The 72,089-nt window shown below is 33.6% G+C and overlaps 2 long non-coding RNA genes across 4 annotated transcripts in view; one reads left to right on the top strand and one right to left on the bottom strand.

Annotated features, from left to right (window-relative positions):
• The first annotated feature begins 19,324 nt into the window (after positions 1-19,324).
• Positions 19,325-30,961, top strand: LOC143238905 (uncharacterized). 3 transcript variants are annotated; one of them, XR_013020827.1, is made up of 4 exons: positions 19,325-19,611; positions 19,804-19,875; positions 20,077-20,166; positions 24,420-24,554. It is a non-coding gene; the product is annotated as an uncharacterized LOC143238905 (long non-coding RNA). The 3 variants fall into 3 exon arrangements; XR_013020825.1 differs by having other exon boundaries at positions 19,333-19,611; positions 24,420-24,683; XR_013020826.1 differs by lacking the exon at positions 24,420-24,554 and adding an exon at positions 30,528-30,961 and having other exon boundaries at positions 19,344-19,611.
• A 36,110-nt stretch (positions 30,962-67,071) lies between these two features.
• Positions 67,072-72,089, bottom strand: part of LOC143240006 (uncharacterized) — a 115,956-nt gene continuing 110,938 nt past the window's right edge. The window contains exon 5 of the long non-coding RNA XR_013021501.1: positions 67,072-67,311. This is a non-coding gene — a long non-coding RNA (uncharacterized LOC143240006). The remainder of the gene's footprint in view (positions 67,312-72,089) is intronic.

Below are 72,089 nucleotides of genomic sequence, written 5' to 3'. Positions count from 1 at the left end.
AAGAAAACTAAACCACTGTTAAGTTGTTGAACCGTGACGTGTAAAGGAGTGATGTTATTCAGTTATTATCTGTGGATAACAGGTAGGTTCAGATAAGTTCCTTTTGAAACAGCGTTACGATCAACTAACTATTTGAATAAACTTACAGACTGAGATAATTCAAATTTTTTGCAATACGGTGTAATACAAGTTATATATAAAATTTTTAACAAAGCGTCAGTGAGCAGTGTATATTACTTAGACAAATAAACATCTGCTATTCCCTGTTATTGGGAAGGTTCCCTGATCTGTCATTATTTTATCAACAGTAACAAGTAACATCTAATGTGCAATATTTCTTCCTCAATCTTACAAATCCACGAGACAACTTAATATTTGTTAGTTTCGAAACATATATTTAGTAGCAATGGCTTTCCAATTTTCTGCTGCTTTGGAATCTACAATACTCCGTGTAGACAATGAACACCTATCTCTGGTTAGAGACTATAGTAACAGTAATCTTTACATGATTCTGGTGTATCTGTAAACCACACCTCTTGTTTGGTACTTGCAGACTTGGTCAACATCTCATCATAAAACAATGGTTTTTCCGTAAAAATTAGCAGAATATTCAAAGATAACTCTCTTGTCGATGTTTAGGCATAAAGACTAGAGAGAGTCAGGTTGATTGACATCTTGCAATTCAAATAGGAGGTGAAACAATAAAACGTTTGTTTTGAATTTCGCGCAAAATTACACGAGGGTTACCTGGAGATAACGTTCCCAATTTAGAAGTGTAAGACAAGAGGGAAGGCAGATAGTTATCACCACTCACAGCCAACTTTTGGGCTACTCCTTTACCAATGAATAATGGGATTGACCGTCATATTATAATGCTCCACGATTAAAAAGACGAGCATGTTTGGTGTGACGGGGATTCGAACCCGCAACACTCAGATTACTAGTCGAACGCCTTAACTGTCTGGCCACACCGGGCCTACCCTCTAAGGAGAGACTTTACAGTGGACTGGATGTGACCCTATTGTAAAATTCTCGGACAGTTTATCCCTGAGTGTTTAAAGAATAAAAAAAAATACCCTTGTAATCAAATGTTCTCGAAATTAATTCCATAATAATTGAATTTGATTTTGTAGGTGATTCAAAGATGGATAAATTTATTTTGTTAAAATATTTGTCATGTTTCTTATATTGTTTGTTTTAAATTATGCGCAGAGCTACACGAGTGCTATTTGCTCTAACCATCCCTACCTTAGTAGAGTAAGACTAGAGGGAAGGCAGATAATCTTCACCCCAGCCAACTCTTGGGCGATTCTTTTAGCAACAAATAGCGCGATTGATCGTGGAATTATAAAGCCCTCATGGCTGAAAGGGCGACCCACAGATTGTGAGTCAAGCATCCTAACCACCTGTCCACGATGAGCCAATTTTTTTAAATTTTAAAATCGAATGATTTTTCAAAAATTTGAGTTATTCATGAAAGGGAAAACATGAAAACAAAATAGTTAGTTGTATGTGCGAGTGATTTAGAATAACAAATACTAGTGTCTTCTTATAGTTATTATGTATGAAAAAGTCAAAGGTCTGAAAGTTTCATTGTCATTTGTTTGACGTTAGTGTATTGTTAGTCTACTATAATAAAAGCAGTTTTCTTTGTTTAAATTTTGAGTAGTGCCTTCCTTCAGGGACACGTCTAATATTTCAATAATACCTTAAGAACAACAAAGTCTAAAAGTAAATCTAAGTAAAAAGAAACTTATCAACTTAATTTTTTGTTTAATATAAGTTGCATTTAACATATTTCTACTCAGTTCTAAAGTTTGATTTTTGTTTGTTTTGGAATTTCACACAAAGCTACTCGAGGGCTATCTGTGCTAGCCGTCCCTAATTTAGCAAGATAAGACTAGAGGGAACGCAGCTAGTCATCACCACCCACCGCCAACTCTTGGGCTACTCTTTTACCAACGAATAGTGGGATTGACTGTCACTTTATAACGCCCCCACGGCTGGGAGGGCGAGCATGTTTGGCGAACCCTAGTCATCACCACCCACCGCCAACTCTTGCTATACCAACGAATAGTGGGATTGACCGTCACTTTATAACGCCCCCACGGCTGGGACGAGCATCGCGGCGCGAACCCGCGACCCTCAGATTACGAAGCGCACGCCTTAACGCGCTAGGCCATGCCAGGCCCACTAAACTTTGAAATAAAGCTCTGGTGTTAGTATAATTGGGGTCTTCACTTTATTTTGGTGGCTCCTCCTTTGAAAATATTTCAAAGTGACTCCTCTATCTCACACACAACGTTATAGCAAATTACTGTGCGTACCCTAAGACATCCATTTTTGCTTCTTTTTTTTAATATTAATTAAATTTATGTATTTATGATCCCGTGACCCCTTCTCCCATCCGGGTTTGTGATTCGTTCAGAGAAACGTATTATTTCAACTTTGAAAATTAAGAACGCCAAGACTGCCAAAAAGAAGAAACACACCTTAAAATACAACAGGACGGGATTAGACAAAGCCTTTAAATAATGCCTAATTTAGTGTCGTCGAAAGAATATTCCGTATATTTTTATATTCAGTCAAACTTATCATTTTATTTGTTGTTGTTTTTTTTAAATCACTCTTATATAAAAACATTTATTTACCGAAACCAGCGTTGAACGCCGTAATTTCCTCGATATTTGACATGTACAATTTAGTTATTTTATAATAACGACTTAGTCTTATGAATTTAAAAATGTTTATTTTCGTAGTATTCAAGACTGAAAAAAGTCAGTGTTCAATAAGAGAACTAACTCAGAACTGACAATGATATTAAGTAATGACTTCGGATACACATCGCGATACAAAATGATGTATTATCTGAAGGTAATACTTTAGATATTATCATTTTGTTAGTTTCAGTTCTGAGAAGATTTTACCATCTCTCAACAGTTGTAGAGAAATAAATACGGAAATTTAGTATAATTGCGAGACTCGATCTAATATAAATATGAAGTAACATGTTAATTTCCATTAAGAAAATAACTTTAAAAAATCTCTCAAATCGAAAGTTATATCATATCTTCCTGTGGAATATTTCAAAACTTAAAAATAAGTGCCACTATGATGTCAAATACGCAAAAGTACGTATAGTGTTACATTTCAATGCACTGTTGAATATACAAAAATGTACGTGTAAATAGCTGATTACAATAGAAAACTAGTTTGAAGACATTGAGTTTAAACTGTAATCACTATATCTTCACCTATAAGTAATTCAGCTCTCGCGTTATCTTCATACTCGCGAGATAATGAGGAAATTAAGATATAGAATTAAAATAATGTAGTTAAATTTAAATTCGAAAGATTTATCGTTGTTTTTTTACGTTTCTAAGAACAGCACAAAGGGTTCGTCAAAAGGCACGACATAATTAGTGTTGGCAAGTCTGATGGTCCAAGCAGATGACTCACAATCAGATGAAGAGACATTCCTCTGAAAAGAAGACGTAAAAAATGAACGCTTAACTTACACAACTAAGTATTACTTTAATACGACTAGGGTTAGTTGATGGCGAGATCCTACAATAACAAAAGGCCGGATTCCATAAACAGTACTTACACGAATAACATTAAATAAAATTAACTTTTTAAAAGTAAATTTAGACATTTCTTAAACTTAAATCCAATATATTTTCAACTATGCTATTACCAAGAGATTTGCACGCTTGTTCAAAACTTGTAATAAACAGAGTAGAGAGAAGACAGCTTGTCAACACCCCTGCCACCAGCTTGGGTTCAATAAGATATTGTGACTTGACATTAGCTCTTAATCACACCCAAGACCTTAAAGTCAGGAGAGTATTGTAGCGCAACGGGCAGCAAACCCCGAATCACAGGATTCAACATCCGAGAATATGTTAAGTTAATAATTATTTTTTACTAATAATTTAACTATTTCATTTAACTATTTCTCAAACTCGTTGTTTAATGTAAATTATAGACTGATAAAAACGCAGTATTTGAGTATTATCTTTTTTTTCTTCTAAAGTCATGATTTACAAAAAATTACTTTCAGGTCTTTTTTTAAGTCTTTCTTCACTTGAGTTGCATGATTTAACAACTGGTAATAGTTTCACAGTTAAACCATGTACTCGTTTGCAATGATGAAATTTGTTTATCTACTCACAACTAAGTATGACCTCATGAAAAATACCTCAGGTGGGAAAAAAAAGTGTGGCCCCAAAATGATTCAAGGTGACAATTAAAGAAATGAAATCAGAATTTGCGGCCAAACTGATACCTAATCACATTTAAAACTGATAACTAACTACATTTTAAAACGGATAACTACATTTAAAACTGATAACTAACTACATTATTGACGAATCATTGCAGCAAGATTTTTTTATTCGTTCATTGTTTAGCTTGAACAGATTTGTTTTGTTCAGGTTTGATCATGATTGTCAGTAAAACAAATTATACGGTTCAAATAACCCATGAATGAATGAATATTTGTTGTATACTTATCATAACGAACATAAATATAGCTACCGGTTTGGTCGCAAATTGAGTTAATTTCTTTAAGTCTTACACCCAATTATTTTTTGTCGTAACTTCTCTCCCCTCTCACACACCCAATATGTTTTTGATTAAATACCATGACTATGTCAGTATACACCAACAACTAACAGCAAGTAAGGAAGCGCCACTCAGAGGTAACCAACATTAGCTTTAGGATCACAACCCTATTATTCGGAACAGAGCTATAATTTACAGAACTAACCAGATTATGTAAAATACATGATGCTAGTTTCCTCTCTTCGTATTAACACCTTTCTTTATAATAACGCAATGAAATTTAGATTAACAGTGTCTTGTCATCAATCTCACGCAATGGGTATAGCCGTATCAAGAATAACGGCGTATGCTAGCTGATTAAGCTAACATTACGTAAGGGCAAATTCCCTTTAATCGGGATAGATTTATCAAATTTAGATATTTTTTTTTGCTTAAGTTGGAAATCAGTGATAAATAATAACGGCCTATCCACATGATTCTTCAGAAAGCTTGAACCAGAAACTGATAATTTTTGTTTGTTTGGCTTAACCAATACTTATGTACACTGCTGGCCAAAATCTTAAGGCCAATGAACATAAAGAAAAAATATGCATTTTGCTTTGTTAGACTCAACCACTTATTTGAGCAGAACTTCAAATGATGAAAGTAAGAAAAGGGAAAATAAAAATAAAAACTTTTTTTAGCATTTAATAGAGAAAATGTAAACATTGTGAAATTAGCCTAAATACCAAAAAGAAGTCCTAAACAGTGTAGCAAATGCCCAACAAGAGGTCTCAGTAATGAGTTGCACGACCATCATTGCAAATAACTGCAAACATTCGTTGTGGCATGATTGATATAAGTGTTTGCAGAAGGCTGGCTGGAATGTTATTCCAAGTGGTGAAGATGACTTCACGAAGATCATGCACTGTTTGGAATTGACGTCCATTTTTATAGACTTTCCTTGCCATCCACCCCCATGCATTTTCAATGGGGTTCAGTTCGGGCGAACACGCTGGATGGTCCAAAAGAATCACGTTATTCACCATGAAAAAGTCCTTTGTCCTGTGGGCATTGTGGATTGCAGCGTTGTCCTGCTGAAAGATCCAGCCATTTCCACACAAGCAAGGGTCTTCAGTCAATAAGAATGCTCTCTCCAACATGCTAATGTAGCCAGCTGCTCTTTGACGCCCCTGTATAACCTGAAGTTCCATTGTTTCATGGAAGGAGAAAGCACTCCAGATCATGATGGAACCTCCTCCACTGTGTCGTGTAGAAAATGTCTCCAGTGGGATATCCTTATCATGCCAGTAACGTTGGAAACCATCTACTTTTCTACGTCCCATGTTTGGTGCTTCTCAGGAAAGTTTAACCGAGCTGTTTCGTGGCATGAAAGGAGGCGTGGCCTTTGAAGACATTTACGGTTTTTAAAGCCCTTTTCTCTTAGATGCCGTTTTATTGTTCTTGAGCTGCATTTTGCGTCTGTAAGGGTCTTAATCTGGTTCGACGATCGGCTGGTGTCTTGCCGGACAACCTGTCGAATCGTCCTGCTCAACGCCGGCGAAATTTTCTTGGGCCGACCACTTGAAATTCTCATTTCGTATCCCTCAGGGTCTTTTAAAAGATTTGCAACAGCAGTTTTACTATGCCCAATCTCACCAGCAATGGCCCGTTGAGAGAGACCTTGCTTTTGCAGCTTGACAATTCTGCCACGTTCAATCTCTGTCAACGTTTTAGCCTTTGCCATGTTTTTACCAAATGTAACACAGGGGATGTCAGTGGGAAATGTTGACAACGCTAATGCTTGAACACAAATGACTAAATTTCTTTACGTGTTTACCGATTAACGCTTCGTTTCAGTATGGTCTTAAACTTTTGACCAGCTAGTATTTAGGCTAATTTCATGATGTTCACATTTTCTCTATTAAATACTAAAAGGTTTTTTATTTTTATTTTCCCTTTTCTTATTTTCATCTTTCGAAGCTCTACTCAAATAAGTGGTTGAGTCTAACAACGTATTATGCATATTTTTTCTTTATGTTTATCGGCCTTAAGATTTTGGCCAGCAGTGTATTTATACGTCTTTTCATATTATAGGTTTGCTGCTCTAAGTCAAAAGTCTTTAATCCAAATGAAAAATTAGAAACAGTCCACTTTCACTGGAAGCCGTAGTTAAAAAAAAAAGTATATAGCTCACGTGATCTTTTGCGAAGTTTGAGTAAACTTGTATACGTGGCTTATAAAAAACTGTAGAATGTAGATATCTATTAATATCCAAAATTAAAAAATCCACCTGTCAAATAAATTCAGTTCTTTTGGTGGGAAAAGAGAAAAGGAAGAAAATCAAAACTGAAGATGATACGTCACACTAGAGAAAAGGCAGAATATTGATCCACTCCTGTTAATAATACACTAATATAATACATGCTACTGTCTCTTTTTTATGGTTTTGAATGTTGGAAAACAAGATTATGTTTTATTATTCATCACCATGTTTAAAATACTTCGTTTACGTTTTTCACCATAAAACGTTTTGTCGATGCAGGTGGTGCTCTTCCACACCATAGTAATTACCTTTTGTTTAACATGAAAATCACTGATTACGCACTGTTGATAACTGTTAAGCCAACCTAAATTACGTCCAATACATACAGTGGTGGTTGAGTAGAATTATTTTCAATATTTAAAGAAGGGCAGGTTAGTAATTTGTTCTATTAATATAGGGCCCGGCATGGCCAGGTGGTTAAGGTACTCGACTCGTAATCCGAGGGTCGCGGATTCGAATCCCCGTCACACCAAACATGCTCGTCCCTTTCAGCCGTCGGGGCGAAATAATGTGACGGTCAATCGCACTATCCGTTGGTAAAAGAGTAACTTAAGAGCTGACGGTGGATGGTGATGTCTAGCTGCCTTCCCCCTAGTCTCACACTGCTAAATTAGTGACGGCTGGCGCAAATAGCCCTCCTGTAGCTTTGAGCGAAATTCAAAACAAACCAAACTACTAATATATCTGGAAATTAAACTTCCGTTTTGTGGTGAAGGTTGAGTTTAGCCTTTTTGTAAGGAAGATTACTATTGTTTCACTATTTCGAACAATTAAACCATGAGATTTATTATTAGGTCCAGATTATAGGGGCGGATAGTATTTAAGATCTAAAATCAGACTTTTGGGGTGTTTCTTGACTTAACAATTCCCGTTACTAATCTAAAAACAGCCACAGTCAGTCGACGGTTGTTAACTGTATGCAACTTTGGGGCGCCACGAGTACTTAAGCCTTACTTGTTTATCATCTGCTTCCATAGACGTTTTTTACAGTTACATTTTCCAAAGATTAAACGAGTATATCCAATGTTTTAGGTACCATTTCCACATTATCTTCTCCCAAGTTTAAACGACTACCTGAAGTGTCTTAGGTGATATCTTCTTCCATGTTTATATTTTCAGTAGCTGTTTTGCATCTGGTTAAAATACTTTTTCGGTTTGTTTTTTTTTTCAGCATATTTATTTACATCCGTATTACATACAGCTAGGGAGGATGAACAGCAAATTATAACATACACTGAAATACTCTTCTTGCCGTACAAACTTACAGGAAAAAAACCCCTTTAAGAATGTTTTTTGCTTTAAACTACTGTTTTAAAAGTTAAGTTTTTTAAATAATTTGATTTGGATATTCTTATGACAAAATCTAGAAGGTTCACGAAAGTTAGGTTTGGTTTGTTTTGAATTTCACGCAAAGCTATACAAAGGCTGTCTGCGCTAGCTATCCCTATTTTAGCAGGATAAGACTAGAGGGAGCAAGTAATCACCACCCACGTCCAACTCTCTTACCAACGAATAGTGCGATTGACTGTATCTTTATAACTTCCCCACGGCTCAAAGGGCGAGCACGTTTGGTGTAACGGGGTATTCGAACTCGCGACCCTCGGATTACGAGTCGTGTGCTTTAATCACCTGGCCATGTCGGGCCGATAAGTTTTCGGACCTACAATGCTAGAATCTGGCCTTACATGATTGTAGTGAGAAGAATACAGATGGTTTATGGGTTGTTTTGTACTCAACTTCGAAGAAAGCAACAATGAAAAAAGTAACAAACAAAACTTTCATACCAGTCGATAAATGTACAGATGTATACCGTATTATAACAGAGAAATCTTTGTCTTATAGGTTAAGCCTAGTTTTCCCCCACCCACCCATCTTTACATTAGTTTCTTCAAACGTCTTCGTCTCGTTTGTCATAAAACAGAAAAGGTGTTAACTGTTCTTTCATTACGACAAACTTTGTGCTTCATTCCCACAAATCATTTCGTAGAGACTTAGTGATATTTTTGCGCATGCCCAGTAGTGCAGAATTGATATAGGTCATTTTCAAATGTTACTTCAAGATGGTTGTTAAGCAAGAGTCGCGTATCGGGGAGTTTAATATTGAGGTTTAGATGTTTCATACGTTGTTTCTTCGCACATCTCAGCCAACATGGATGGGTACGCAAGATTTAATGTGCGTTATGGATGTGTTTTGTTCTATTTAAAAGTTTTTGCGAAATATTAAAAGAAATTGTCTATGCAATGCCCTGTTGCACAAATCGGAATAGATACGTGCGGGACTGATAGTCTCTATCAAAAGGCTAGCCATCTTTTACAAACGAATAGTGTAATCGAACACCACATTATAACCTACTCACAACAGAAAGGTGCGAGCAATTCTGATGACGAGATTACAACCCGTGACCTGCAGATTTTTAGTAGAGTTCTCTTACTACAAAGTAACGACAGGTCCAAACATAGGTCACATACATACACAAATTAACATAAAAATAGTGTCCATATTACAATTAATTCAAGTAATTACTGTTGGATGTTCACCAAGTACGTTATACAGAAAATTTCACACAATATTATATTAAGACCACAAGCAAGTAGATCACATAAATATTAAGTTACAAGTTGAAGATTCTGAAAAAATAGAAACATTAACTTAAGTTACTTTCACAGTCACAGTTTGTTAATTAGAAAAAGAGGACGTTAGCAAACATTAAGTGTTTCAAATATCGTTTCGTAGTTTATATACTCACTGACGGAAACTACTGATAAGAAGAGATCGTCAAAGCCTCAAATTTAAGTAGTTATTCAAGTGGTATTGTTGTCGCGTCTGCTGATTACTTCAGTTCATTTTAACACTGTAAGAAACACACAACTGAATGTTTTTTACCACTCGCCACCTTGTTTAATTACAAGGTGTAAATTACATGTGTGAGAAAAACACACACAAAATGATAGATCCAAACTCAAATCTTCTCTAGGAATTCCTACAGCAAACACAATCTTTAAACATTCTTATCAATATTACGAGTGTATTCTATTTAACTAACCAGTCACATTACCATACCCCCTTAATACATGCTGGGCAACATTCAAAAGTCACAGCTATGATGATGTACCAAAAACTAATGGTACTGGTAGTTTCATTCTCTTTGCTAGGGGGCGACCCATTTCGTAAAGGAGTATAAAAAACTTTAATATCAATAAATCCTGACTCTTTTCGAAATAATATAAACACAAAACTCAAAAGTGTGATTATTAAAGGTACGTGAATAACGTTTGTCTAGTTATTTATTTTAGTATAAGAATACGAAATAGTTTTCTTATTTGGTTGTACCAGATAATACACCAGAAAAGGTAAACCCAGTTCTGATTACGAGTATTAAAAGGAATTATGCTCATCACTCAGCTTTAGCTATATCAAGTTGTATACACACAAACAGGCTGAATAAGGAAAGAAGAAAAGTGTTTTAAGTTACGTAGGAAATAAACAGATATATATAGAAACATAAGGTGACGGGAGAACTGGATTTCACACCAACCAAGAATATGGATGAATAACAGATGCCGTTTTAAGAGAGACTTCGTTTCGAAGTACTAACGCGAACATATACTCTAAGTTTCATTTCACTCTTCCTTTCGTATTAACCGTGAGTAAGCGCTTGTGTTGAAATAAATCCTTAATAACAACCAATATGCCGAGTCACGTGACGAAATGGCCGCGTTCCGCATGAAAGAATCTCGCAATTCGTAATATTGTTTGTCGTAGAATACACGAGTTCCGTAGCTCTGATTTAATCACATTAAGACATTTGGAAGGGCATTTTGTTGTGTCTTGCACATGCCTTGTTCAAGCGAACTTTTTTTCTGTTTGATTCTGATTCAATAAAATCAAAAGATCAGAACTGAGATAAACTTGTAACTTTTTTTCCAGTTGTTTGTTTACGGCTATGCAATATATAATAAGAGTACACTGACAGTGTTGATCGATTTTCATTGAGAGTTTAATACAGCCTCCAGCGCTCTCTGATGATGTCAATAAAGCTGGACAAGTGCCTCTTCCGACTAGATGGACGAAATTTAAAGTGATTTTCAAGTATAATCTGACCCAGCAGCGTCCAAACTATAAATAAACACAGAATGTTTATCCTTAACGAACCAAAGACCCCTTTAATTTTTGTGGGTCCTAATACTGTATTTGTATTTATGGCAAGGCTACTAAGACCACTTCCCGCTGTCCCTAATTTTGAACTACCGGCAAAAGGGAAGAAAGCTAGTAGCAACCTACTACCCACCCTCCATGCTAGGGAATTGACTGTCACACTTATAACATTCTCACAGCTAAAGAGAAAGAAATACTTTGGGGTATCACACGGATTCGAAACGTGCTTGTCAGTTCCGAAATCTAGGGCTGTACCACAGGATCAATCTATGCCCATCTGATATTGTTAGAAATATTGTGTAATGAGTGAGAGAAATACCAACAGCTCATTCCTGTTTACTGTTTCGAAATATACAATTGTTTTAATTCCAGGTAACGGGTGAAGCTAGACGTGATTTACTTAATAATTATTGGAGGCTAATAAGAACTAAACATCCTTGCTTTAATCGTTGACCTTTCCTCCACCCAAAGGTGAACGTCGCATTCTGCCCAAACGTTACCTGTTCTAATGAAACGTGTTAAGATTTGATGCGTAAAACAAATTATACGGGCGTGTGATTAACTAAAGTGACATATAGAATATGTACTGGTAGAAATCGCAAAAAAGATGTTTAGGTCAGGATTCATAATTGCTTCTTTAAACTTCTCTGTTTTTTTTTAAATGATAGATTTGAAGTTTATAATATAAAAACTCTCGTATGAAGCATCTTAATTTGAAGTTTATAATATAACAACACTCGTATGAAGCATCTTAATTTGAAGTTTATAATATAAAAACTCCCGTATGAAGCATCTTAATTTGAAGTTTATAATATAAAAACTCTCGTATGAAGCATCTTAATTTGAAGTTTATAATATAAAAACTCCCGTATGAAGCATCTTAATTTGAAGTTTATAATATAAAAACTCCCGTATGAAGCATCTTAATTTGAAGTTTATAATATAACAACTCTCGTATGAAGCATCTTAATTGAAGTACAGATTATTTAAGCCACTTTTAAGTCAGAAATAAATATGAATAATTCTAGAGCTACTAGCACCAACGTCATTCAAATTAGAACCATATTAGATTATTTTAATCATTTTAAGGACATAAAGGTCTTCGGGGTCACACCAGAACTACAAATATGTATCAGAGGACTTTATGGATAGAAATAAATATATATTCAAACAACATATTTGAGTATTTAAATAACTCTCTCATCATACCTGTCGAAAGTACTTCGTAAATAATGGCCTCGTATTTGTTAAACTTTTCTTGACTTGTTTTTTTCTTTTGTTTAGAATTCAGCAAAAAGCTAAACTATGGGCTATCTGTGGTCTGCCCACCACGGGTATCGAAATCCAATTTTTAGCGGTGTAAGCCGGCAGACATACCGCTGTGCCATTGGGGGGAATTTTTGACTTGTATTTATTTTTGTAGAAGGGTCCTTTCAGGGAAGACTATGCTTCTGTGATTAATTTCCTTTGAGATTCAAACAACGACCTACGTTTTAAACGTATGTTACGACCTGTCAGTGTTATTTGGACAGATTACATCGTCTGATTTAACACAATATTGCTTTGGCTTTAAATACTTGTAGACTGATGGCCCCATCAAGTGCATTTGGCTGATCAGTAAGGATGTAGTCAACTAACCCCTTCACTGGTCTACTTTTATTGCTTAGTACTGTATGCTTCGTATAGAATCCATAATACCTTTATTTTGGCGCAAAGTTCACTTGTTAGTATCATGATGGTTAGGGGCAGTGGGCACTAAAGACCCTGCTCCTACCTCTACACTATCTTCTTCAAACAAGACAATTAATGCCTTAATTTTTAATCGTTCGTTGGTACACTCAACAAATCTTTCAGTAGGATGTAACATTTAGTTATCCAGAAGGAGCTTACAAGGATTCTCCAAGATCAGTAAACTTGTTAGTCAAAATACCAAATACTAACTGCTTCTCACTTCCAAAACTACCAATGGAAGATTACCAGTGAGATTGTCCTCATAACATATTCCTCCTGGAGAGAAATTGTTAAATCGATCTTTTCAGTATCCTGAAGTAGGACATTCAAGGTGGTAAAGGTGAGAAATGGATCAATCTCCATAAGAATGGAATATATGAGAAAATCAAGGTGGTAAAGGTGAGAAATAGATCAATGTTCATAAGAATGAAATTTATGAGTAGATCAAGGTGTTAAAGGTGAAAAATGGATTAATGTCCATAAAAATTGAATGTGTGAGCAGATCAAGATGGTACAGGTGAGAAATGGATCAAGGTTCATAATAATTGAATGTGTGAGTAGATCAAGGTGACAAATGTGAGAAATGGATCATTGTCCATAAGAATGGAACATATGAGTAGATCAAGGAAATAATTCTTAACTTTTCTTAAGCCTGCCCTGACGTTTTACATTCAAAACTTCCCAAGATAATTCAACTCCCAAAATGTTTATATTGTTGATTCCCTACCTGTGCCAAGTGTGTTGGTAAGACAAGTATAATACTATGTATCAACTCACACCTATTACGATCAGTATGGAAGAATGATAGGAAGTGCAAGATATGAAGATGCTGTGATCATATTACTGAGATACACAAAATTCACAGCACTAGTACTCAAGTACTGCTATTCTTCAAGTGTGAATTTTATCAAGTCTTTCTCTTTACTTGTCCACTGATTTAAGAAACTGTTAACGAACTCACTAGTTTACTAATATCAGAACACTTCTTTTGCACAGCACAAAGAGGGAAGTTGTACCCCTTAATGGCGAGGCGAACAGCACACTAAATACGGTTGACTTTCGTTGTGCTTTGTTTCGTTTTTACTATTGAGAGCGCGGGTTGGAATCCCCGTTGCAACAAATATGCTCGCCCTTTCAGCAGTGGGGGCGTTATAATGTGACGGTCAATCGCACTATTCGTTGGTAAAAGAGTAGCCCAAGAGTTGGCGGTGGGTGGTGATGACTAGCTGCCTTCCTTCTAGTCTTACACTGAAAAATTAGGGACGGCTAGCGCAGATAGTCCTCGTGTAGCTTTGTGCGAAATTAAAAAACAACAACAAACAAACAAATACTATTGAGTGGATTTGTGGTGTACGAGAGAGAACCATATTCCGTTACTGTTGCTTAAACGTAGGCCCGTCATGGCCAGGTGGTAAAGGCGCTCGACTCGTAATTCGAGGGTCGTGGGTTCGATTCCCCCGTCACACCAAACATGCTCCTCCCTTTCAGCCGTGAGGGCGTTATAATGTAGCGGTAAATCCAACTATTCGTTGGTAAAAGAGTAGTCCAAGAGTCGGCGGCGAGTGGTGATGACTAGCTGTCTTCCCCCTAGTCTCACACTGCTAAATTAGGGACGGCTAGCGCAGATATAGTCCTCGAGTAGCTTTGCGCGAAATTCAAACCAAACCATTAAACGTAAGGTTTACAAAATCTTTAGAACTAAACTTTTCGAATAACAGCTAGCTAATCAAAAGCTTCAATAACGTAAGATAAAGTTTTAAAGTAGCATGCAAGCCACCGAATGAGAATGCAACTTAAAACAAATAGAGTAGAAGTGGTATCACGTGGTATTGACTAAGCTCAAAACACGTCTCATCACGTGCTAGTAATTGAGCACCATAGTAATACCTCGGTACCTAGATCCACTGCGGGCTTCTAGGCAAGATACACGTAGGGGTCCCCTCACAAAATTTCGGTGTTAAAAAAATTGAAAATTAATAAAACAGTTTTTTTTTTTTCATTCTAGCAAGTCTACTCTTTCAATGTACGGATTTTGAGTGATTAGTACACAAAAGGAGGAGGGCATTGTTCCGAATACAAAAACCTTTCGTGTGTTGTCCGACATCTCCCACACTTTGAGGAAAGACAATTAGATGTTATTACTTTATTATAAATTACGGTCATACGTCGCTAATAAAGGATTCAAAATATTTGTACACTTACATTATGGAACGAATTTATCGGTGCATGGAATAATTTTAATAAGGGAAAATGCGCGGTTATTAATGGGTCAACCGTATGGTTCTTTCAACTTTATCTTGTAGAATGACTCATAAAAATGTTCACATCATGGGGTTCCAGGCAACTGCCTTGTTTGAAGACCACTCTGTTGTTTATTTGTTACTAAACAAAAAGCTACACAAATGGCTATATGTGCTTTACTCACCAGGGGGAATCGTAACCTGGCTTATAGCAGTATAGAGGGAGTGGGATGGAAATCTGTCTGTACCCACGCAACTAAAATAATCGATATAGTTATAAATGGTCACTAAGAAATTTCGTTATATACATCTAAATATCACTGTTGACAAGCTGGTTTTTGTTTGTGTTTTAGATAAGAAAAGACCAACCACAAAGTGGTTCAGGTACACCTTCATTTCGCTAATTTTACAGTTTATTCGCCCCTCATCTCTATAAATGTCGTCCATTAATACTTGCATGATAACATTCTTAGTACAAAACCAACAAACATTTAAAGATCGCTTGCATGAGGGTCACATCACACCAACAGCTCGAAAGTTCCAACTCATTATTTGCACCTGGCTTTACTTTTCTGTTTAAATAAGCTATGAGTATACACGGTCTATATTATATCATAGAGACAATTATTCGCACCAAAGCATCTTTGCTATTCAAACCGAAGACCTCCTGAAAAGCCAGTTTTTATCAAGTTAGCGTTTTATTCATGACGACCTGAAGGTTGGTATTATTACTGTTGTACTGTAATAAGTTATGAGTGGTTCAGCTTAGTAAGGATGTCGACCAATTAACATATACTTATAAAGAAGCAGTCATAATCTAAAAAAAAAAAAAAATTAAAATGCCGATAAAACACATCTGCTAACTTTCAACGTTTAAAATTCATCATTCCGAGTAACGTTTACAAACTGTGAGGGTAAACATACCACAAACCCAGTCTCGTTTTCTTTATAAAAGATTTTTTCGGTTTTTTTTTTACTATTTTTACCTACTAATAGTGGAATTGATTGCCCATTATAACACCCACACGGTATGTCAGATGATAGGATCCGAACCTATGACGCAAAGATTGTGAGTTCAGTGCCATAACCATCAAATCAAAACGAAAAACCTCGGTAGGTATTCAGTTTTAAGAAGGGGGCGCTAGTAGCGTTCTGCCCTACCTGGAGTGTTCAGGAATGTTTTCATTTTCCTTCGACCCACTCATGAGGTTCAAAAGAATGGAATATTGGAATTGTTTCGTTATTAAGAGTTTAGATGGTTTTCCTTCTACAGATCCGGTTTAAGAAATCGGTGGCTGAGGTAAAAAGGTGACAAAACGAGGCGGACCTACGCTTCCACCTCCATTAAACTCACTATGTGCACATAGAACTGATGACCACTTGTCAGGGTCAGAGCAGGCCTATATGACAAGGAAAACAATACGACCCTAAAATAGTGAGTCCTGTGCCATAATCATCAAGCCATGCAAGGCCTATATAACAAGGAAGATAATACAACCCCAAAATAGAGAGTCCTGTGCTATAACCACCAGGCCATGCCAGGTCTATATGACAGAGAAGGCAACACGACCCAAAAATAGTGAGTCCTGTGCTATAACCACCAGGCCAGGCCATGGGCCTATATGATAAGTTAGACAATATGACCCTAAAATATTATGACAAGGCCTATATGACAAGGAAGATAATACAACCCCAAAATAGTGAATCCTGTGCTATAACCACCGGATCATGCCAGGCCTATACGATAGATAAGGAAAATAATACTTTACATTCTGTTTCGTATTCGCTATTAAAATCATCGATGCCACAGTAAGCTCCTGTTTCATTCCTTGTAAAGTTGCGAAGAGCGAGAGAAAAATAATGAAATTTCACTTAGTTTTTTAACACGAGGAGTAAAAGGAGTTACTAAACTTTATACTGAAACGTTTATATATTATATTAAAATATGTTTTAAGTTGATTGGATTTATTTTGTTAGAGGTCTGGAAATATTGTAATTCCATTAACATTACCCATGCTGTCCTGTCTTCAGCGCCCCTAGTGGGTGAAAGTAACACGACGTGAAATATCGGGTGTTAAGCCAATTACAAGTTAAAAGTCTTTGAATTTTATTCAGGCGATATATAATTTAAGCTAGAGGGAATTGTGTAAATGAGCCATACTGATCCAGGCCGGAAATTTGATGACAGTGCGCGAGAAGGAGTCTTAAGTTATCTTTTACAAGGCCATACCTAAAAGGTCAACGTCTGCTTGTTAGTGCACTCATTGTAAACGTGTTCGAAAATAACGTACTATTACGGATATAGTGGAAGAACAAACACATTTATCTCTCGATTAGAAAGTAATTACCTATGGTTTAGAAATAGGTTATATTATCACAACACCTTTATTAGAAAATGAAATATATTCAAAGAATCAAATCGCTCCCTATGATCTAATTCTAGGGTTCAAACAGGTAAACTGGATGTCACCTACTCTAGGAAAAGAACGTGTATATCCACGCTGGCCTGGGGCCAACAACTGTATGTACATCGTGACGCGGCATATACCTACTGTACAAACAAATGCAATAACTACAATAACCAAAGTATTTGTTTCCTCGAAAAATGTTGGCTAATACTAAGATGAGAAAGATATGACGTACCACATATACTTCGACATAACTGCCATCGACTGAGTGCCAAAAGAGACCACTGAAAAACAAACTCATTAACACCCAACATTCCTTTACATTACTTACTCAAGGTGTCTTGGATTTAAAATATTAAGTTTTCATATTATAAAGGTACTCTAGTTTTCTCATAGAACTAATGATTTAAAACCTCACATAAGAACTCTTGAAAAAGTAAACGAAATTGTAACTTAGAAAATAGTAATTCTGTAAATTTAGTAGAAGTCTCAAGTACTGTAAAACTACTGTACACTCGATAACACTGATCTGTACTTTAAATGATACCACAACACTGTAAATGTGAGTAACACTGATTTGTGTTATTATGTGATGTAATATCATGTAAACATAGTAACACTGATCTGTGTTCTCATGTGATGTAATATCACTGTAAATGTGGTAACACTGATCTGTGTTCTTGTGTGATAATATCACTGTAAATGTGGTAACACTGATTGTGTTCTCATGTGATGTAATATCATGTAAACGTGGTAACACTGATCTGTGTTCTCATGTGATGTAATATCACTGTAAACGTGGTAACACTGATCTGTGTTCTCATGTGATGTAATATCACTGTAAATGTGGTAACACTGATCTGTGTTCTCATGTGATGTAATACTTTTTGTACTTTAAACTGTGTCACACTGCTGTAAACTTAGCAAATTTTCTGCCTCAGATGTTTTCAAACCGGTTACAATGAAATGATTTAAACATAGATTTATTACTCAAATTATTACGTCTGCCATCCCATGAACCTTATAACAAATTTACGACATATCACCTGAACGTCGTAACAGATTCCTGTTTTAAATGTTGTCATACCACCGTGAACCTTGTAACAGATTCCTGTTTTAAATGTTGTCATACCACCGTGAACCTTGTAAGAGATTCCTTATTTAAATGTTTTCATACCACCATGAACCTTGTAACAAATTCCTTATTTAAATGTTGTCACACCATCGTGAACCTTGTAACAGATTCCTACTACTATGCTTGGTAAAGCTAATTAATGTTAATGCAACTACCTTTAATTAAATGAATCTAGTTAATTTCGTCATTCTACTTTGGTACTATTACTGATTAATGTTAGGCAGTCCGTAGTTTTACAATTAGAAGATTTATTATAACGAATGACTAACCTTACAAAATATTTCCTTTGAACAGTAGTAGCTGGTTGGAAAAGCTACATTAATAAACTACATCACAACGCTACTTCATTTTGAAATTTATTAAAATTGTGAAAAAAACAACAGTTGAACTGTTTATTTTCTTCCCACTTAGGGAACAAACGTTATGAAAAGTAAATTCATCTAGATTATTTCAACTAAATTAACTTGTTGAATAATGTGAGAGTAGTAATGGTGATGGTGAGGAAGAGGTTAAATCGTGGTAACACTGCTGACTTCTAGAGACCTACTGCTAGATACTTGGCTCGACCCCTTCTACAAAAGTTAGATTTTATAAACATAATTACAGTTGGTGACTACAAGTGATATTTATAATACATGTACGTGTTTTCTTATTCACACAGTTCATTCGTGGTTTGTGTGTGTTCTGTTGAAGGTATGAGCAATAATGTGTTAATACAAACAACTACGAAGCCAATCTTCACATGCCAGAGAGTACTGGTTTCTGAGCAGATGGACGTTGAATGAAGTTGTTACACACAAGAGCAGAAGTTAAGGAACGTTCAATAAAGGTCGTTATTGTAAGAAGAACCATCAAGTAAGTATAACAAGGTAACGACAATTAATCGGCCTCAGATGGAAATTTGTCAACAATAAAACGTTGGAGAAAGAATTAGTTAGAACCTCCCTGCCGCCTGTCAGTGGCAGATACGATAGTAGCGACCACACGTGCCTCGAGCTGTGCTCGTTCAACCATGCTATCACAGAGGATACAGTGTACGTGCAGTCCGAGATGATTGGAGGACGAACATGGTAATCAGTGAACAGGCATGGATTTATCAAAATGTGTTTGTGAAATAAGCTCTAATATGTGGGTGATCCATGTTGGAAACACTGTCGTAACCACATGGGTTTTACTATAACTAACCCTATTTGGGTTTTGTGATTTCTGCTAATAAGGGTTTTTTTTCTCCTTTTACTCTCTTTCTTTCTTTTTTTTTGTAGCTCAAAGCTAAAAAAATTGCTGATTCATGACGACTATTTCACCAGGAATGACAAGCAAAAATTACGGTATAGGTAAGTTTTGTATAAGTTGTACAATCTTTAAATGAATAGCAGAAAAAAATGTTTTCGGTTACAATATCATATTACTAACATGTACACAAAATAATTATTGTCTAGTGGTAATAATGGAATACATGGCTAAGTTTAAAAAGCACCATTAACCTAACCTTTATTGTGTGTTGTGTATATATATATTTATTTATTTATCTGTAGTTTCTGTCCGAGTGTTCGTCTATCTCCTGTTTCAAAAGCTGTGCAAGCAGACAAATTTCAACATTCACTTTTAAGATGACGAGAGAACAGGTATGAATAACATTGATGCAAAATTTTATTTCACAAGCAGGATATTCTACACCAAACTGTTAGGAATTAACCATTCTATTATTAACATTTTAAAATGTTTGGTTTGTTTTTGCTTTTGAATTTCGCGCAAAACTACACGAGGGCTATCTACGCTAGCTGTCCCTAATTTAACAGTGTAAGACTAAAGGGAATGCAGCTAGTAATCACCATCCACCGCCAACTCTTGGGCTACTCTTTTACCAACGAATAGTGGGATTGACCGTCACATTATAACGTCCCCACAGCTGAAAGGGCGAGCATTTTCGTGCGACGGGGATTCGATCCCGCGACCCTCAGATTACGAGTCAAACGCTTTAACCCGCCTGGTCATGCCGGACCTTTTAAAATGTGACGTAATTAATTTATCGTATGTTATTGTTTAACGGGTCTTAATGTGATTGAAATGCCCAGTAATTATTCTCTTATTCTTCGCTTTGACTTTAAATGAAACCAGTTAACCTTTTAAAGTCCATGAAATAATGTAGATTTATATAGTAACTAAAATTTTTCGCGTCACTCTGGACGGGTACTTTTGCTTCTAATAAGTATAAAGTATAACGCACTGGCGAAAACCTCCGGTTGTGTATCATTTAGGCTACTTCAAATTAGGCCCGGCATGGCCAAGTGGTTAAGACACTCGACTGGTAATCTGAGGGTCGGGGGTTCAAATTCTCGTCACACCAAAATGCCCACTCTTTCAGCCATAGGGTCGTTATAATATTACTGTCAATCCCACTATTCGTTAGTAAAAAGCGTAGTCCAAGAGTTGGCGGTGTGTGTATTGATGACTAGCTGCCTTCCCTCTAATCTTACACTGCTAAATTAGGGACGGCTAGCGCAGATAGCCCTCGTGTAGCTTTGCGCGAAACCCAAAAACAAACTTCAAATTAACCTCAAATTTAACTATAACTTCTACCGTTTCATAAAACTGTTGTTTTATAGATAGTGCTCTTAATTAAGTAATACGTGTAAAAGGTTTTCGAACAAAACAATAGAAATATCTAACTTGGTACTTGCTTGGAAAATTATCCAACAAATAGGAACTGAATCTGAAAATAATCTGACCCATTACAAAGGGTCGTCTTTCATTTTATCACATTCTTTATCCCCCCCCAACCCGGTGGTTTAGCAATAAACATGAGGAATTAAATCGCTACGATTTAGGGTTCGATCCCTGTGGCATACAGCACGGCCAGCCCATGGTGAAGCACAAAAAAAACAAACAGATCTCTTTCACAGTACAGTATGAATGCCGAGAGTACACGACTTTCGAATAATTAGTTATAGCGACTTTACAGGCAAGAAAAAATAATAATAGTCGTAAGCCACCTGTTGGGGTATTAAGGAAACTATATTCCTTTTGTTTGGTTTTGAGTTAATTCTTTCGTACTTTTTTACAATGTACATACCTAGTGTTAATGACAACGCCTGCTAGGTGAAGCGTGTATGACACCCGCGATAATGGTGGTTACTTACTGTATGTAGTATGTGATGTTCAAGGGTGTTTTATTGCAAAACCTCAAGTTCAATTGGTGTAAACAAAACATGAGTTGGTGCACAGTGAAAATGTTTTGATTAAACTGAAATGTAAGAAAATGTTAGTTTGTTTGTCCTTAAGCAAAAACTACACAATAAACTATCTGTGATATCGAAACCCGAATTCTAGGGTCATAAGCCATCAAACAAGGAAACAAAAGAATAATAAATAATAAAACAATAAACTGCTTATTGTTACATAGCTAATAATTATTTGGAGTGTATACATGTTCAGGGCCCACACAGCAAAAGGGCCAGCGTTAATGGAGGGGGAGGCCTCCTGAAATGTAGTTAAGCCCCAAAGCTAACACCTTCCACTGTGCAAACCTTTACTCTTTATCTGTAAAAGTTGTGAATAACTATTGTGCAAACTCTACTTTCTATAATTACTTAGCATTCCTGTTGTGCAATATTTTAACTTTTAACCGTTTACTTCATCATTACCGATGTTCTGATGAGTTCATTGCATGTCCTTAAACATGTCTTTGTGATGACGGCACAACAAATTCAGAACATTTCAAAATTAATTTACACCAGTTTATCTCTTTCTGTCACATATTATCATGTAAGAAATGGCGCGAATGTTCACCAACATTATAATAGCACTGTTAGAGAATGCTGTAATTTCTCGACATGCAATAAATGATGCTGTGGATCCTGTTACGATTAATGTGAATACGCACTGTTCAAAATGCTCAAATGTTTTCATTCGTCCTGCACAAATGAAGGCATTTCTAAACATTAAAATGCATCCTAACTCTGGTTTTTAATGCCATACCTTTTTAGGTATGGCGAGCCCTCTTCCCCCTAAATATATATATAAAAGGTGTTTTTGAAGTTACTAGATCCACACCTAGTCCAGTCAGTGCTAAGGTAACCCAAAGATTTTGATTTGTTATTTAACATTTAGGTTTTCACTTTCGACAGTAGTTAGTCAATATGCAACCTGTCTAGTACAAGCAAAGTATAACATGATTATTCTCTTGAATTAAGAAGTGTCGTTAGCCTGTTGTTTAAATACATTATATGTAATGGTTCTAACCAAGTTTCTCTAGTTGTTCCTGGTTTTGGTCTCTCTCTCTTTTGTTTTAAGTGCTCCGTTAGAGATCCACTTCTGGTATACATGTCTAGGAGCCTCAGACATACACGTCTTTAACTTTTCCGTTATTTACTTTCTATTGCACCGTAATACAGGGTATCTTATAACCATTACATAGAACCGTTGCAGGATGTCTCAACGTCATTCTACAGACTCAATATACAAGATTATACAGGGTGTATCAGAGACACTATATAGAATATAGAGAGAGTGTCTCAGGCCAAGATACATGCTTATATAGAGTGTCTTTATACCATCAAACTGTGTCTATAGCGTGTGTCTCAGGGCCACTATATAGAGTCAATACAGGGTATCTGAGACTGTCATACAGTGTCTATATAGAGTGTTTTAAAACCTTCAGAATATATCTGTATGGGGTGTCTCAGGCCGTGGGAGATGTTTACAAATGTGTCTCTGTGTCATGTTACAGTGCCTATTCGGAGTATACAGATACTGTATCACGATTTTAAGATACCTTATATAGACACTGTATGGTGGCCTACAGACACTCTGTATAGACACTGTATCACAACCTTAAGGCACCCTTCACAAACACTATTACAATCGAGAGAATCCTACACAGACATAGTATTGTGGCTTTGAGACACCATGTACAGACATAGTACTATAGCCTCGAAAACCCTGCATAGACCCAGCACCACAATCTTGAGACACTCTGTATAGACACTGTACCACAACCATGAGACATTCTTCATAGACATTGGCTCACAGTCCTGAGACACCCTGTACAAACATTGTATCACAACCCCGAGACACGTGCATAGATACAGTATGACGACTCCGATACACCCTGCTTTGACACAGCACCATGACCCTGAGACACTCTGTATAGACACTGTATCAAAACCCTGAGACACTCTGCGTATACACTGTTTAAGAACCCTGAGACACGTGCACAGATATAGTATGACGACTCTGGGAAACCTTGCTTAGACACAGCATCACGACCCTCAGACATTCTGTATAAATAATATCATGAACCTGAGACACCTTGTATCTAGACTGTAGCACGACTAACTAACATCTTGTGAGTAAAGCAGCAACGATAAATGTTTTATGATTAGTTACAATATGATTAATAATATTACTAAAATAATAAGTTGTTATATCAGATGGACAGTCTTCACGACATGTGGGTATTTTTTTTTCACACATTTTGAATGTGTAATAAGAAATCGTTATCACAAAGTCCAGTTTATGGCGTCTTTTCACATCTACTGGCACGTGATTCCATGACAATCAGTCTATTTCAACATAGCACTCCATTATAATACAGTACAGGCACGTCAATTATGACCGTATTTTCCTAACTGTTCGAACCACATTCTGAACAGCCATTCTTGTGTACGAACACGAAAAAAGCTCAGTGTCTCCCAGTGTTAGTGCTATCTCTCTCTAATCAAAACGTTTTAAAAACACTAATACAGCGCTTAGAAAATAATACTTTAATCCTTAATGTGTTTTTTAATACCTTCATATCCTTTACCTGAATAGATTAACGATTCCCACAATCAGTTACGCTCACAATGTTTTCCCGTTTACGTGTCGACTCTTTCAGAATATACGGCAGGTGTTCTTACCTTTGGCCAGGTGTGTGTGTGGAGCGAGGGTATTATCTCTGCCGATCCTCGTGCCGGTGTACCACGAGGAGCGCGTTGTCGTCATGGCTGCACTATTTACTGCGAAAACGGGCGATGTTCGAACAGGAAAGAATAGAGTGAAGAACAGTCGACTTTCACGAGAAAATGAAGTTGTTACGTTTGATCTCTCTCATCACGTGCACAGAAAGTGGAATTCATGGGAGATTTGGTTTACAGAATGATAGTAACGGACCAGTGACAACCTTCTAAGACACCCAACGGCGTTTTAAAGTCTAAATCTTCGAAACCACTGAGGTCCATGCCACTGACTCAGCTAAACCAGGGCGACCCCTCGCGGCATCCACCGTTATCACCTGACGAAAGCAGGGACGCCAGGAGCTAGGTCAATAAGCCTAGTTTGGAAGCTGTTTCGATTCTTCTCCCTCCCCCCTTTGTCTGGGATGAAACCTTACAAGTCTGGTAGGGAGAAACTCCTGAAGCCATGGAAGACACGAATGATGCCACAACTACGAAGTAAAATACATACGGGGAATAAATCGTACAACATTATTTTTTGTAAATTCGTTCCAGCCCAAACTGAATCATAATGTAGATATATTATTCGTGAACACAGAGCAAATCTAAGTTAACTGTTCAAACAATGATATATTGAAAAACAAATCTGTTAAGCTAGTGTAAAGTCAACTGAAAGATTAAAATAAGAAAATGTAAGTTATAATACAAAAATACCCATATACTGACTGCAACTAATTTTTTCCAGGAGTCGAGTCTTACTAAAAAGCTGCCAAATAAGAGCCCCCTTGACCTTCGCCTTCTGCTTATCACACCTGAACGTGTATTCTAAGGTGAATGGTTTACGTCCTGTCGCTGCATTTTGGTGTAATGGATGCGTTGTAAGAGTTACAGTCAAAACCGAAAAGTTAGTTTGGGCCCTGTTCACTAGCTATTTGGTCAGGTGGTTAAGGCGTTCAATTCGTAATCTGAGGGTCGTGGGTTCGAATCCCCGTCACACCAAATATGCTCGCCCTTTCAGCCGTGGGGTTGTTATAATGGTACAGTCAATCCCACTATTCGTTGGTAAAAGAGTAGGTCAAGAGTTGGCGGTGGGTAGTAATGACTAGCTGTCTTCCCTCTAGTCTTACTCTGCTAAATTAGGAACAGCTAGCGCGGATAGTCCTTGTGTAGCTTTGCGCGAAATTCAAAACAAAACAAAACAAAACAAAAATACTAGCTGTTGTTAGTCTGTGTGTGTGTGTTTTCTTATAACAAACCCACATCGAGCTATCTGCTGCGTTCACAGAGGGGAATCGAGCCTCTGGTTTTAGCGTTGTAAATACGTAGATTTACCGCTGTACCACTGAGGGACATCGTTAGTCTGGTATATGAGGATCGGTTAGCAGAAGTAATCCTTGTGCATTTTTTGCGCAAAAATTCTGGAAACGCAAATAAACTTTCTCTGACGAAAAAAAGTATCTCGAATGTTCTCTTATATGTTTTAAATTTTCTGCTTGTCTATTTCTTTTTTAACAGCAGTAGCTACAAGGCAAATTTCTAGCGTTTAAAGCTGTAGAGTACAATAAATGTTTTCAAGAGAAATAGAACAGACCTACAATCTTTTCGCTCCCCTCAGTGGCTCAGTGGTATATCTGAAAACTTACAACGCTGGAAACTTGATTTTGATACCTGTGATGCGTATAGCACAGATAACCCATTGTGTAACAAATAAACAATACAGTCTATTTATACAAAAGGTACCCGTAAAACTGTCAACAAGGGCAATCAATAACTGAAATGAAAACAGATACAATGATGTCGATCGCACTGCATACCCTCGACAGCAGATTATTATTTCAACTTAGCTTTCTATTAAGGACATACAACAACTGGTGATTTATAAAGTATAAAAGATCAAAAATCATGTTACACAAAAAGCGAAAACATGTTTAACTTTATGATAACAGATATTCCCAGTTTCATAAATTCAGTAAAAGGAGATATTAATCTTTGTGTTGCTATTTGTCTCTATGAATGATCTTAATTTTGTCTAAAACATTTATATGAAGATTAATACAGCTTACACCAAATACGTAAACTCTAACCCTAAAGTATTAGAATTAAAATACCTATAAATATTTACAATTACTTTTGTTTTGTTCCCCGTTACCTAATTTGGTCGCCCTTTCAGACATAGGGGTATTATAATGTAACGGACAAACTCATTACTTATTGGTGAAAAAGAAACCCACTAAAAAAGGTATAAACAAACAGCTCTTGTATAGCTCTGCTTGAAAGTTTTGAAACAAACAAATACATCAATAAGATGATTCCCGGGTAAAGCGGTATTTCATGTTTTTATTTTTTTTCAATTTTTTTAAGACACGGTAACTAACAAACAATTAGAAACAGCTATAAAGAATAGGGTTACAATAGCAGACTAATAATGTAACGACATTTCATTCTATTTCTGTATATTTTTATGAGATCTGACGAAGATACGCTAAAATTAATCAAAATGGCATCTAATCCCCTTTTCGCACGTGTCATATTCATGATGGTTCACGACTTTGGGGTATAGAAAACCTTAACAAATGTCAGTAAAAGTACACCTACCAAAACAACAAATTTCTTCTAACTTTTTGTTGACTCAGGATTTTAATGCTTTGTATTTCTTGTTGAAAACCATGCACAGCAATCGATATTTTTACTCATTGACATACTGAAGTGAAATATTCTTCGTGAAGTCCATCAGGTCCTGTACTGTCTTTGGAAGTAGTATCATCGTTTATTACGGCCATCAGTCAAGATACCTGGTACAGCCGTTTCCATAGGAACAAGTTTCTTGGAGGAACAGCGAGTTTCATTTCAGACCACACATTTGGATAAACTTTCCACACACCCTCGACTTTACCAAAGTACAAAAGTCTATTGAAGCCCCGTCAGAAATAATACTGCTGTGATTCTAGTTTACTATCGAGAATGAAGTCGTGTATTTTGAAGTGTGTGTGAATACCTGTGGACCAATGGCTTCATCACCTCGGCTTCAAATCATGGTTTCTTATCTTGTTGAAGGTACTAAGAGATGTGGCCAGCTCTATATTATCGCTTCAACACATTTTTGAGTTGGAAGGGTCTTTCTCATACTCAAAGCTTTTACTTTCCTGATGAGGGTCTTAACTCGAATTGATGTAGGGGCATGGGTTTTGGATTTGCTGTGCAGTTGTTTGCAACGGTTTGTACAGTTGATGTAGTTGGTATATATGGTTGTCACAAATAAAATATTACGAAGACAACTGAAACCAACTTATTTATTGTTTTCATTTTCTTACACTAATACACTAGAAATGAAATTATTCTCTAAAAGAAATAACCGTATAGTCACTTTGATCCCAACCTGTATAAACACATGTATTGATACGCACATTCACATGACATACCTATGTACGTTGAACAAACGCCATTTTGATTCGTGGTATATATGTATATATTTACATTTTTATACTTTCTAAGTTTTATTTTAGAGTTAACCGTGAGTTTATTACTACTGTGTGCTTATGAAGTGTTTTCTTTTGTCATTTCCTTTAGTTCATTATTACACCTATCATCAAGTTTATGTGTAGGTAGTAACAAAGCTACAATGTCTTATCCAAACAACAATAATATTCATGATAAGTTATTGGGGGGAGGGTATTTTGTTATGATGTTGACGATTTTACCACGTAGTTTCAAAGACGTTAACATGTTATTTGTGATTTTTCCGTTACACTTTCCTTTGTGACGCCGTATAGGGAGCGACATTTTAAAACCTACTGTTCTTCTTCTTTGAAACCCGTACAAGTATCGTACACTTTACAGGTATCCAATATCCAAAACTTATTTGATATAAATCTTCAGGCTTCTCCGATATTTGCAACTTTGATTTTTCTGGGGTGATAAGGAGAGAAACCTTTTAAACAAATGAAAGCAAAGTTCATCCCGTTTTCTGAATTATTATTTTTCTCTGCTAGAATCTCTTGCTATTAAGCTGAAAAAAAATTTTTTAACCAGAAGATTAGAGACAAACTGCTACATCTTCAACTGTGAAAATGTAAAGATTTGTTTGTTTGTTTGTTTTTGAATTTCGCGCAAAGCTACACGAAGGCTATCTGCGCTAGCCGTTCCTAATTTAGCAATGTAAGACGAGAAGGAAGGCAGCTAGTCATCACCACCCACCGCGAACCCTTGAGCTACTCTTTCGCCAACGAATAGTGGGATTGACTGATACTTTATAATGCTCCCACGGCTGAAACGGCGAGCATGGTTGGTGTGACAGGGATTCGAACCCGCGACCCTCAGATTAAGAGTCGAGTGCCTTTACCACCTGGTCACGCCGGGCCGTTTTATTCACACAATAACAAAACTACGGGAGATATAAAACTATAACTTATATTTTAAACAACAAAACTCACTCTAGCAGTTACAGAGATATAAAAATCAATCTCTCTTAGCTTTACGTTTAGTAGAGTTTATAAATTTTAATAACATTTGATACTTTCGTGTGTTAAGTTAGTGGATAAATATAAACAAGATATGCACAGATATCACGATATCTTGAACGTGAGAATGATCGAACCTCTCACCAGTAGGAATAATATGTGAATCTGTACGACAGAATCATCTATACAAAGTCCTTTAAACTTATCTATACAATTCAATTTGGCGCAGTTTTCAAGATTAAGATTATATCTGGAGCTGTATAACTGAATTATCCATTTATAATCTAGTCCTTTCATTTTATCTACACAATCCACTTTGGCACAGTTTTCAATATTAAAAGCGTAATCTTTGAGCTTTGTCGCTCCCAACGTCACAATACAACGGACGGCTTTGTGTCCAAAATGGCGGAATATAATGAGATGGATTTATCGGTCCAATGGGAGCTCTGTGAATCACGAGAGACCCTTGAAACCCTAGAAAGGAGCGTAGGTATTTGACACCAGTTAAATTATTATTTGAAAGGTATTCAGGTCTTGGAAACTATTGTTTTCAAAACCTATTTTCATATCAGCATTGCTCAATTGATTTTGTATATTTGAACTTTAATACGCTTCTATAAATGTGAAATGCAACACTATATACATCATACAGAATCTAAGGATTAGTTGCACATAATTCCTTTATTTACAAATGTTGTATTATAGGGTAGACAGTACCCATTGCACCTCTTTTCTGATCGTACAGTAGGATCTGACTCTAATAACATACTACTACGTCCCCCGTTGGGACAGCTGTAAATCTTCGGATTTACAACGTTAAAATTCATTTCCCCTCAGGGGACACAACAGATAGCACGATGTGGTTTTGCTGTAACAAAAACACGTAAACACGTACTACTACCTACGACTACAGATTTGACCATTGCTCAAAGAGCGTACTACTACTACAGATTTGATCATTACTCGGAGAAAGTACTACTACAGGGAGTTAACCATTAGACTAACAACGTAATGCTACTGGGGATTTGACCATTACTCTAACGACTTAATACTACTGAGGATTTGACCATTACTTTAACAACGTACTACTACTGGAGATTTGACCATTACTCTGACAAGGTGATATCACTAAGGATTTGAAAATTACTCTAAGAATGTACTGCAACCAAGGATTTGACCATTACTTTAAGAAAGTACTACTACATCAAAGTACGGGCCACAATTGTGGGTAACAAATCGCGAATCAGGATACCTTGGATTCACAGTGGATTATGCCAACCATAATATTATTGCTGATCACATGACTAAAATAACATTCCTGGTTAACCTGAATATGCGTTATGCACTGATAAACGTTTTGAATATTATATAGCAATGTTGTTTGAATGGCGTAACATGAAATCAGGTGTCATAGACTGTCTTCTCATGGGGATTTTTCGTTTTATTTCAGAGACGTTTAATATTCGTCTTAATTTCTTATACCTATTCCAGCTGAGTTATTCTGAGAACACGCTATTCAGCGTGGATTAATTTAATGAGATTGCACAATTTCGTGCTAAATTAGGCTTACGTTCGTTTTCTCTGTTGCTATAGTTCACGAATACGCCTACTGACTTATTACCCAACCTCTGAGAAGACAACTGATGGAACAACATTGTTAGACCCGATTGCTGTTAAGCAAAATACTGCAGATTATTGTCTTAAATATTATATTACAAATAAGCATTATTTGGCTTAGTAACTCTTTAAACAGCTTGTATCCTCAATAATATTCTTAATTTCTGACAAATACTGTTATTAAGTTGAGTGAATGCAAAACTCACATTGTTGTTTAGTAAGTTGTTTGTTTATATGCACATTGTTGACGAGAGTGTTGATTTCAAAGTGGTCATACAAATTGGTCGTTCATTATGAGGTCAACTTAATTATTTGTATTGAAATTAAATTCTCTCATGCTTTCTTGTTTGATTTGTTGTTTTTCGTTTACTTAAGATACAAAAACCCGAGAGCTTCTTAAGATAGTTAAAAAGTCCAATATATATATATATATATTTCTGTATTTCCACTGTTATACAATTTATTTCACATTTTTATGTTTACGTACGTTACATTAAAATAATGGTAATAATAACCAATTATTCGAAGCTCTGTTCATTTTTAAATACTCTTAATTATTAACACTAAACACAAAAAATGCAAAACGTTTCATAGTCGCATCATTTTAGATGCTGTAAATTTTATACCGAATTGAATCGTCAGGTAACTAACTTAATAGACATTTATTCATCAGAAATTCTGTTATGTGAACGTGCTTTGACATTTCCGCTATAGCTCTCTACAGATCAGATACCAATAACGTTAGGGTTGTACAAGTTATATTGCTAGAAACCAATAACGTGTACACTTATTTTGTCACTGGCAAACCCTAACCCTCTCCATTTTTTTTTTTTTTAAAGGAAAGCCTTTTGTGTATACATGTGTGATTCATATGGGAAGAGTCCTCATAGCGTCTGATGGGAGAAGAAAGGATGTGGAAACCCAAACCGTTTTTTTTTGTATACGTTTTTTTACTCTAGGAACAGACTTTTTTTAAACGACAATTGTTCATAAAACTTGGTACACTCTGTCATCTTCTTCATTTCAAAGATATTTCAGGAAGACCCCCGACATACGATAGTACCTCGACTATTATTATAAAATATAAAATCCAACATAAGGGTAAAACATCGAGAAAAATTACAAAGTAGAAGCTATTTAATAATTTTAAACCAAAAGCTTTTCTTTTCAGTAATAGTAAATTGGGAGATTAAACAACCGATAAATTCTAGAACACCAACTAAACTAAATGTTCAGAAGTTTTAGGCTTTCCAAACTAAATACCATTAATAGTAGCTAATGATAACTGTTTTAATTTTTGTTTATATATTTGGTATACTCAACATTAACTTTATGCAGCACATATCTTAACTACCAAGTCAGAGACCCCTAGGTTCATACACAGCACTATCTGAAGTACAGCTTATTAAAGAGTGGAAAACCAGATAGCAGTATCTGAAGCCTGCATGACTACCCCTAATCGAATAGCGGATATGGTTTTCACTCTTATAACATGCCACAGCTGAAAATGCCGAACACGTTCAGCCGTATAATGCGAATTCGAACCTTGGACCATTTAACAGGTAGATTAGTTGAATTCAATACTCAAAGCGCCCATCTATCTAAGTTTGTTGTTTGAATGGCACAACAACAAGTATAACTGCGTTACTTCTACTATAAACTTTCAATCTGAGACATAATTAAGACAATAGTTGGTAGAGAAACACAAAGACTTTGAAAAGTCACGTATTTCATCCACGAATTGCACAAAACTGAAGATTTCTTACATTTTTTTTTATTTGACCTGCCTGTTTAAAAACACAGTTTGTAATGTATTTAGAATGCAATAATTAAAACCCACAAATTTTATTATTGCTATATAGGGCCTTTTAAACTTTGTCCTCTGTCGGGTGAAAGGATAAACAATATGTTGCTGACGTTTGAAAGAAAGGTTCATATATCTAATAGGTTTAAGGTTTAGCATTTATACATCATCTAGATGAAATGTGTATTTAATCACATCTGTTAGAAGATAATATTCATATCTTTAAATCACATTAGAAAAATAAACATAAACAAGCACTGCTGTTGTTACACCTTAGCTTGTGTGTATTATGAGGAACAATATTGTATTTCACATTCTTTATATGTAGTGTAACGGTACGACGTAGTTTTAAAATCTGTGATATTCAGCTCAAGTAATGTAAGCTTCACAGGTGTTAGAGATGTCACATCCTAAAACGAGTTGATTAACATAACCATTTGGATTTTGTTTTTAATTCATATCTGTCAGCTTCTAGCAGTCATATACACAACTACTAATGTATTTCTTCACACCTAAGGACGTAGTTTGTTGTGATGAAACTTTCTCCAACGGACAGGTTTTAATAGACGTGGGTTGGCCCTGTGGTAGAGGTCTGGAGTTAGCCAGATGGGATTGAGTCCGTACAATACCATAAAATATGTTACAGCTTTGTTTGGTGTGTTTTGAATTTCGTGCAAAGCTACTCGAGGGCTATCTGTGCTAGCCATCCCTAATTTAGCAGTGTAAGACTAGAGGGAAGGCAGCTAGTCATCATCACCCACCGCCAATTCTTGGGCTACTATTTTACCAACGAATAGTGGGATTGACAGTCACATTATAATGCCTCCACGGCTGAAAGGGCGAGCATGTTTGGTATGACCAAGATTCGAGCCCGCGACCCTCAGATTACAAGTCGAGTGCTTTAACCACCTGACCATGTCGAGCCGGTACAGATTTGAGCTGTAGGCACGTTATAAGAGTGATAACCAATCTTTTAGTGTCAATATTAGATATTAGGGTGCTTCTGACCGACTCCTTAGTACTAATTAGTAGTTCAAAATTAGGTACAGCAGAAGATAGCTTAAGTAACTTAGCTATAAGTTCAAAATTCAAATCAAAATACATAAAAAATGAATTGTGCTAAACATTACTTCACCTGAGACTAACCGTGACATATTGTCAACTTTACACTTTCATTTCAAGAAAAACGTAGTTTAGATACTGTTCCTATATTCCATCATTGTACTCACGATATGGGCAGGAACATGGCGTTGAACCTTTAATTAATAAACTACTCAAAATCAAATGCCTTTATGTAATTCACGTTATCCCTATGACAAGAACACTGTAGTAAGTTAGGCAACACAATAAAACCTTGAATACTGAATCTGTTAACTGAATAAGTTAATTACGGTAGTAATAAATATAATATTATATCAGATAATTGGTGTTCCATTATGGTAGTAATAAATATAATATTATATCAGATAGTTGGTGTTCCATTATGGTAGTAATAAAGATAATATTATACCAGATAGTTGGTGTTCGATTACGGTAGTAACAAAGATAATATTATACCAGATAGTTGGTGTTCCATTATGGTAGTAACAAAGATAATATTATACCAGATAGTTGGTGTTACATTATGGTAGTAACAAAGATAATATTATACCAGACAGTTGGTGTTCCATTATGGTAGTAACAAAGATAATATTATACCAGACAGTTGGTGTTCCATTATGGTAGTAACAAAGATAATATTATACCAGATAGTTGGTGTTCCATTATGGTAGTAACAAAGATAATATTATACCAGATAGTTGGTGTTCCATTATGGTAGTAATAAAGATAATATTATATTAGATTGGTGTGCTGTGGCTTGGTGGTTAAAACGTTCTAGTGCAGATAGCCCTCGCATGATTGAGAAAAAACCTATACTAGATTATGATGCTAAAAAAACACGTAGGTTCAAGAAGTATTGACAGTAATAAAATAAAAACCCTATAACCTGAACAATTCTAAAGTTGGACCTTTTTTCTTCAGGGGCAAACTGAAAAAGAAAGATCCACTTTTTGAAAGCGCTCAGGTTATAGGGTTTTTATTTTATTTCTACCCATACTAGATTACTTGTCACAAATGTAACGAAATTACTTAAGTTATTTTGGGTCGGATTTGAATTGTTTCAATAACAAATGCGAAGATTACTCTGAAAACCTAAAAAGACGAAAGTGTGTGTGTTTTCTTATAGCAAAGTCACATTAGGCCATCTGCTGAGCCCACCGAGGGGAATCAAACCCCTGGTTTCAGCATTGTAAATCCGGAGACATACCACTGTACCAGCAGGGGGCAAGACGAAGAGGTTATGTAATTTTTCTCAGGTGTGTGTTTTAAAACTGTCTTGCAAAGTTACAGTACACTGTCAGCACACAGCTGTGTCTAAGTTCGAAACGACTGACCACAGGGAAGGCAATTAACTGGTCAACAGAACCTATTGTCAACTCTTGGGATATTCTCGTCTGACAGGTTAGTGGGAGATGACCGTCATACTAATAACGCATGTCTCACAATCTGCGGACTTACAACTCTAGAAACCGAGTTTCGGTACTAGTGTTGGGCAGAGAACAGATAGACCATTGTGTAGCTTTGTGCTTAATAACAAATAACAACGTTTTCTACTCTGGCGGTGTCGTTCCCCGACGTTCTACGTGTTAGCTAATAGACCAGTAACAATAATATTTATATATGTTCGTTTCGGCGTTATCGCTTTTCGAAATTGTACGCGCACGTCATAGATGAAGTGAAGTACAAGTGTAAAAAGCGTATGTTTAAATATGTTTTTTTTTTATACTTTAACATCAATTGGTTGGAAAATTTATTTCCTTTATTATAAACTCGATTAACTCCTTAGACTTTGTCAATAAATAATATTTTATAAACTGACAAGGTGGAAACCGAAAACTAGAACAGTTCTAGTTTTTATGTGTAAAAATTAGAAGGTTTCGAAGTTCGCGTGCACCGCCAGTCCATAAACAGTCCAGATAGGAGTATATATAATATGTTCATGTGTGTAAATTGTTACTGAGAAAATGGTAAAAAAAGGGTCAAACTTTTGATAGATTTAAACAACGAATCTCTCACAGCCTAACATTTATATTCTCTTTCAACTGTAGTAATAACGTATTGAGTTTATAAAGAGGCCACTTGAATATTTCTCGAAGTGGAATTGTTTGTTTTGAATTTCGCGTTAGCTGTCCCTAAATTAGCAGTGTAAGACTAGAGGGAAGGCAACTAGTCATGACCACCCACCGCCAACTCTTGGACTATTCTTTTACCAACGAATAATAGGACTGACCATCACATTGTAACGTCCCTATGGCTAAAAGGGCGAGCATGTTTGGTGCGACTGGAATTCGAACCCTCGACTCTCAGATTACGAGTCAAGTGCCTTAACCACGTGGCCATGCCGAGCCTCGAGGTGGAATACCAAACAGTGAATAGCTTCAGACAAACAGGTCTCTTGAAACGTAGTGCAGCTTTCTGGATATTTGCCCTAATAGTGTCTTTACCTTCTATAAATGTTTATCACTGGTTCATTGGTGGTTCAGAAGTAACTTTAAGGGCCTATAACACTAAAATTCGGGGGTTCGATTCAACGGACAAAACACACATGGTCTACTGCGAAGCTTTGAGGTTGAACAAAAATTCAAAAGAAACTCTTAGAAAATAAGGAAATAAAGGACAAATTTACAGAATGCTGATCTTATAAACTGTAATAATGTAAAGGTATTAGAAGTAAATAATTTAAAAAACAATATATTAGCTGTAAAATATCACAGGACAACATCTCTACTGACGACACAGGATTTCAAAATCGAACAACGCGCAAGAACTTTTATAATAGTCGCGGTTCGAATCCCCGTCATACCAAACACGCTCGCCCTTTTAGCTATGGGGACGTTATAAAGTCACGGTCAATTCCACTATTCGTGGTAAAAGAGTAGCACAAGAGTTGGCGGCGGGTGGTGATGACTACAGCCTTCCCTCTAGTCTTGCACTGCTAAATTAGGGACGGCTAGCGCAGATAGCCTTCGTGTAGCTTTGCACGAAATTCAAAAACAAACAAACAAATTTTTATATTGCGATGCTTACGCTCGTGACAGCGTATATTTTTCATTAAAATGTAACTAAAAGTATGCTAATACCCCCTATATATAACTTTAGCCTTCGAATACCTGCTTCTAACTTTTTCCAACGAGTTTTACGTTAGTATAGTAGGCTAAGAGATTTTCTTCAACTGGGTATCACGGACACTAATCTCATTAAAATGTTGTCTAAAATACGGACTCCCTCACTAGTTGAGCTCGTTATAAACGTAAAGCTAGTGACAATTGTCAACGTAATATAAAATTTAAAATTAAACTACAACGTATCGTAGTTACAGAGTATTAATCCCCTAGTGGCAACGAATTTACTGTTATTTAATTTGCTTCTATAAAACTGCGATGCTATTAATCATGATAAGTAAACCGCGCAGAGCTTGTTCTGTTGAAGAAAATTGTTTAAAGATTCCGTAAAGCTGTTTTCCTTACGTGACTTATGAATATTACATTTAAAAGCCTTAGAAATAATCTTACTGACGAGTCAACGATGGCTGAACTCGGGCCCCAGTTTAATTTGATGCTCCCTTTGACCACAACATTTCGGACTATACCAAGTTCATCTTCGAATGTGAAAAACAAATTTTTTTTTTTTTTTCATTCAGAATACCGTGGTCGAACCATCTGGCGATCTTACCCTTGTACTTGAAATTCTACACCTAAATTGCTTTATATTATAATTAGGGTAGGGTATTAGTATTTTAGGATGGAACCTGGGAGCTAAAGTTTTTGCACTTTTCACCCACTCATGTGGATGTTAGTTTATTTAGTCTTAACGTTTATAATTCTTTAAATCCAATGCTTTGTTTGTTTGGAATTTAGCACAAAGCTACACAATGGTCTTTTTCGATACTGTCCACCACAAGTATCGAAACACGGTTTGTAGCGATGTGAGTTTGCAGATATACCGTTGTACCACTAAGGCAAATCCAATGGAGAAGTAATTATTTTTTAAATGTTGTAAGTCTATATCAACCCTTTTTAGAAATGCTGAAAAACTACATTTGAAATTGTCAAAATATAAATTACATCTTTTTTAAAATGAATATAAATGGTTAGAAGTTACTGGAAGATTTCAGTTACCAAATCTCGGTGCTCTATAAGCAGTATCATATACTTCAAAACTAAGCAGACAACTCAGCTGGGTAAAGTTTTCACCAGACAAATTGTAAAAACATTTAAATTATTGGAAAATGAAGTAAGATTTCCGAATTTCATAAATTTAAAGTACAAAATGATAAAATATCAGTGCAGATTAAAGGTAAGCAGCTAGATTAGTTAAATAGCTTCAGGTGGCATTTAGGTTCTACTTCGTTCTTGGAGTGTGTATGTATGTGTGTTTTCTTATAGCACAGCCACATCAGACTATCTAATGAGTCCACCGAAGAGAATCGAGCCCCTGATTTCAGTGTTGTAAATCCTCAGACTTACCGCTGTACCAGCGGGAGACCCGTTCTTGGAGAAACCTAATGAGATATATAATTGCTCTAAATTTGTTTGGACTGACTTTAATAAAAACCAATGGATCAGGGTTTAAAGTTTAGTATTCATAATAAAGGTAAGCTTCAAGATTATTTTGTACCACATCAACAGTTTGTGGGAATATTATAACATCAGATGATTTGAATAATTCTGTATAAAGTTTCAGTAATATCATAATTGAAATTAATGATGTAACTCTCAGTTGTTTTAATAATTATAATAAGGAACATACACACATTTCAAAATTTGAACATTGAACAATTTAAAACATTAAAATATTCAAGTAAAAAATAAGAGTCCTGTCATTTAAAAATTGGATGAAATAATAAATAGTGCTGTAATTTTTGGATAAGGTAATAAATGGTGTTGTAACTTCCGAAAAAGTAATATATAATGTTATAATTATGGATAAGTTAATGAATAATAGTCTTGTAAGTTTCAATAAGGTAATAAATAGTGTTGTAATTTTGGATAAGGTAATAAACAGTATTGTAGGTTTCGATAAGGTAATAAACACTGTTGTAATTTTAGATACGGTAAAAACAGTGATGTAATTTTGGACAAGACAATAATTAGAGTTCTAAATTTGGTTAAGGAAATAAATAGTGTTGTAATTTTGGATAAGGTAATAAACAGTATTGTAGGTTTCGATAAGGTAATAAACACTGTTGTAATTTTAGATACGGTAAAAATAGTGTTGTAATTTTGGTAAGGTAACAAATAGTGTTGTAATTTGGAAAAGGTAATACATAGTGTTGTAAGTTTCGACAAAGTAATAAAGAGTGTTGTAATTTTGGATAAAACGATAAAAAGTATAATACTTTTGGATAAGGTAATTTAATAGTGTCGTAAATTTCGATAATGAAATAAACAGTGTTGTAATTTTGGATAAGACAATAAATGGTGTAGTAATTTGGAATAACACAAGAAATAGTGTTGTAATTTTGGACAGGTAATAAAAAGTGTTGTAAGTATCGATAAGATAATAAATAGTGTTGTAAATCTAGATAACACAATAAAGAGGGTTGTAATTTTGGATAAGGCAATAAAAAGTATTGTAAGTTTCGATAAGGTAATAAACACTGTTGTAATTTTAGATAAAGTAAAAAACAGTGATGTAATTTTGGACAAGACAATAATTACAGTTCTAATTTTGGTTAAGGAAATAAACAGTGTTGTAATTTTGGATAAGGTAATAAATAGTGTTGTAATGGTGGACAAGATAATAAATAGTGTTCTAATTTTGGATACGACAATAAATAGTGTTGTAATTTTGGTAAAATAGCAAATAGTGTTGTAATTTGGAAAAGGTAATACATAGTGTTGCAAGTTTCGACAAAGTAATAAATAGTGTTGTATTTTGACAGGTAATAAAAGTGTTGTAAGTTGCGATAAGATAATAAATAGTGTTGTAATTCTGGATAACACAATAAATAGGGTTGTAATTTTGAATAAGGTGATAAATAGTGTTATAATTTTGAACATTACAATAAATAGTGTTGTAATTTCGGGTCAGACAATAAATAGTGATGAAATTTCGGGTCAGACAATAAATAGTGTTGTAATTTCGGGTAAGACAATAATTAGTGTTGTAATTTTGGATGAGGTAATAAATTGTGTTGTAATTTTGGATAAGGTATAAATAGTGTTGTAATTTCAGATAAGGTAATATATAGTGTTGTAATTTTGGATAACACAATAAATAGTATTGTAATCATGGATACGTCAATAAATAGTATTGTAATCATGGATACGTCAATAAATAGCGTTGTAAGTTTGGATAATATAATAGTGTTGTAATTTTGGATAGCGTAATATATAGCGTTGTAATTTTGGACAAGAAAAAATATATAGTGTCGTAATTTTGCATAAGATAATAAATAGTGTTGTAATTTATTATACGTTAATAAATGGTTTTGTAATTTTGGATAAAGTAACAAATAGTGTTATAATTTTGTATAAGGTAATAAATAGTGTTGTAACTTTTGATAAGGTAGCAAATAATGTTGTAACTTTGGATTAGGTAATAAACAGCGTTGTAATGAAACTATACAGAATGGACGGCAACTGCCTCTTGTGGAGACACAAGTGTAGAGGACGATGTTTCAAAAGTCTTCTGCCTTTCGTCTTCAAGTCGGTGTGTGTTGGTGTGACTACAATCCACCATAATACTGTAGACCGTCAGCAACACACACTGTTGACCATTCTGGAAAGTTTCATCATGAATACTCTGCCTAAAGAATTGATCAAAGAACAGTGTTGTAATTTTAGATAAGGTAATCAATAGTGTTGTAATTTTGTATTAGTTAATAAATAGTGTTGCAATTTTGGATAAGGTAATAATTAGTGTTGTAATTTTGGATAAGGTAATATACATACAGCGTTATAATTTTGGATAAGACAATAAGTGGTGTTGTAATTTTTGATAAAAGAGTAAATGGTGTGGAGTTTTGGATAAGGTAATAAACAGTGTTGTAAGTTGCGATAAGGTAATAAATAGTATTGTAATTTTGGATAGGGTAACAAATAGTGTTATAATTTTGCAATGAACAATAAATAGTGCTCTAATTATGGATAAGATAATAAATTGTGTGGTAATTTTGGATAAGGTAATAAATAGTGTCGTAATTTTCGATAAGACAATAAATAGTATTGTAATTTTCGATAAGGCAATAATTAGAGTTGTAATATTGGATAATATAATAAATTGTCTTGTAATTGTAGATAAAGTAACACACAGTGTTGTAATTTTGGACAATACAATAAATATGGTAGTAAGTTTTGATAACACAATAAAAAGGGTTGTAATTTTACATAAGATAATAAATGCTCTTTTAAGTTTCAGCATGGTAATAAATAGTGTTGTAAGTTTCGATAACGCAATAAATAGTGTTCTAATTTTGGATAAGGTAAGAAATAGTATCGTTATTTTGGATAAGATAATAAACAGTGCTGGAATTTTGGATCAGACAATAAATAGTGTTGTATGTTTCTATAAGATAATAAATAGTTTTGTAATTTTGGATAACGTAATAAATTGTACTGTAAGTTGCGATCATTTAACAAAAAGTGTTGTAATTGTGGATAAGGTAGTAAACAGTTGTAATGTTGGATAAGACAATAAACTGTGTTGTAATTTTGGATAAGATAATAAATTGTGTTGTAATTTCGGATAACGTAATACATAGCGTTGTAATTTTGCAGAAGTCAATAAATAGTGTGATAATTTTAGACAAGATAATAAATATTATTCTAATCTTGTATACGTTAATAAATAGCATTGCAATTATGGAAAAAGTAATAAATATTGTTGTAATCTTGTATACGTTAATAAATAGCATTGTAATTTTGGATAGGGTACTAATTAGTGTTGTAATTTTTGATAAGGTAATAAACGGAACTGTAATTGTGAATAAGACAATAAATAGTGTTGTAATTTTGGATAAAATAATAAACTGTGTTGTAATTTTGGATAAGATAATAAACTGTGTTGTAATTGCGGAAAACGTAATACATAGAGTTGTAATTTTGCAGAAGACAATAAATAGTGCGACAATTTTGGACAAGACAATATATATTGTTGTAATCCTGTATACGTTAATAAATAGCTTATTAATTTTAGATGAAGTAATAAACAGCATTTTATTTTTTGGATACGGTACTAAATAGTGTTGTAATTTTGAATAAGATAATAAATTGTGTTGTAATTTCGGATAACGTAATACATAGCGTTGTAATTTTGCAGAAGTCAATAAATAGTGTGATAATTTTAGACAAGATAATAAATATTATTCTAATCTTGTATACGTTAATAAATAGCATTGCAATTATGGAAAAAGTAATAAATATTGTTGTAATCTTGTATACGTTAATAAATAGCATTGTAATTTTGGATAGGGTACTAATTAGTGTTGTAATTTTTGATAAGGTAATAAACGGAACTGTAATTGTGGATAAGACAATAAATAGTGTTGTAATTTTGGATAAGATAATAAACTGTGTTGTAATTTCGGATAACGTAATACATAGCGTTGTAATTTTGCAGAAGACAATAAATAGTGTGATAATTTTAGACAAGACAATATATATTGTTGTAATCCTGTATACGTTAATAAATAGCTTATTAATTTTAGATGAAGTAATAAACAGCATTCTATTTTTGGATACGGTACTAAATAGTGTTGTAATTTTCGATAAGGTAATAAACAGAATTGTAATTTTGGATAAGACAATACATGCTGTTGTAATTTTGGATCAAGTAACAAATAGCGTTATAATTTTGATAAGGTAGTAAATAGTGTTGTAATTTTGGAACAGACAATTAATAGCGTTATAATTTTTGATAAGGTAGTAAATAGTGTTGTAATTTTGGAACAGACAATTAATAGTGTTGTAATTTTTGATAGGGTAATAAATAGTGTTGTAGGTTTGCATAAGGTAATAAACAGTGTTGAAATTTTAAATAAGGTAATAAATAGTGTTGTAATTTTGGATAAGGTAGTAAATAGTGTTGTAAGTTTGGATAAGGTAATAATCAGTGTTGTAATTTTGGATGAAGTAATAAATAGCGTTGTAATTTTGGATAAAATAATAAATATTATTCTAATCTTGTATACGTTAATAAATAGCATTGCAATTATGGAAAAGTAATAAATATTGTTGTAATCTTGTATACGTTAATAAATAGCATTGTAATTTTGGATAGGGTACTAATTAGTGTTGTAATTTTTGATAAGGTAATAAACGGAACTGTAATTGTGGATAAGACAATAAATAGTGTTGTAATTTTGGATAAGATAATAAACTGTGTTGTAATTTTGGATAAGATAATAAACTGTGTTGTAATTGCGGAAAACGTAATACATAGAGTTGTAATTTTGCAGAAGACAATAAATAGTGCGACAATTTTGGACAAGACAATATATATTGTTGTAATCCTGTATACGTTAATAAATAGCTTATTAATTTTAGATGAAGTAATAAACAGCATTCTATTTTTGGATACGGTACTAAATAGTGTTGTAATTTTCGATAAGGTAATAAACAGTGTTGTAATTTTGGATAAGACAATAAATGGTGTAGTAATTTGGAATAACACAAGAAATAGTGTTGTAATTTTGGACAGGTAATAAAAAGTGTTGTAAGTATCGATAAGATAATAAATAGTGTTGTAAATCTAGATAACACAATAAAGAGGGTTGTAATTTTGGATAAGGCAATAAAAAGTATTGTAAGTTTCGATAAGGTAATAAACACTGTTGTAATTTTAGATAAAGTAAAAAACAGTGATGTAATTTTGGACAAGACAATAATTACAGTTCTAATTTTGGTTAAGGAAATAAACAGTGTTGTAATTTTGGATAAGGTAATAAATAGTGTTGTAATGGTGGACAAGATAATAAATAGTGTTCTAATTTTGGATACGACAATAAATAGTGTTGTAATTTTGGTAAAATAGCAAATAGTGTTGTAATTTGGAAAAGGTAATACATAGTGTTGCAAGTTTCGACAAAGTAATAAATAGTGTTGTATTTTTTGACAGGTAATAAAAAAGTGTTGTAAGTTGCGATAAGATAATAAATAGTGTTGTAATTCTGGATAACACAATAAATAGGGTTGTAATTTTGAATAAGGTGATAAATAGTGTTATAATTTTGAACATTACAATAAATAGTGTTGTAATTTCGGGTCAGACAATAAATAGTGATGAAATTTCGGGTCAGACAATAAATAGTGTTGTAATTTCGGGTAAGACAATAATTAGTGTTGTAATTTTGGATGAGGTAATAAATTGTGTTGTAATTTTGGATAAGGTATAAATAGTGTTGTAATTTCAGATAAGGTAATATATAGTGTTGTAATTTTGGATAACACAATAAATAGTATTGTAATCATGGATACGTCAATAAATAGTATTGTAATCATGGATACGTCAATAAATAGCGTTGTAAGTTTGGATAATATAATAGTGTTGTAATTTTGGATAGCGTAATATATAGCGTTGTAATTTTGGACAAGAAAAATATATAGTGTCGTAATTTTGCATAAGATAATAAATAGTGTTGTAATTTATTATACGTTAATAAATGGTTTTGTAATTTTGGATAAAGTAACAAATAGTGTTATAATTTTGTATAAGGTAATAAATAGTGTTGTAACTTTTGATAAGGTAGCAAATAATGTTGTAACTTTGGATTAGGTAATAAACAGCGTTGTAATGAAACTATACAGAATGGACGGCAACTGCCTCTTGTGGAGACACAAGTGTAGAGGACGATGTTTCAAAAGTCTTCTGCCTTTCGTCTTCAAGTCGGTGTGTGTTGGTGTGACTACAATCCACCATAATACTGTAGACCGTCAGCAACACACACTGTTGACCATTCTGGAAAGTTTCATCATGAATACTCTGCCTAAAGAATTGATCAAAGAACAGTGTTGTAATTTTAGATAAGGTAATCAATAGTGTTGTAATTTTGTATTAGTTAATAAATAGTGTTGCAATTTTGGATAAGGTAATAATTAGTGTTGTAATTTTGGATAAGGTAATATACATACAGCGTTATAATTTTGGATAAGACAATAAGTGGTGTTGTAATTTTGATAAAAGAGTAAATGGTGTGGAGTTTTGGATAAGGTAATAAACAGTGTTGTAAGTTGCGATAAGGTAATAAATAGTATTGTAATTTTGGATAGGGTAACAAATAGTGTTATAATTTTGCAATGAACAATAAATAGTGCTCTAATTATGGATAAGATAATAAATTGTGTGGTAATTTTGGATAAGGTAATAAATAGTGTCGTAATTTTCGATAAGACAATAAATAGTATTGTAATTTTCGATAAGGCAATAATTAGAGTTGTAATATTGGATAATATAATAAATTGTCTTGTAATTGTAGATAAAGTAACACACAGTGTTGTAATTTTGGACAATACAATAAATATGGTAGTAAGTTTTGATAACACAATAAAAAAGGGTTGTAATTTTACATAAGATAATAAATGCTCTTTTAAGTTTCAGCATGGTAATAAATAGTGTTGTAAGTTTCGATAACGCAATAAATAGTGTTCTAATTTTGGATAAGGTAAGAAATAGTATCGTTATTTTGGATAAGATAATAAACAGTGCTGGAATTTTGGATCAGACAATAAATAGTGTTGTATGTTTCTATAAGATAATAAATAGTTTTGTAATTTTGGATAACGTAATAAATTGTACTGTAAGTTGCGATCATTTAACAAAAAGTGTTGTAATTGTGGATAAGGTAGTAAACAGTTGTAATGTTGGATAAGACAATAAACTGTGTTGTAATTTTGGATAAGATAATAAATTGTGTTGTAATTTCGGATAACGTAATACATAGCGTTGTAATTTTGCAGAAGTCAATAAATAGTGTGATAATTTTAGACAAGATAATAAATATTATTCTAATCTTGTATACGTTAATAAATAGCATTGCAATTATGGAAAAAGTAATAAATATTGTTGTAATCTTGTATACGTTAATAAATAGCATTGTAATTTTGGATAGGGTACTAATTAGTGTTGTAATTTTTGATAAGGTAATAAACGGAACTGTAATTGTGAATAAGACAATAAATAGTGTTGTAATTTTGGATAAGATAATAAACTGTGTTGTAATTTTGGATAAGATAATAAACTGTGTTGTAATTGCGGAAAACGTAATACATAGAGTTGTAATTTTGCAGAAGACAATAAATAGTGCGACAATTTTGGACAAGACAATATATATTGTTGTAATCCTGTATACGTTAATAAATAGCTTATTAATTTTAGATGAAGTAATAAACAGCATTTTATTTTTGGATACGGTACTAAATAGTGTTGTAATTTTGAATAAGATAATAAATTGTGTTGTAATTTCGGATAACGTAATACATAGCGTTGTAATTTTGCAGAAGTCAATAAATAGTGTGATAATTTTAGACAAGATAATAAATATTATTCTAATCTTGTATACGTTAATAAATAGCATTGCAATTATGGAAAAAGTAATAAATATTGTTGTAATCTTGTATACGTTAATAAATAGCATTGTAATTTTGGATAGGGTACTAATTAGTGTTGTAATTTTTGATAAGGTAATAAACGGAACTGTAATTGTGGATAAGACAATAAATAGTGTTGTAATTTTGGATAAGATAATAAACTGTGTTGTAATTTCGGATAACGTAATACATAGCGTTGTAATTTTGCAGAAGACAATAAATAGTGTGATAATTTTAGACAAGACAATATATATTGTTGTAATCCTGTATACGTTAATAAATAGCTTATTAATTTTAGATGAAGTAATAAACAGCATTCTATTTTTGGATACGGTACTAAATAGTGTTGTAATTTTCGATAAGGTAATAAACAGAATTGTAATTTTGGATAAGACAATACATGCTGTTGTAATTTTGGATCAAGTAACAAATAGCGTTATAATTTTTGATAAGGTAGTAAATAGTGTTGTAATTTTGGAACAGACAATTAATAGCGTTATAATTTTTGATAAGGTAGTAAATAGTGTTGTAATTTTGGAACAGACAATTAATAGTGTTGTAATTTTTGATAGGGTAATAAATAGTGTTGTAGGTTTGCATAAGGTAATAAACAGTGTTGAAATTTTAAATAAGGTAATAAATAGTGTTGTAATTTTGGATAAGGTAGTAAATAGTGTTGTAAGTTTGGATAAGGTAATAATCAGTGTTGTAATTTTGGATGAAGTAATAAATAGCGTTGTAATTTTGGATAAAATAATAAATATTATTCTAATCTTGTATACGTTAATAAATAGCATTGCAATTATGGAAAAAGTAATAAATATTGTTGTAATCTTGTATACGTTAATAAATAGCATTGTAATTTTGGATAGGGTACTAATTAGTGTTGTAATTTTTGATAAGGTAATAAACGGAACTGTAATTGTGGATAAGACAATAAATAGTGTTGTAATTTTGGATAAGATAATAAACTGTGTTGTAATTGCGGAAAACGTAATACATAGAGTTGTAATTTTGCAGAAGACAATAAATAGTGCGACAATTTTGGACAAGACAATATATATTGTTGTAATCCTGTATACGTTAATAAATAGCTTATTAATTTTAGATGAAGTAATAAACAGCATTTTATTTTTGGATACGGTACTAAATAGTGTTGTAATTTTCGATAAGGTAATAAACAGTGTTGTAATTTTGGATAAGACAATAAATGGTGTAGTAATTTGGAATAACACAAGAAATAGTGTTGTAATTTTGGACAGGTAATAAAAAGTGTTGTAAGTATCGATAAGATAATAAATAGTGTTGTAAATCTAGATAACACAATAAAGAGGGTTGTAATTTTGGATAAGGCAATAAAAAGTATTGTAAGTTTCGATAAGGTAATAAACACTGTTGTAATTTTAGATAAAGTAAAAACAGTGATGTAATTTTGGACAAGACAATAATTACAGTTCTAATTTTGGTTAAGGAAATAAACAGTGTTGTAATTTTGGATAAGGTAATAAATAGTGTTGTAATGGTGGACAAGATAATAAATAGTGTTCTAATTTTGGATACGACAATAAATAGTGTTGTAATTTTTGGTAAAATAGCAAATAGTGTTGTAATTTGGAAAAGGTAATACATAGTGTTGCAAGTTTCGACAAAGTAATAAATAGTGTTGTATTTTTTGACAGGTAATAAAAAGTGTTGTAAGTTGCGATAAGATAATAAATAGTGTTGTAATTCTGGATAACACAATAAATAGGGTTGTAATTTTGAATAAGGTGATAAATAGTGTTATAATTTTGAACATTACAATAAATAGTGTTGTAATTTCGGGTCAGACAATAAATAGAGATGAAATTTCGGGTCAGACAATAAATAGTGTTGTAATTTCGGGTAAGACAATAATTAGTGTTGTAATTTTGGATGAGGTAATAAATTGTGTTGTAATTTTGGATAAGGTATAAATAGTGTTGTAATTTCAGATAAGGTAATATATAGTGTTGTAATTTTGGATAACACAATAAATAGTATTGTAATCATGGATACGTCAATAAATAGTATTGTAATCATGGATACGTCAATAAATAGCGTTGTAAGTTTGGATAATATAATAGTGTTGTAATTTTGGATAGCGTAATATATAGCGTTGTAATTTTGGACAAGAAAAATATATAGTGTCGTAATTTTGCATAAGATAATAAATAGTGTTGTAATTTATTATACGTTAATAAATGGTTTTGTAATTTTGGATAAAGTAACAAATAGTGTTATAATTTTGTATAAGGTAATAAATAGTGTTGTAACTTTTGATAAGGTAGCAAATAATGTTGTAACTTTGGATTAGGTAATAAACAGCGTTGTAATGAAACTATACAGAATGGACGGCAACTGCCTCTTGTGGAGACACAAGTGTAGAGGACGATGTTTCAAAAGTCTTCTGCCTTTCGTCTTCAAGTCGGTGTGTGTTGGTGTGACTACAATCCACCATAATACTGTAGACCGTCAGCAACACACACTGTTGACCATTCTGGAAAGTTTCATCATGAATACTCTGCCTAAAGAATTGATCAAAGAACAGTGTTGTAATTTTAGATAAGGTAATCAATAGTGTTGTAATTTTGTATTAGTTAATAAATAGTGTTGCAATTTTGGATAAGGTAATAATTAGTGTTGTAATTTTGGATAAGGTAATATACATACAGCGTTATAATTTTGGATAAGACAATAAGTGGTGTTGTAATTTTGATAAAAGAGTAAATGGTGTGGAGTTTTGGATAAGGTAATAAACAGTGTTGTAAGTTGCGATAAGGTAATAAATAGTATTGTAATTTTGGATAGGGTAACAAATAGTGTTATAATTTTGCAATGAACAATAAATAGTGCTCTAATTATGGATAAGATAATAAATTGTGTGGTAATTTTGGATAAGGTAATAAATAGTGTCGTAATTTTCGATAAGACAATAAATAGTATTGTAATTTTCGATAAGGCAATAATTAGAGTTGTAATATTGGATAATATAATAAATTGTCTTGTAATTGTAGATAAAGTAACACACAGTGTTGTAATTTTGGACAATACAATAAATATGGTAGTAAGTTTTGATAACACAATAAAAGGGTTGTAATTTTACATAAGATAATAAATGCTCTTTTAAGTTTCAGCATGGTAATAAATAGTGTTGTAAGTTTCGATAACGCAATAAATAGTGTTCTAATTTTGGATAAGGTAAGAAATAGTATCGTTATTTTGGATAAGATAATAAACAGTGCTGGAATTTTGGATCAGACAATAAATAGTGTTGTATGTTTCTATAAGATAATAAATAGTTTTGTAATTTTGGATAACGTAATAAATTGTACTGTAAGTTGCGATCATTTAACAAAAGTGTTGTAATTGTGGATAAGGTAGTAAACAGTTGTAATGTTGGATAAGACAATAAACTGTGTTGTAATTTTGGATAAGATAATAAATTGTGTTGTAATTTCGGATAACGTAATACATAGCGTTGTAATTTTGCAGAAGTCAATAAATAGTGTGATAATTTTAGACAAGATAATAAATATTATTCTAATCTTGTATACGTTAATAAATAGCATTGCAATTATGGAAAAAGTAATAAATATTGTTGTAATCTTGTATACGTTAATAAATAGCATTGTAATTTTGGATAGGGTACTAATTAGTGTTGTAATTTTTGATAAGGTAATAAACGGAACTGTAATTGTGAATAAGACAATAAATAGTGTTGTAATTTTGGATAAGATAATAAACTGTGTTGTAATTTTGGATAAGATAATAAACTGTGTTGTAATTGCGGAAAACGTAATACATAGAGTTGTAATTTTGCAGAAGACAATAAATAGTGCGACAATTTTGGACAAGACAATATATATTGTTGTAATCCTGTATACGTTAATAAATAGCTTATTAATTTTAGATGAAGTAATAAACAGCATTTTATTTTTGGATACGGTACTAAATAGTGTTGTAATTTTGAATAAGATAATAAATTGTGTTGTAATTTCGGATAACGTAATACATAGCGTTGTAATTTTGCAGAAGTCAATAAATAGTGTGATAATTTTAGACAAGATAATAAATATTATTCTAATCTTGTATACGTTAATAAATAGCATTGCAATTATGGAAAAAGTAATAAATATTGTTGTAATCTTGTATACGTTAATAAATAGCATTGTAATTTTGGATAGGGTACTAATTAGTGTTGTAATTTTTGATAAGGTAATAAACGGAACTGTAATTGTGGATAAGACAATAAATAGTGTTGTAATTTTGGATAAGATAATAAACTGTGTTGTAATTTCGGATAACGTAATACATAGCGTTGTAATTTTGCAGAAGACAATAAATAGTGTGATAATTTTAGACAAGACAATATATATTGTTGTAATCCTGTATACGTTAATAAATAGCTTATTAATTTTAGATGAAGTAATAAACAGCATTCTATTTTTGGATACGGTACTAAATAGTGTTGTAATTTTCGATAAGGTAATAAACAGAATTGTAATTTTGGATAAGACAATACATGCTGTTGTAATTTTGGATCAAGTAACAAATAGCGTTATAATTTTTGATAAGGTAGTAAATAGTGTTGTAATTTTTGATAAGGTAGTAAATAGTGTTGTAATTTTGGAACAGACAATTAATAGTGTTGTAATTTTTGATAGGGTAATAAATAGTGTTGTAGGTTTGCATAAGGTAATAAACAGTGTTGAAATTTTAAATAAGGTAATAAATAGTGTTGTAATTTTGGATAAGGTAGTAAATAGTGTTGTAAGTTTGGATAAGGTAATAATCAGTGTTGTAATTTTGGATGAAGTAATAAATAGCGTTGTAATTTTGGATAAAATAATAAATATTATTCTAATCTTGTATACGTTAATAAATAGCATTGCAATTATGGAAAAAGTAATAAATATTGTTGTAATCTTGTATACGTTAATAAATAGCATTGTAATTTTGGATAGGGTACTAATTAGTGTTGTAATTTTTGATAAGGTAATAAACGGAACTGTAATTGTGGATAAGACAATAAATAGTGTTGTAATTTTGGATAAGATAATAAACTGTGTTGTAATTTTGGATAAGATAATAAACTGTGTTGTAATTGCGGAAAACGTAATACATAGAGTTGTAATTTTGCAGAAGACAATAAATAGTGCGACAATTTTGGACAAGACAATATATATTGTTGTAATCCTGTATACGTTAATAAATAGCTTATTAATTTTAGATGAAGTAATAAACAGCATTTTATTTTTGGATACGGTACTAAATAGTGTTGTAATTTTCGATAAGGTAATAAACAGTGTTGTAATTTTGGATAAGACAATAAATGGTGTAGTAATTTGGAATAACACAAGAAATAGTGTTGTAATTTTGGACAGGTAATAAAAGTGTTGTAAGTATCGATAAGATAATAAATAGTGTTGTAAATCTAGATAACACAATAAAGAGGGTTGTAATTTTGGATAAGGCAATAAAAAGTATTGTAAGTTTCGATAAGGTAATAAACACTGTTGTAATTTTAGATAAAGTAAAAAACAGTGATGTAATTTTGGACAAGACAATAATTACAGTTCTAATTTTGGTTAAGGAAATAAACAGTGTTGTAATTTTGGATAAGGTAATAAATAGTGTTGTAATGGTGGACAAGATAATAAATAGTGTTCTAATTTTGGATACGACAATAAATAGTGTTGTAATTTTGGTAAAATAGCAAATAGTGTTGTAATTTGGAAAAGGTAATACATAGTGTTGCAAGTTTCGACAAAGTAATAAATAGTGTTGTATTTTTTGACAGGTAATAAAAAGTGTTGTAAGTTGCGATAAGATAATAAATAGTGTTGTAATTCTGGATAACACAATAAATAGGGTTGTAATTTTGAATAAGGTGATAAATAGTGTTATAATTTTGAACATTACAATAAATAGTGTTGTAATTTCGGGTCAGACAATAAATAGTGATGAAATTTCGGGTCAGACAATAAATAGTGTTGTAATTTCGGGTAAGACAATAATTAGTGTTGTAATTTTGGATGAGGTAATAAATTGTGTTGTAATTTTGGATAAGGTATAAATAGTGTTGTAATTTCAGATAAGGTAATATATAGTGTTGTAATTTTGGATAACACAATAAATAGTATTGTAATCATGGATACGTCAATAAATAGTATTGTAATCATGGATACGTCAATAAATAGCGTTGTAAGTTTGGATAATATAATAGTGTTGTAATTTTGGATAGCGTAATATATAGCGTTGTAATTTTGGACAAGAAAAATATATAGTGTCGTAATTTTGCATAAGATAATAAATAGTGTTGTAATTTATTATACGTTAATAAATGGTTTTGTAATTTTGGATAAAGTAACAAATAGTGTTATAATTTTGTATAAGGTAATAAATAGTGTTGTAACTTTTGATAAGGTAGCAAATAATGTTGTAACTTTGGATTAGGTAATAAACAGCGTTGTAATGAAACTATACAGAATGGACGGCAACTGCCTCTTGTGGAGACACAAGTGTAGAGGACGATGTTTCAAAAGTCTTCTGCCTTTCGTCTTCAAGTCGGTGTGTGTTGGTGTGACTACAATCCACCATAATACTGTAGACCGTCAGCAACACACACTGTTGACCATTCTGGAAAGTTTCATCATGAATACTCTGCCTAAAGAATTGATCAAAGAACAGTGTTGTAATTTTAGATAAGGTAATCAATAGTGTTGTAATTTTGTATTAGTTAATAAATAGTGTTGCAATTTTGGATAAGGTAATAATTAGTGTTGTAATTTTGGATAAGGTAATATACATACAGCGTTATAATTTTGGATAAGACAATAAGTGGTGTTGTAATTTTTGATAAAAGAGTAAATGGTGTGGAGTTTTGGATAAGGTAATAAACAGTGTTGTAAGTTGCGATAAGGTAATAAATAGTATTGTAATTTTGGATAGGGTAACAAATAGTGTTATAATTTTGCAATGAACAATAAATAGTGCTCTAATTATGGATAAGATAATAAATTGTGTGGTAATTTTGGATAAGGTAATAAATAGTGTCGTAATTTTCGATAAGACAATAAATAGTATTGTAATTTTCGATAAGGCAATAATTAGAGTTGTAATATTGGATAATATAATAAATTGTCTTGTAATTGTAGATAAAGTAACACACAGTGTTGTAATTTTGGACAATACAATAAATATGGTAGTAAGTTTTGATAACACAATAAAAGGGTTGTAATTTTACATAAGATAATAAATGCTCTTTTAAGTTTCAGCATGGTAATAAATAGTGTTGTAAGTTTCGATAACGCAATAAATAGTGTTCTAATTTTGGATAAGGTAAGAAATAGTATCGTTATTTTGGATAAGATAATAAACAGTGCTGGAATTTTGGATCAGACAATAAATAGTGTTGTATGTTTCTATAAGATAATAAATAGTTTTGTAATTTTGGATAACGTAATAAATTGTACTGTAAGTTGCGATCATTTAACAAAAAGTGTTGTAATTGTGGATAAGGTAGTAAACAGTTGTAATGTTGGATAAGACAATAAACTGTGTTGTAATTTTGGATAAGATAATAAATTGTGTTGTAATTTCGGATAACGTAATACATAGCGTTGTAATTTTGCAGAAGTCAATAAATAGTGTGATAATTTTAGACAAGATAATAAATATTATTCTAATCTTGTATACGTTAATAAATAGCATTGCAATTATGGAAAAAGTAATAAATATTGTTGTAATCTTGTATACGTTAATAAATAGCATTGTAATTTTGGATAGGGTACTAATTAGTGTTGTAATTTTTGATAAGGTAATAAACGGAACTGTAATTGTGAATAAGACAATAAATAGTGTTGTAATTTTGGATAAGATAATAAACTGTGTTGTAATTGCGGAAAACGTAATACATAGAGTTGTAATTTTGCAGAAGACAATAAATAGTGCGACAATTTTGGACAAGACAATATATATTGTTGTAATCCTGTATACGTTAATAAATAGCTTATTAATTTTAGATGAAGTAATAAACAGCATTTTATTTTTGGATACGGTACTAAATAGTGTTGTAATTTTGAATAAGATAATAAATTGTGTTGTAATTTCGGATAACGTAATACATAGCGTTGTAATTTTGCAGAAGTCAATAAATAGTGTGATAATTTTAGACAAGATAATAAATATTATTCTAATCTTGTATACGTTAATAAATAGCATTGCAATTATGGAAAAGTAATAAATATTGTTGTAATCTTGTATACGTTAATAAATAGCATTGTAATTTTGGATAGGGTACTAATTAGTGTTGTAATTTTTGATAAGGTAATAAACGGAACTGTAATTGTGGATAAGACAATAAATAGTGTTGTAATTTTGGATAAGATAATAAACTGTGTTGTAATTTCGGATAACGTAATACATAGCGTTGTAATTTTGCAGAAGACAATAAATAGTGTGATAATTTTAGACAAGACAATATATATTGTTGTAATCCTGTATACGTTAATAAATAGCTTATTAATTTTAGATGAAGTAATAAACAGCATTCTATTTTTGGATACGGTACTAAATAGTGTTGTAATTTTCGATAAGGTAATAAACAGAATTGTAATTTTGGATAAGACAATACATGCTGTTGTAATTTTGGATCAAGTAACAAATAGCGTTATAATTTTTGATAAGGTAGTAAATAGTGTTGTAATTTTGGAACAGACAATTAATAGCGTTATAATTTTTGATAAGGTAGTAAATAGTGTTGTAATTTTGGAACAGACAATTAATAGTGTTGTAATTTTTGATAGGGTAATAAATAGTGTTGTAGGTTTGCATAAGGTAATAAACAGTGTTGAAATTTTAAATAAGGTAATAAATAGTGTTGTAATTTTGGATAAGGTAGTAAATAGTGTTGTAAGTTTGGATAAGGTAATAATCAGTGTTGTAATTTTGGATGAAGTAATAAATAGCGTTGTAATTTTGGATAAAATAATAAATATTATTCTAATCTTGTATACGTTAATAAATAGCATTGCAATTATGGAAAAGTAATAAATATTGTTGTAATCTTGTATACGTTAATAAATAGCATTGTAATTTTGGATAGGGTACTAATTAGTGTTGTAATTTTTGATAAGGTAATAAACGGAACTGTAATTGTGGATAAGACAATAAATAGTGTTGTAATTTTGGATAAGATAATAAACTGTGTTGTAATTTTGGATAAGATAATAAACTGTGTTGTAATTGCGGAAAACGTAATACATAGAGTTGTAATTTTGCAGAAGACAATAAATAGTGCGACAATTTTGGACAAGACAATATATATTGTTGTAATCCTGTATACGTTAATAAATAGCTTATTAATTTTAGATGAAGTAATAAACAGCATTTTATTTTTGGATACGGTACTAAATAGTGTTGTAATTTTCGATAAGGTAATAAACAGAATTGTAATTTTGAATAAGACAATACATGCTGTTGTAATTTTGGATCAAGTAACAAATAGCGTTATAATTTTTGATAAGGTAGTAAATAGTGTTGTAATTTTAAACAAGACAATAAATTGTGTTGTAATTTTGGAACAAACAATTAATAGTGTTGTAATTTTTGATACGGTAATAAATAGTGTTATAGGTTTGCATAAGGTAATAAACAGTGTTGTAATTTTGGATAAGGTAATTAAATGGTGCAATTTTAGATACGAATAGTTACACAAAATATGTGAAATTGAATCACGATCTTTTTCATAAGAGGGAATGTGAATTATGGATGTTTTTGTTAAAACTGATGAAAGGAAACATTCTTAGTAAAAACAGTACTTGAACATTAGTCCACTGGATGGTGATCCTGAGATTGTTTTAAGAGTGCAAAATTTCAAAAAGAAATTCCATTGTGACAACCTCGGTTGATTTTATAGTGGAATTCCTAAAAGATTTATTGAGAAATGAATACATTCTAAAGAACAGTTTACAATTTTCTCAAGCAAGTTAACAACTCAAATACAATCAACAGTCGTGTGTGTCGTGGGAGCTTCGATATTGAATCTTTGTATACCAAGATACCATGGCAGTACGAAATTGTTGTTTAAAGACAACCGATGAATTTTGCAAACAAAGATGCACACTACTTATTAAATGGTTGGTTTTATGATCAGACTGATGGAATGGTATAGGTTCGAGACTTTGTTATCCTTAGCGAGTTCATTTCTGTGTCGTCACGAAAAACAATGGCTAGAAAAATGCTTCAACGATCCAAACCTCTCCACTACCGTATATATATATATGTGTGTAGATGATACCTTTACGGTTTTTTACAGTACCTAAACATTAGATACAAAAATGTAAGATTTACTGTAAATCATCGATAAAACCACAATCTTCTCATTTTGGATACACTAATTTCTAACAAAGATGCAGAGTTCCGACGTGTGACATATCATAAGAAAACACTAACAAATTTATACTTTAATTTTGATAGTTTCAGTCCAAATATCTAATGAAAACGTTGTTAAAATGTTAATACCTCGTACGTTTAAAATATGTAGTTCGTACGAAGTTATACACAAAGGGCTGTGGTGTAAAAATGTGTTCTACTGAAACGATTGAGAATATTCTTCATAAATATAGATATTTAAATCAGAAAAATACGTGTAATATTATTACAACTGAAATTTTCGAATGCCCTGTTGTTATTGGTTTACCCTTTGTAGGTAAATATTTCCTAGTTGTTAATAATCGACTGATTTGGTTTGTTTTGATTTTCGCGAAAAGATACACAAGGGCTATCTGCGCTAGCCATCCCTAATTTAGCAGTATAAGACTAGAGGAAAAAACAGTTAGTCATCACCACCCACCACCAACTCTTGGGTTACTCTTTTACCAACGAAAAGTAGGATTGACTGTCACATTATAATGCACCCACGGCTGAAAAGGCGAACATTTTTGGTGTGACGGATATTCGAACCCGCAACCCTCAGATTATGAGACGGGTGCCTTAGCCACCTGACCATGCCGTGCCGAATAATTAACTGAGACAAATCATTCTTGGTACAGTTAAGGTGTGTTTTCAAACCCGATTGTAGCCTGCACCTTTTTTATCCAATCTGAGAACTATTATAATAGTCCATAATACTTTACATTTTGGCTTGTCCGTTGCTGTCAGAAAGATATATTGACTCTACCAAAACGAAACTAACAACTCGTATAAAAGAACACTAACAACCACAAATGTAGTGTAGCTTAATATGCCCTAGGAGATTGTGACGTAGTCTTTACGTCCCATATGTTTAAGGTTCTAGCTAGGGCAATTGGTGAAAAAAACCTCGGTATAGAAGATAGCCTTCTAATTAACAAACTGAAATTAACGTTGAGTGATCAGATAACTGCTTATACATTGTGTTAAAAGAAAAATCGGTTAAAAATAAAGCGAAGTTCATCATAAAAATCTGCGTATATAACTATATCATGTATGTCAAAGGGGGCGACCTAAAAAATACTAGACTCCCAGTAGCTTATCGATAATAATCGATGTTTGATCCCAGAGAGACAACGCAGATAGCTCCTTGTGCAACTTTGCAGTTAAGCAAATGAAATGATGACACTAAATAGACACAAACGTTGGTATAATAAAATTTGGTATAGTAAAAGAGTAGCCTAAGAGTTGTCGGTGGGTGGTGATGACTAGCTGCCTTCCCTCTGGTCTTACGCTGCTAAAGTAGGGGCGGTTAGCGTATATAGCCCTTGTGTAGCTTTACGCAAAATTCAAAACAAACCAAACCAAAAATATTGATACACTCGTGTCACAAAGGTGCGTTTAAAGCAGATATTTAGAATATTTCACATGGTGATATTCCTTGTACTTAATGGTACTTGAAAACAAAAGAAAGTTGGGAACACCAGAAACATTCATAAGAAAAGAATCCCCGAAATAATACTTACCTTAGTCGTGTTAAGTAAAGAGCAGTGTCTTGTGACAGGTAAGAAAGAGAATCCACAAACATAAAGATTTTTGTTAAAAACCGTCCACGTGCAATATAACAAAGGATCTATGTCTGAAACAGCAACATGAGTCGCTATCTGTGTTTTTGGATTTCTGTGCTAATGGGCTGTTAACAACAGGCATTGGAAACTTTCCCCCTCGTACACTGGATGAATTATGGAAACCATGCATGGATGAGTGATATGGTTTAAACTTGACACTAAGGCGGATCCTTTAACAATTATTACGCTGCAGATCTGTTGTCAAGATGCACTGTCGTCAGATAGACAAGGCCGGATGTGGTAATATAGAGTTACAAGATATTTTTAATATAACTTGAAAAACATATATATATTATCTCTTGCATAAAGAGAGCTTGCAAACGGATATATTACCGCGAAGACTATAAAAGACCGAGAAGGCTATAAAACGGTCCCCTTGTCAAGTCAGCAGCAAAATTACTGATTTACAATGCCTATATTCGGGGTTCGCTTCCCTGATGTGAATAGAACACAGCTAGTTCTTTGTGATAAAGAGTTCGCTTTAACCAAAGCCATGTTTAAAAAAACATATACGTGTTATAACAAACTGAATTTTATTCCTATTTAATCTCAATAACACGAGAGAATTCAAAAACTTTTATCCAAACACATGTTTTGTCCAATGAACGAGAATACTTCATGATTCAGATATACTGATCATTTAGAGATATTTTTTTATCGACGCAATCGGCCATAAACCTACGAAATCCATTAGGATCTCTATCTCTTTCGTAACCATCGGTGAACAAGAAGAACTGCCAAAGTACTCAAAACGAAGCTACATCATGGTAGAAATCGTGGATGTTACAATATCGCAACTCTCAAGCGAAGTTTAAGAGTAATACATCTGTTGTAGAGTGAGAATAGAAACCAAGAGATTAAAAGTGAATATCAAAGTTTTGCTCGTAGAAACACTATTATCACAACTATGGATTGTGCTTGCTTTGTATTGATTGTCGCGTCTTTAGTTTCATTTGATTTGGTTGTTGTTGTAAGGTAAAGCTACACAACGGGATGTTTATATTTTACCCATCACAGGTGGTGAAGTTCGATTTTTAACGTTGCTAGCCTACAGTCTTACGGCTGAACCACTAAGATATTCTTGTCTTCAAAAATTATAAGCTAAAGTTTATGAACAGAAAAGTGCTGAGTAAATAGAGCAAGGTAAACAGGAATTACGTGTCAAGTCTCATATTTCATTAGTATCTGGGACAAACTACAAAACTACAAGACCTCAGGTAGAATCTGTTAGTGGTTACTTTTAGTTTCATACACAGAGAGAGAGTTAAATCAAAACATGGCTAAAGTACATATATGTAAAACCTAAACGTCGTCTTGTTTTAATTTGTTCTCATGAAAATATACACCTAAGCGCCATCGAAATACCTGCAGACAACAAAGAAGATACAAACAAGTTAACTTCATATATTTCTTATCATTACATTCCTTGTTGTTCTTCAATATTTCCCTCCAGGCTTCGGCGTTTAATACGAAAGTTTCATATGTGTAATATCAAAGCTAAGTACAACTGTACACATATTTTGCAATAAAGATTAAAGTGGATATATGGTTTAGGAAAACGGATTAAACTATGCAAGATTAATGACATGCAGAATAACTATTTCAGATGTTTCGTATCAAAGCCTCTATAACAGCGTGTTGTCGTTTTTCATTTTCTGTTCTGAGAGAGGGGATTTCTGACTGACACGGACATTGAAGACACAAATAAGAGTCCAGAAAACTTACATATGTTCTTTGCAAGTTCACTACTCTGTAATCACTCAAGAAGGTTAATTTGTTTGTTCAATTTTTTGCAAAACTACTCGAGGGCTATCTGCGCCAAACCGTCCCTAGTTTAGAAGTGATACAATTGACAGTTAGTTAGTACTACCGCCAACACCTGAGCTACTCTAATCGAATGATGTGATTGACTGTAACTTTATAACGCCCCCATAGCTGAAAGGACGAGAATGTTTGATGACAGGGTTCTAACCTGCGATCTACAGATTGCGAGTCAAGCGCCCTAATCAGTATGTCATGGCAAGGCCTCTGAAGGATTGAAAATTTAGTACACACACATGAGACAGTGGTAACTACATTTTCAAGCCTTATGGATAAAAATGAAAAAATATGCTAAAAGCTTAGTTGATGTGGGAAGTACTACACTTACATCAGTTTGGGAATCATTACATCGTGTAATTCTAAAATAGGTTATTGATTGCACACTTTTAAATTACCTAAAGAGTATTTCAGAAGTAGTAATGCTTTGATTGCAATACAAAATAAGTTAAAAGTTGGTGGTTAGAGGAAACAGCTGTTCCTATGTTAACAAACGTGCTTTGGTTTTTATCGGAATCAATCAGAACACGTGTTAGAAATCCTATTAGGAGCAAAACATGAGAAGATAGATTAGTATAGCCCAGCATTAGTTTGTATCGAGTTGTGCTATACGTCATCATTGATTGATTACGCAGACAAAAAATTCATATTGTTTTTTTAACTTCGAACTGAAATAACGAATATGTCTGTATCGTTCCAGATGATTTGAAATTTATATCTGTTAACATGGAATAGAGAAAGCGATATTCTTGTAAAAACGAAAATTATCGGTATTTTGAATTGAACACTTCTGTTTTAAAAATTCATATTTCTGATGAAACGCAGCACGGAGACTTTATCTTAGTTTTAAAATAGTTCTTTCATCAAACTGTGTCTGAATTATCTTTAGTTATTTAATTTATTTTTAGTACTAAAGTATCGATGTCAATTTCTTTGCTTTTTGAATTTCGCGCAAAACTACACAAGGGCTATCTGCACTAGCCGTCCATAATTTAACAATGTAAGACTAGAGGGAAGGCAACTAGTCATTACCCCACACCGCCAACTCTTGGGCTACTCTTTTATCAACGAATAGTGGGATAGACCATCACATTATAACAATCCCACGGCTGAAAGAGCGAGCATGTTTGGTGTGACGGGAATCCAAACCCGCAACCCTCAGATTACGAGTCGAGTGCCCTTGCTACCTGGCCATGCCGGACCAACGTAACATTTTAACACTAAGATTTAATAAAGTATTGGAAACAGAAGATTTGATTCTGTTTATATTTAGTAAATGGACTCTGAACCGTATTTGTTTACCATTTCAACTAGGTAAACACAAAAGCGTCCAAGTATATTCTTAAACATTACTAGCGTCTGTAGTTAAAACAAATATACCAAAGCAAAAAAATCCAATCTTTTTAAAATGACCTTCGACAAAAAACGATTTTCCAGTGACATTTTGTTTGGTTCGTGTTTTTGAATATACAAAGTACATGGACCACAATCTTTCAAATAAACAATGTTCTGAAGGTGAAACGTCGATAGTAGAGACGTAGATTAGAAACTCTTTTTATTTATATTTTTTATTTTTGATTCTTTAAACGTGTTACAATCAGTTATGAAACTCATATCAAAATAGATTTATTACGTTGAAGTTCTTGGAACTTTGCAATAAGCTTAGGTATGATTTACATTGAGGAAAACGTTATAGAGACAACAGCCAAGAAAGTTAGTAACGTTTTATGTGGATCTTGTAAACACTGGAGTCTAAACAGCAATGAAAATGAAACTCGCAAAATGGTTTTGGATCGACTCTGAAATAAGAAAATTTCACGGATTTACGAAAAAGAACCCGTGAATTTTCTGTTAATTTGACTTCTTTAAGTTGACCTTTTATGTGAGAAATAGCTATTTTTGGAACCCACCATACACACTTTTTAAAAGAATGTCTTTCATCTGGTAGCTTGATAGATTTAGAAAAAACAGAGGCGGTCGACAATTTTGTAATCATGCATTCGTCTAGTAAACCTGTTGTTGTTTAGTCATTCAAAGCTATACAAGGACGATTTGCGCATGACCACACCTAATTTTGAATTGATAGACTAGAGAGAAGGCAGCTAGTCATCACCACCGCCAACTCTTGGGCTACTCTTTTACCAACGAATAGTGGGATTAATCGTAACATTATAACGCCTCCTCGGCTGCAAGAGTGAGCATGTATGGTGTAACTGGGATTCGAACCCGCGACCCTCAGATTACGAGTCGAACGCTTTTACCCATCTGGTCATGCCGGGCCTGTAATAACAGAGGTTCGGAAAATATAAACATTGCATTTTCTGAGTGTAACGCCAGAAGATTTGTTTTGAAATTCGTGCAAAGCTAGCCGTCCCTAATTTAGCAGTGTAAGACAAGAGGGAAGGCAGCTAGTCATCATCACCCACCGCCAACTATTTGGTTAATAGTAACGCCAGAAGAAACGCCATGTCTCTGATATTTCATTCCACATCATTTTTATTCCTCTAAAATATCTGTTATTTTTTATTTTCCTCTTCCTATACATGCTATTCCAATACTTATGACAAATGTTTTTTAAACAAACACCAACTATAAGAGGCCTTGCATGGATGTGAACATAAAAATCAACTGGAAATTCCCTCTCGGACTTGGAATAAACAGTCCAGACTGAAAGTATAAAAGAGTAATATGCATGTCTCTATAGTTCTAACGTTTAGTATAAACATTTACTGAATTACGTTACATATACGAAGTTGCTTTATTTTCTGTCTTTGTGAACTAGCTGATACGCACACGCGCTTGCACATGCGCATTGCTACGCCTGACCAGTGGTTAGTATGCTCGGAGAGAACGTAAGATATTCGTGGTTAGTCTCGTTGACTCAAAGACACTTCCTACTCTTTGGGGATGTGGGAGCGCTATAAGAGTAGCAGTGGGTGTTCTTGACCAACTATCTTTCCTTAAGTCTATCAGCTCAGTTTAGGGACGGTTGTGCACAGATACACCTCTCTGCAGATTACCAAATAAAATAAAAAACATCCATATAAAGAGTGAGCCATAGCGAATTTTTTCCCTCCCCCTCCGTTTCGTAGGAAGTGTGATACCATCAACAAGTACTCAATTTTGGGAAAGTCATGTAATAGTTCTAAATGATCCATAAACGTAACTCACAATCTTGGGAAAGTAATGTAACAGTTCTAAATGATCCATACACTTGAATGATAAATGCTTTCTGAGCCCTAGCATTTAAATGACATTGGAAAACAAAATAATATATATCAACTTGTAGTGTTACAAACATTCAGAAAGAAACCACTTACAAATCGTAGTAGTAAAGCACGGTGTTTTGTTGTAGGTGAGAATCCAAGAACATAAAGGTTAGTGACAAAAGTCGTCCACGTACCACACGAAACAGATACGGCAGTGTTAACACAATGAAGGAGCATCTCCACCTGGTGTGAGTTGCATGCTTCAGGTAGCTGGAGAATGAACTTGTGTTATTACAAATTAAGGCATACCGTCAAAGTCGTCGAACACAGTATCTATGGATTTTTATGTGATCGGCTTCTTGAAACGGTAACTACATAAATTATAAAAACCAGTAGAAAGGTGTGGTGTGTGATATATTCCAAAAACACTACAGGTACCACTCGGATCTCGGACAAGTGTATGCGGCACTTTAATGAACAACCTACAACCACCTTATGTAACTAATGCCAGTATAATTACCAATCTCGAGATAAACAGTGTAGTCACATTAAGATCCTACTCAGTTTAATGGGAAGGTCTTCTTCAGTATATGGCTAGGAACGTATTATTCAGTGTAGTGACGTTAAGGTTCTACACAGTATAGTGACATTAAGATCCTACTCAGTGTAATGACATTAAAGTTCTACATAGTATAATGACATTAAGGTCTTACTCACTGTAGTGACGTTAAGGTTCTACACAGTATAGTGACATTAAGGTCTTACTCAGTGTAGTGACGTTAAGGTTCTACACAGTATAGTGACATTAAGGTCTTACTCAGTGTAGTGACGTTAAGGTTCTACACAGTATAATGACATTAAGGTTTTACACAGTATAATGACATTAAGGTTCTACACAGTATAGTGACATTAAGGTTCTACACAGTATAGTGACATTAAGGTCTTACTCAGTTTTTGTGACATTAAGGTTCTACACAGTATAGTGACATTAAGGTCTTACTCAGTTTTTGTGACATTAAGGTTCTACACAGTATAATGACAATGAATCTTGTCATTCAGTGTATCGTATTGTTCTACGTCACTGTATCCAGTATTAAACTTACTGTAATCGAGTGTATAGCAACATTGAAGAAAAGTTTCGTAAGTACCAAATAACAGCAGTTTAACTGAAGTTAAAATAAATTAAATATATATTTAATGAGATAAAAATAGACTGTCCGGTTTTGAATCTTAAAAGGAGCGTAGATGGCAGTTATGTCGTATAAATTATTTACATTTTACTTCTGAAATAAAGATTTCAAGCAAAAATATAGATTTCTTTGTAAAGGTACTTTATAAGCTAGCGTGTCCAGTTTGTTCGTGTGTGAGCGGAGGAAAGGGAAGCGACACAAACAAAAATTTATAAAATACGTATGAATTCAGTCAAACATCATGTGATGAGTTGCGAAGACAAGCCAGTCAGTCTTTCAGTCTAACCATTTTTATAAACGCGTTACAAAGACTCGTGTTTAATTGTGTAAACAATGTTTTTAAGATTTCCATTGTGCTATGAGACTGTAATATAAAAGAGTTTCTTATTTTTCTGTTCAAATACGTTTAATTTAAGTAAATTTATATTGTATATCATTTTACTTTTATTTTCATCTAATCAGTTATTTTTACCCTAAATAGTTTAATATATACAAATCTTATTCTAATATATACGATTGGTCTGAATTACTGCAGGTTTGAGAAATTAACAAAATTTAAATGACTTTATTCATTCTCTGACATATTTATTTATGTGTGAATATACATAAGTAGAAAACTGCGAAGGTGATCAAATAAAGAAATTGGACTTTAAGAGAAAAACCACAAATGAATGAAAGAAATGTTAAATGCTGACATACAGAACTCATAAGGTGAGTGACATTTCAAAGAATAGAATCACTGTATATTGGTAAAACTAAAAGGAATTTAAAACTTACAGTAAATAAACATAAGAAAAATGTTAAAAACGAAAGGGAAAACTGTACTAGCAGAACGCGTAAATTTTACTGGTTACATCATCTAGTACGGGAAAATAAATCTGTTATTTTGGCTCAACCTAATGATATGATGGATGTAAATATCAGAGAAACCATTGGAATAATGAAACATAGTAAAAAATAATTTCCTCTTAAATAACGATAAAACGTTAAAAAATAAAAAAGCAAGTAGATGGCGAGACTTTGTTTTAAATACGTAAACTTGTAGTCACGTGAGAGAACATGGGGTGGATGTCAGTTGGATATTTTGTTAATTTGAAATAGAGATTAAAACAAGCCTACGTTAGTATATAGTTTACATTATATCTTCTAATCTCAGTACCATCAAGTCGTAGAAGGTGCTGTTGTTTGAGTTCTTTTCACATTAGCCAAATAAGGATAGTATATCGTAACACTGAATTTTTTAAGTCTGTCTTACGTCGTTGTTCTATTCAAGATAACTATTTCCTACGTTGACATAAGACTAGAGATAATTACATGTTGTGAAATTCGTTTTTAACCTGTCGTAGAGATCACTGTATGATGTGTTATCCTTTAATGACTACATAGGAAAAATACAGGCAGTATTAACACATTAGTGCTTTCTACGTGCTCACCCCTTCCCTGGGGTTTAACGATAATTCTAAGGGTTTATAACGCTACAAATGAGGTTTCGATACCCACGATGAGCAGAGCACAGTTAGTCCATAGTCCACGTTTATGCTTAACAATGAACAAACTTTCTACTCAACAAAACAGTTAACGTCATGCTGCCTAGCAACACTGTTATACGTACTCATGAAAGTGCATTCTTTCTCATTGGTACCACCAATATTCTGAGGTCAATTTCATCTTCGGTCCACAACAGACGAATAATAGATTGCTGTTTTTCTTTATTTCACATTGGTACATCACGGAGAGAATTACACAACACAAGAAAAAGTTTTGAAGTGGCCGAACATCAATAGTTCGTGAGCGTCCATCAGGAGTGTCGCCACCAATGAAAATATTGCCAGAATGGACACACTTATCTATGGTAACCGACAACTGAGTTCTGTTGAACTAGTTAGCGAAGTTGGTATGGGTGTAGGCTGTATCCATGAGCATCTAGAAAGTGAGTGCTCGTTGTGTCATTAACCAATTTACAAACACTCATGCACAGAATCGTGTGGACATGTGTGTCCAGCTTCTGCGACGTTGCCTGGGTAAAAGTAATGAGTTTATTTCTTATACTGTCTGCGGTGATGAAACAAGGATGTTGGATTATTATATGAAAAGCAAAGGGCAGAGCATGTTGTGGAAACGAGAAACGTTACCACAGCTCAAAAAAATTCAAATCACAATAGCCATCCCCTGTACGGACATGTTAGCCTTGTTTTGGAATTCCCAGGAACCTATCTATGCGTAGTCAGGATCATAAACTATATTTATAAATTAACGTTATATTATTAATTATTATCGCATGTTATGTAGTGAGTTACAAGACATGACTTTTACATTTATAACTAGTATGTAGCTGTATGGAGAAAGAGTTATAGGTTGTGAACTTGACTCTTAATACAAATGACATGTTGTGAACTTTCACTCTTAATACAAATAACATATTGTGAACTTGACCCTTCACACAAATGACGTTGTGAACTTTGACCCTTCATACAAATGACATGTTGTGATTCTGACCATTCATACAAATAACATGTTTTAGTACTTTGTACCTTCCACAAGTATCTCCAGAATCTATCCATCAGATTTGGTTAAATTAAACTAAGAACTTTTCAGATAGTAAAAACGTACTTCGGTCTGTCAGTCACTTGTAATAAAATAATTTTCTATGGCTGTCGAAGTTAACCAAGATATTAAACATAAAAACAAATCATCGAGAAATATTCCATTTCCTGACGTCGGGATGTAATTATCGGTGTCGTGTTCTCAGTTCATTGGTGTCATTTCTGTGTTTTAGACAAATGATATAAGACCGACAAATTCCTTTTAATCAAATAACAAATACAAAAAAAATATATATTTATTCTTTGTCTCTTGACTCAGCAGGTTTAAACAGTAAGCCTACAAAATATGTAACGTCTACTTTATAGACTCTTCTCCAGGATTAGCCCAGCCATCACAGAACTGGATCAAGCGTGTCTCGAGCTCTCTTTTAATCCCCGAGACTTTCAGAGTTCAGCCGCCAACTTATTACATCCTCAGCTTTTTCTCTTGATACGATTCACGAGTCCTACCACATCGAACAATCAATATTGTACAACGGACTAGACTTATTAGACAACTGGGTGGTTAGCTAAGCTGTTAATACAAATGCTCCAAATACACTCACTGTCACACACATTTTAATAAAGTAAATAACAGTAACACTTTCCTTAACGTTTTTATGTTAGTGTATTATCGTGTCTAATATTGTATGACTTGAATTCCAAACTTCGGTATAGTTTTCTTTAGCAGTATCATAGGAAAAACACATTTACTGCCAGTCATGTCAGTGCATTAGAAGTTTGTAAGTTTAAAGATGTTGCCTGTGTAATACACATTAGCTCGATACCCCTTAACAATAGTGAGAGTGTATATATGTTAATAATTTACCTATCTAACTTATGTGTTGAATATAGCTTTCAAAATATATCAGTGTACGTTATATGTTGAATATAGCTTTCGAAATACATCCAAGTTATTTATTGGTTTGGTTTGTTTTGAATTTCACGCAAAGCAACATGAGGGCTATCTGCGCTAGCCGTCCCTAATTTAGCAGTGTAAGACTACAGGGAAGGCAGCTAGTCATCACCACCAACCGCCAACTCTTGGGCTACTCTTTTAACAACAAACTGTAGAACTTACCGTCATCTTGTAACGCCCCCAAGACTGAAAGAGCGAGCATGTTTGGTGTTAAAGCACTCGACTTGTAATCTGAGGGTAGCGGGTTCGAATCCCCGTCACACCAAACATGCTCGCCCTTCCAGCCGTGAGGGCGTTATAATGTGACGGTGAATCCCACTATTTGTTGTTAAAAGAGTAACCCAAGAGTTGGCGGTGGGTGATGGTGACTAGCTGCCTTCCCTGTAGTTATATGCTGCTAAATTATGGACGGCTAGCGCAGATAGCCCTTGTGTACCTTTGCGAGAAATTCAAACCAAACAAAACTAAAAGAGAGAGCCGATCATTATTGTCATACAGATTCATTTCATAATGACTCTAAAGAATATATCTTCATAAATAAATATATATATATATACACTGCTGGCAAAAATCTTAAGGCCAATGAACATAAAGAAACAATATGCATTTTGCGTTGTTAGACTCAACCACTTGTTTGAGTAGAGCTTCGAAAGATGAAAATAAGAAAAGGGAAAATAAAAAACTTTTTTAGCATTTAATAGGGAAAATGTGAACACTATAAATTAGACTAAATACTAGCTGGTCAAAAGTTTAAGACCATACTGAAACGAAGAGTTAATCGGTAAACATGTAACGAAATTTAGTAATTTGTGTTCAAGCATTAGCGTTGTCAACATCTCCACTAACATCTTCTGTGTTACATTGGGTAAAAACATGGCAAAGGCTAAAAAGTTGACATAGGTTAAACGTGGCAAAATTGTCGAGCTGCCAAAGCAAGGTCTCTCTCAACGTGCCATCGTTAGTGAGATTGGGCAAAGTAAAACTGCTGTCGCAAATTTCTCAAAAGACCCTGAGGGATACGGAACGAGAATTTCAAGTGGTCGGCCCAAGAAACTTTCGCCGGCGTTGAGCAAGAGGATTCGACGGGTTGTCCGGCAAGACACCACCCGATCGTCGAACCACATTAAGGCCCTTACAGACGCAGAATGCAGCTCAAGAACAATAAGACGGTATCTACGAGAGAAAAGCTTTACAAACCGTAAACGTCTTCAAAGGCCACGCCTCCTTCCACAACACAAAACAGCTCGGTTAAATTTTCCTGAAAAGCACCAAACATGGGACGTAGAAAAGTGGACGAAGGTTTTGTTCTCTGATGAGAAAAAAATTAAGCTGGATGGTCCAGATGGCTTCCATCGTTACTGACACAATAAGGATATCCCACTGGAGACATTTTCTACACGACACAGTGGAGGAGGTTCCAACATGATCTGGGGTGCTCTCTCCTTCCATGGAACAATGGAGCTTCAGGTTATGCAGGGGTGCCAAACAGCAGCTGGCTACATTAGCATGTTGAAGAGAGTATCCTTATTGACTGAAGGCCCTCGCTTGTGTGGAAATGACTAGATCTTTCAGCAGGACAACGCTGCAATCCACAATGCCCGCAGGACAAAGGACTTCTTCATGGCAAATAACGTGATTCTTGTGGACCATTCAGCGTGTTCGCCCGAACTGAACCCCATTGAAAATGTTTGATGTTGGATGGCAAGGGAAGTCTATAGAAATGGACGTCAATTCCAAACAGTGCATGATCTTCGTGAAGCCATCTTTACCACTTGGAATAACATTCCAGCCAGTCTTTTGCAAACGCTTATATCGACCATGCCAAAGCGAATGTTTGCAGTTATTTGCAATGACGGCTGTGCAACTCACTACTGAGACCTCTTGTTGAGCATTTCCTACCCTGTTTAGGACTTTTTTTTGGTATGGTCTTAAACTTTGACCAGCTAGTATGTAGGCTAATTTCATATTGTTCACATTTTCCATATTAAATACTAAAAAAAGTTTTTATTTCCATATTTCGAAGCTCTACTCAAATAAGTGGTTGAGTTAACAACGTAAAATGCATATTTTTTCTTTACGTTCATTGGCCTTAAGATTTTTGCCAGCAGTGTATATATATAATTGGAAGTATTGCTAAAAATAAATTTTATACATATGCAAAAAGGGATCTACAATATGGACTTTGAAAAAGGTTTAGCTGCTGAGAATGTAAATTATGCCAGAAACTAAAATTCGATCTTCACATAAAGGTCAAGTAAACAAAATTATCATCTGTATGAAAGTCAATTTGCAATTCTAGAAACCAGGTTTCGATACCCGAGGTGGGCATAGTATAGACAGGCTAGTATGCAGCTTTGTGCTTACCTCAAAAAACAAACAGAATACAGTAGCGTCCCACGTGTTACGCAGTAAAAGATCTGGTTCCTGAGACTATGTTAAACAGTTTTCTCCATGGTTTTGACGTATTGTATCGATAGAGATCATTATCCGTTGAATAATTCTTAGTTATATATAAAATGTTTTGATACAACTAAGTTTTGTTAGTTTTCTATAATACCAACATCAACAATGTATGCAAAACTAGTAACAGGTATGTCTTGTCACCGCTCTCTTTGTTGTGAGGATTTATACTTGGAATTGTATAAGAATACTCACCGTGTTGATAGCATGAACTAGAGTGGTTTATGAAGAATGAAACAGCAGTACTAATAGCAACAACAGTTGTAAAAGTGAAATAGCAGTAGCAAAAGCAATGACACTCGTAGCAATGGAACTGAAATTGCACATGAGGGATTATAGACCAATCAATGTTTTAAATCACTCAGGTCAGCTTTTCCTTTGGTAAGTCATGTTAAACAAACATAGATAATTATATTTTTTGCAAGAGAAACACGGGTATCGAGTATACCTGTTGATTGGTATGTTTATTACGTCTGATGTGAACGCTATCCCCGACATTGGTTTTGACTGATGTAACTCTAACATCTGATGTGAATGTTAGTTGTGGTACTCAGAAAATCAGATGTAAGTGTTGACAGAGATAACCAGGACATTTCATGTTAGTGTTGACTAAAATATTTGGAACATCTGATATACTGGAAGAGGTATCCAGGTCACCTCATGCTTGTGTTGATTGAAGTGTAAGGGAAATCCAATGTGAGTGTTGACAGAGGTATCCAGGATACCTCATGTTAGTGTTGACTAAGATATTTCGAATATTTGATATAAATGTTGACAGAGGTATCCAGGATACCTAATGTAAATGTTGACTAAAATATTTGGAAAACCTGATGTTAGTGTTGATTTGGTGTCAAGGACATCTGGTGTTAGTGTTGACTGAGGTGTGCAGGAAATTTGATGGAGAGTTGAAGTTTTTAAGAAATTTGATGTGGGTGTTGAAATGTCTATTAAGTTTCGTGTGGGTGTTGAAATGTCTAGTAAATTTGATGTGAGTGTTGAATGTCTATTAATTTCGTGTGGGTGTTGAAATGTTTAGTGAATTTGATGTGGGTGTTGAAATGTCTAGTGAATTTGGTGTGGGTGTTGAAATGTCTAGTGAATTTGGTGTGGGTGTTGAAATGTCTAGTAAACTTCATGTGGGTGCTGATAGGGGTATTAAGACTATCCAATCTGCTAGTCGAAAGGAGACTCTGTTATAAGACTCTAGTAACGTACACGGATACTATCTACTGCAAAATATCCAAAACGCTCACACGTAAAAGTTCGTTAATACATCAATAAAATCTTATTTCACATTAAAACATAGCAACCAACTTATGATTCTTAAAACACGAAGATTATTGTTTTACGTCGTTTTTGATATTTTTAAGCTGTTAATTTTTATATTAATTATCTAAGTCTATTTTCCTGTGTTTTTCTCGTATATTTTTAAACGTAACACCCACTTATATTACAGCTACGTATATGTACCTAAAATCCAAGAAACTTCGTGTGAGTAATCTTCAAAATGTGTTATACCAAGACTGATGATCCATAGCGCTAAATTATTTTATTGTTATAAAGCAATTATATACCAGCAAAATATCTTACGTACTTAGAATCGTAGATAATTTTTTTTCTGGTAATTTTCAAAATAGCTTGTACAAATCATTGTGTTGTATGTTGTTGCTGTTTTTATAGGCCTAGCTCACTAATGTAAGTCTCATAACAGGTTTATTAGGTGTCCACCAACATCAGATAGACATGTTAATAAAAGTGTTGTATTGATTTATAAAAGTTTAGAAAGGCAAATAACTTTATCTGAAGAGGATTGCTTGTTTCTTTGAATTTCATGCAAAGATACACGAGGGCTATCTGCGTTAGCCG

The sequence above is a fragment of the Tachypleus tridentatus genome, chromosome 13, assembly GCF_004210375.1.
Source record: "Tachypleus tridentatus isolate NWPU-2018 chromosome 13, ASM421037v1, whole genome shotgun sequence".
Lineage (NCBI taxonomy): Eukaryota > Metazoa > Arthropoda > Merostomata > Xiphosura > Limulidae > Tachypleus > Tachypleus tridentatus.
Note: the sequence above shows the minus strand (reverse complement) of the source record. Positions and strands in the feature narration are given on the sequence as shown.